This window comes from Peromyscus maniculatus, chromosome 6, assembly GCF_049852395.1.
Source record: "Peromyscus maniculatus bairdii isolate BWxNUB_F1_BW_parent chromosome 6, HU_Pman_BW_mat_3.1, whole genome shotgun sequence".
In the NCBI taxonomy this organism is placed as follows: Eukaryota; Metazoa; Chordata; class Mammalia; order Rodentia; family Cricetidae; genus Peromyscus; species Peromyscus maniculatus.
The window spans coordinates 128,205,794-128,277,882 of NC_134857.1; positions in this window are offsets into that span (position 1 = coordinate 128,205,794).

Genomic DNA, 72,089 nt, shown 5'->3' on the forward strand with positions numbered 1-72,089 from the left:
CCTCCCCCCAGCCCACCCCCCATTCCCACCTCCTACAGATCAAGGTCTCCCCCGAGGACCGGGGTTGACCTGGTAGACTCAGTCCAGGCAGGTCCATTCCCCCCTCCCAGACCGAGCCAAGTGTCCCTGCATAAGTCCCAGGATTCAAACAGCCAACTCATGCAACGAGCCCAGGACCTGGCACCAATGCACAGCTGCCTCCCAAACAGATCAAGCCAAATGACTGTCTCACCCGTTCAGGTGGCCTGATCCAGTTGGGGGCCCCTCAGCCTTTGGTTCATAGATCCTGTGCTTCCATTCATTTGGTTATTTATCCCGGTGCTTTATCCAACCTTGGCTTCAACAATTCTCGCTCATATAAATCCTCTTCTTACTCACTAATTAGACTCCCAGTGCTCCACCAGGGGCCCAGCCGTGGATGTAATAGCCTGGTCATGAGTGGGAACAATGAAGGGCGACAGTCGAGGGAAAGAGTGGGAGATCCTAGCTGGATCAAGAAAAGAGAGGGAGAACAAGGAATAGGAGACCATGGTAAATGAAGACCACATGAGAAGGTGAGAAGGGGAGGAAGCAGAGAGCTAGGGAGGCCCACGGAGATCCACAAAGATACCCCCTCAAAAGACTGCTGGCAATGGTCGCGAGACGGCAGGAACTGACCTACTCTGGTGATGGAATGGCCAGACACCCAAATAGTGGTGCCATAAACCCCATCCAAGGACTGAGGAATCTGAAGGTAAATCTTAATTGTCATATTTCCAAGGATATTTTCCAGGACTAAAACCAATGATTTTTATTTTTTAATTTTAGTAATGAGAAACCTAATTATTCTGTATTATCTTTTCAATTAACCAGATAAGAAGGAATCTTCTATCTTCATTTTTCGATAACTTGGTCTTTGTTGTTCATCCCACTTAAGAAAATAAGGCTCTTTTTAACTGGCTTGCTGCAAGACCAGCACCTTCAGAAAAAATACATGTGCCAGATGTCCACAAACATCTATGAAAACAACTAATGTGTGACTTCTATGAGTCAACAATCATGAACACTTTATATTTCACTATATTCAATCCTAACTCTGTTTAACTGTTTCTCCTTTCATAAAATTGTTAATCATAAAACTGACTCTAAAGAACTCTGAGATTTAATAAATACATTTTGCTTCAAATTGACTGAGAGACTCTGCTTTGATGATTCTGATGCCAACCTCTCTGGCCTCCACACTTATGTACATGTACATTGTGACTATACACATACAAAACATACATACATATATATATATATGCATGTGCTCATATCACATACACATGCATAGAGGAGGCAGACTTAAAAAAAGGAAAAAGAAGTTTTTTAGCTGCAAAACACTTCATAAATGTAGCATTCAAAGAGTTGGCTTACTGTTATTTTACAGAAACAGATCTTAGTAGAAACCCCAATATTAATATGTTTATATGCACATATAGTAAAATATACACAATTTTTTCATCCTATTTAAATAACAGAGGGGGTTAGGCCAACTTCTTAGATGAATTTTAAGATTTATCTACAAAATGTAGTCCATTGAACTGGCTCCTTTAAAGGATATTAATGTGTGAAGTACCTTATTAAAGAATTCCTTTTTGATCCAATTCCTTTGAAGCCATTACAAAAGAACCAGATCTTAGCAGCTGTTAGCCATTATCAAGTCAATGGCTTTTCATGTCAGATACGTAAACATTATTAAACATTAACCAGATCTTTGGGAATAGAACATGGCAACATGCGACAATGTCATTGTCTCAATCTATTTTCATAATAAATTAATGATAAAAACTTATCATAACAGGCAAAACATTTAAGACCCCTCTATTTTCTTGCAGTTTTGGGGAGATGAAGGCTGCAGATATTGAGTGCTTGGCTACTCTCATTAAGTACATTCAAATCTGATTATTACACGTTGAAATGAGCTTTTAAAGTGTGTTGTTCTGATATGCTCAATGCACATGCAGGCATTTAATGTGTGAGAAAAGCTTGCTATACAAAATTGGTGTCAGTTTTTTAAAAAGAGTTATCATTCAGCTATTTTAAATGACACACAATATGATCACCTGTAATTGGAAAACAAAGATAAAATTCAAAATACGATCATCTAAAGCTAAAGAAAACTGGAGGGAGGGATGGAAAATTCCCTAAGCACACTTCCTGCCTGCTGAAGAGCAATCCTAGTCTTGTTTCCCAGTGCCCAGGCAGTGGTAGATCTGTAAGTCTCGTTGATGCTGTCTGTTGTGTTTGGCTCTATCTAGTGACTTTGTAGAAGGACTTGCTGCAGGAAAAGCAAAAGACTTCACAGACAATTCCCCACCACTATCTCCATCTTTGCCCTGACTATTTTCAGTTATTACAGCAATGCACCAAACAGACTGCACATGGATAAACTTATCAAATTATGACTTTGCACTACTGTGTCTTCTATATGCAACACCAAGATTGACTGACATTAGTGTTCAAATATTTGGTGACCAAATTGCTTCAGAAACACCAGACTGCCAATATAGACAATGAACACTTAAATATTACTGTAGAGTACAATTGATAATTCTATTTTACTTATTTGGCACATCTACCTACTATTTTCATTTTTCTGGTCAGTTATAATAACAGCTTCCTTGCTGAATGTCTTTGCAGTTCTCTGGCAACACGGTCATGGAACCATCTAAAGGCCTTGTAAGCCTGTAGTGTTGGTTCTGTCTCTTAAGAGTATGCAGTCAGATCAAACAAAGGTAAGTGCACTCAGCAACCAGACCTGGATTCTCCAATAAAAGGAACCAGGGCTCCTAAACAGTGGCTAATCAACCATAAATATTGATATTACATAAATGGATGAAATTTAAAAGAACCTCCCCTGAACACGTCAAAATTTACATATGTAATCTCCTCACATGGATGAAACTTCCAATCCCTAAGTATGTCTACAAATCATCATTTTGTGTGTGCGTGTGTGTATGTTTAAGTGAAAAGACAAGATGACAGAGTAGCTTTTTGGTTGCAAACATCTGAACAGCACACCTCCAGTCTGTGAGTTGAGATGGCAGAGTGTTGAGTATTGGCAATAACCTGCAGCTTTGTGAAACAAGTACAGCATTTCTCTCTTGTTTTTCCTCTAAAAGAACCATCAGTGCATCTATGAGAAAAATCAGACCATTGCAAATTAGTAGGAGGAAGTCTCAAAATCCATGTCATTAAAAACAGACAGACAAGGAGAGGCATCAATAGCCAAAGGAACCTCTGAAGACACAATGGCAGCATGTGTGGTGATACCATACATGCAGACCTGAAACACCGAAAGGAAATGATGCTTAAACTACAGAAATATGAATAAAATATAGTTGTTACTTGACAATAGCTAATCAGTATTATTTGTGGTCAAATGTAAGAGTAAAGGACAGAATCGATTGGATGTAGACTGTGCACACACCTCAGCACTATTTGCATAACAATTATAACTGTCAAAATCTAAAATTACTCTAAGATGAAAACTGTTCATTTAAATATTTATTTATTTTGAGACAAAATGTCACTATGTAGCCCTGGATGGTTTGGAACTTAGTATGTAGATCAGGCTGCCTACAACCTGTGAAGATTCGCCTGCTTCTGCTTCCTGAGTGCTGGGACTAAAGACAAGTGCCACCCTGCCTGTTTCACAGAAAACTTTAAAGTAACTTTACTTCACTAAAGTTCACATTCAGCAAACTTTATTTTGTTTTAAAGTGGATCACCTGGCTTTATTATCTTGTTGAAAAATCTAGCAATTTGCACAAGTCTCTGAGAAACAGCCACATTCGTCATAGTGGCTACTAGGATTCTACAGTCTGGGTCACCTCTCCCCAGTCCCTCCCTGGGCCCTGCAACCTCACCATTACCATTACCCTGTTATTCTTTGATTTCCCATCATACTGGCTTCCTTAGTGCTCCAGAAACCCGTTAGTCACCTCCTATCACCAGACCCTTTCTTTGTCTTTTCTGCTTTCTAGAGCACATTCATCCCAGAAGAATACAAGTCATGATCCTTTGCTCTCTGCAAGGTTTTACTCAAAAGCGAGCCTCCATAAGTGGCATTCCTGTGCCAGGTCATATCTGGAAGGAGTCTTCACTGTTGAAGACTTTCTCATTGTTCTGGAGCTCAAAACTTGATCCTTAGTTTAATCCTCTGGTCTATCATGCCTGTGTAATATTATAACTGCAATAGTTTTGAAATCAAGTAAGAACTGTGAAAATGGTAATAGTACGAACAGAAGGCTTTTCACTGTGTGGTAGATAATAAATGGATACACAAAATTCCAAAATCTTAAACTATTGTAGTGACTTCCAGGTTCCTAAAAATGAAATATAGGGGAGCTAGGCCTAGTGAGGCAAACTTCTAATCGCAGGTACTCCAACACCTGTGGCAGGAGGATTCCAAGTTCAACATGAGCCTGGACATCTTAGGGAGATTCTGTCAATAACAGAAAAAAAAAGAGGCCTGTAGATATGGCTTAGTGGTAGGTTATTACCTCTCATGATACCCCCTAGGTTCAATTGCCAGTACCATAGGAAAGAAAGAGGGAAGGGAGGAAGAAGAAGGGAAAGTAAGAAGTGGATGACATGGATCTATTACTGTATTGATATCATCTGCCTGTAAGTAGACATTATCAAGAACTCACTATCAGGGCCTGGGGCGTTTGAGGTACACACTGAGGTCCACTACGTGTCACAGGACTCATTGAGAAGCTTAAGGGACTCAAAAGATTGTAAATACTTCCTGTACCTTATCTTTACACTGATCCACAGTGCAAGAATCTTACATGGTCTAAAAGAATCACAGTGGCATATCAAAGTTTTCCTGGACTTGGAAGTCGAGTTGCCTTCGGAAAAGTGTTAGCATCTTTCACTGCTTGCCTCAGACACTCCCAGATCCATGTGTAGTGAAAATCTCTCTTCTGATGTTCCCCTTGTCCCCAGCGTGGGTGTATCAGCAATGAGTAAAAAACAAAATTTAGCTCATTGACTCCTCATAGCAGTGTCGCTTTGCAGGGAGTGCTTGCTCGTCTAGAATGCCTACAGGTTTAGCAGAGCATAGAACAGAAGCAAACAAAGTGATAAAGAATTACTCAGGGCAGGTTGCTTCAAGACAGATTACAGAAAATTCCATGCATCACTTTCATTGGGACAAGAAGGTGATGGAACTTTCCCCCAGGGGAGAATCAATCTAAAGCATTTTCTTTGGCTTAACGAACAATTTCCTGTCATTCTGCTTCCTGATTTGTTATGTAACTGACATCATTAAAAATTATTGCTACTGTTAACAAACAGTCAGCAATCACTGTCTGTAGTCTAGACACCCAACAATGGAAAAACAACTGCAGCAGGTACTGAGGAAGGGAGAACAACCCATCTAATGCTGCCACCCTCACTGAGACCAATATGAACAAAATTTTATGACAGTGATGCTAACAATGGTTCAGGCAATAGTAAGATTTACACAAAGGGTGTTAGAAATCTCCTTTCAGAACTTCCACAAGAAACAACCACTCAAAGTGTTAGCAAAGCTGAGTTCAAGTTGTCCCATAGAGGACCTGGCGAGAGGACCTTGATGGATGTTCAAGATTGATGGTAGCTACAATTTGTTAGGAGTGTCATGTGTGCTAGTCATTCTGAGTACCTTATATGCACATCCTTGTTCAATTTCAAGATGAGTACAAAGCATGTGAGAAAGAATTAGAAAAAATGAGGTGCAGAAGGCTAGGTAACTGGTCCCAAATTACACAGCCTGAAAGTGGGGGAAATAGAGGTGAATCTGGCTACAGACTTTACACCCTGTGAGCAAATTACTGAATTATTATTATGTTTAATGATTCAGGATGTCGGCTTCCCTCTTACTGTTATTGACTGTGTCTCTGTAAGATTGACATATTAAAATCCCTCAGGCAATGCTATTAAGAGGTGGAGCCTTCAGGAAGCAGTTAGATCAGGAGGGATTTCCACCCCTGAGTGAGATTTACACCTCTGTAATAGAGTCTCCAGTGAGCTTGTGTTTGTTCCACTCCATGTGGGATGTGCAGAAAATGTTTATTATGGAGCAGAGAATGAGTCTGCCAGTGACGGGATCTTGTATTTCCCAATCTCCCAAAGTGTACACAGTAAATTTCTGCTGTTTATGTCACCTAGGCTATGGTAACTAGTTATAGGAGCCCAATCAGATATAAAAAATATAATTCTCTCTATAGTCTATCATGCATATTATCAATAGATTAAGCCTCATAAGCAGCAAATTTTTGCTTCTCTTTGAGGTAGACAAGTAAATATTGGATTTTCTATTTAAAAGTTGAATGCCCTGAGTACAGAAGAGAAACTTCATAAGGCCTTGTTGTTAAGGTGAGATAGTATTGATTTTTCAGAATTGCCATAAGAATAAAGAAACAGTACATGTCACAGTACTTTGAAATCATAAGGCAAATCTTAGTTTTCATTTTTCTTCAAGGTTCTCAACATATGGCCTCAACTTCAACATATACCTTTCTTGATGTCCCAGACTTTTCCTAAACGGACCTGTATGATATCACTGCTTAGAAGAGTTTGTGTGCAACTCTGATTCCTTCCAAAATAGGAAAGGAACAGTGGGACTAGACTTTTACTGGTCCACATGCCCTGCCACACATGTATCTCAGGCATTTATGATCTTATCATGTAACTTTGACTGCTATAAAGCTGAAGGTCTAATAAGAGTCACATGATGTCAGAAGGAGCATTAGTGGGCTCTGAGAAGTAGTCAACTTGCACTGTTTGTGGACACCAGGCCTAGTGTCAGTAGTTAATAAGGAGAGACACAAAGACAGTCAACCAACCAAGGAACAAATAAAACCTCAAACCTGGAGAAACAGAGGAAAGAAACTAGCCAGAGCAGCTTGTTTAATTAAACATTTCTGTTACATAATTTAAACTCAAACTGAGATCTTAATAAAATAATAAAAAGAAAGATTCTTTGAAATAAAAACAAAAGATAATTATAAGTTACCTCAATAAAATAAAAGGAAATTAACTGAATTATGGAACCCCAGGAATGAAGCCAACAATTTCATAATGATATTAAATCTGGCAATAGTAGGAACAATGGCTGCCTACTGGTGCTGAGCAAGTATGAGATCAGTCTAAGCTGGCTCAGCTTTGTTATATGGATCAACATTTATTAATCCATTCCCAATATGTTATCCTGATAAAATTTTCCATTTTACATGTATACAATAATTTTTACTAGGATATTCATTTGTTCATTAAAATACCATGCCTTTATTTTTATGTGTTTTTTTATTTTTAATAATGACCCAATAAAAACTGTAGTTTTTTTTTTTTTTAGTGTAAATATAATTCTTTCCATTGAAAAACCTGTCAAAGGATAAAGAAGAAAAAAATCACCCAAAGGACACATATCAGAATGTTGAGGGGTACTAGGAGTAAGTGTAAATATTGAGAGTTAATTTTACTTGTTGCTATTAGTTTTTATTATCAGGAAAGTTGATCACTACAAAATATCCCATCTGTTCTTCCAGCGGCCCTTCGGGAGTCTCCTTCTCTAAAAAGTCATCAGAGAACTCAGCTGTGATGACCACCTTTTCCTTCCTATTATAACTGAATACAAACCTCAAGAAATCACTACTGTCACCCCCCCATGCATACATGCATACACACACACACACACACACACACACACACAAACACACAAACACACACATACACCTTAAGGAGTGCTCCTTGGAAACTGGAAGGATACAATGACAAAGTATAAGAGGCTGGAAGACCCAAGGCTTTGAAGACAACAGAGGCACACAGTGCTCCCTCCCAAGGCTCATCTCTGGTACTGATAATTTGTTCTCTCTGTCTCAGTTTCTTCTGTAAACTGAAGTTTATAATAATGTCAACTTCTTCAGATTACAGGAAAAATAAAATGAGTCTATGCATTTGAGCTCTCAGAAAAGCATGGCCAGTGGACAGGCATGAGGCATTAGCAACTATTAGCATTCCTAGTATATCATATGTGTACACACTGTTTTTGTAAAATCTTATTTTGTAGTTTCTTAGTGGACTTTTAATCTTTACTTTATCATAGGCTCTTTGAAGTAAAGTCTTAGCTCATGCTTATTTATGGCTTTTATAGCACATTGCACAAAATTTTGCAAAGAGTAAGTCTTTGCTTAAATATTAATTGAATTCATCAGTAAATTCACGCATGGTATAGAAAAGCCTTAAGCTCAGATATTTTACAAAGAAAACTGAAATTTAGATATTAACATGTGTCCTCACAGTAGACTGTAGACTCTAGGTGCTGTCTGAAAGAAATGAAAAGCACAGAGACTATGGGGTGAGGGGGATGATGGCCGTCCTGCTGTTGATGTTCTGAAAGCAGGGCAATGCTGGTCAGAGCTGCCACCCTTTTAGTAATGGATCGGGTTTCTGTTTATTTATTATTTCCCTTTACAATTCGGTGTTTATTTTACCTAATTATGCTTTACAACATGGATTAAGTGCTTGAAATCTGTTCTAAACAAGTATCTTGCTTTTGTATATAAACAACCCTGCTTTGTTATTTCCCAGGGATTTCCCTGGGTCCAGTCCAAGGGTCGTAAGTCCCTAAGGGGGAGGAGAGGCCACTTCTTTTGCTGAGGTTCTCTCTGACTTGGCCTCACAGGAATGATGCATTCAGGGAGCCTGAGGAATCTGGACCCACAATTACATACTTCTTACTGACTTAGTTTTAACAAACAGTACCCTGAATTAATCTACACTTGAATCCCTCAACTTGCCACTGAATGATTCATGGTTATTTAATTTGGTTCTCTATCAAAACATTTACAAGCATAATCTTTTAAGTATTGTAAGTGTATCACTGGGCTTATTTAAAGCTCCTCAATTCTGTTCAGTACATTCAACTTTGCCAATGAAAAGATTTACAAAAATTGATGTATCCTTATCCAACTTGAGATTGGACAATATGTGTAAATAAGAATGTCATCTGATATGACCAAATGTCTTCCTTATTATGCTCAGTATTTGGGATGCAGAAATGTCCAGACAAGTTGGGTGAATTTTACTTTCAGAAGGACAAAGAAGTGAGGGGAAGCTTTGCTTTCCAGCTCTTACTCTTGAATGGTGAAGTCTGAGCCATGGGTTCTTCATTCTGATACCAGTGCAATAATGCTACTCACTTTTTAACATAGATGATGATCTGAACTGACAGTGTTTGGATATAGCTGAGAGCCGCTGACTTATCAGGATTTCAACTGTCCTTGTGCAGCCTGTAACCAAATAGAAGTAGAACCAGGAGATCCAAAAACTCCCATCTGTTTCACATGGACAGATTGTCAAAGACAGGGCCAGCATCAGCATTCCCAACCAGTCTCATTGAGGAAACTCCCTCATCCCACATGATAGTTCTGAAAGCGATGTCATGATAGAAGACAAAGTTCCATCATAAAATGCAAATTTTTATACAAAGAAAAGCAAGGGCTATGGCTGCATATTGAATCAAATAGTACACAAGCCAATCAGTTTGACTGAGACAATGTACAGTAAGCCAGTTCCGCTGACTGGCCTTCAGTAAGAGGGACATTGGAAGGGTCCTTATTCTAAATCAGTAGGCAGGACATTATTCATTTCTTTGAATTCCATGTCAGTCTTTTTTTCATGACTTCTTGACTTAGAGAAAAGACAAACAAACAAACAAAAACCCACAGAATTCAGAGAATGCTCATTCTTAAGGAAAAGAGCTTCGGTATTATGAACATGTTGTATGAAATAAGAGTTTGCTTTGGCCATAGACAGCAGGGTTCTCCCTCCCTGAAAGAACATTTTTACATTCATTTGTAAGTCATGGAAGTTTCACACGTCTTTTTCTTTCTGTCTGTCTTTTTTTTTCCAGCAAAAACTGGTCAAACAAACCAACAAAAATACATTTTCTTCCTGAAAAATGTGAGCAAATGTCAAAAAAAGCAAGCACTTAAGTTACAAGAGCCCCCAGGCAAATGTAACTTCATGCTGGGTTTATGCCGCTATCATAAACATCGCACCACGGGAGATCACTAACAGTACCCCTGACCAAGCCAGTCATGTCTTTCCGGAATTTAAGGCATAATTGCCTTAATGAACCCATACAGCATTGGAAAAGTTTCCAGTGCAGAACCATGCACTCAAGTAAATTGTGTCCCCATTATAATGGCTTTCTGTGTTGAGTCACAGAGTATTATGCATTATTTTGTCATTTTAAGGGATAGTAAGCATCAGGTAAATGATGGATTCTGAGTAGATATCTAGACAGCCACGTGAAGATTGTTTTCATATTTTTCTTAGGCTGTCAAATGAGTCAGGCAGTGTCTGTTATACTAGCTCAAGAATTAAGAATGCCATTTTATGTGCTCCAGTTTAACTGTGGAACTGGACAACAGAAAGGAGGAAAGTGGGTAAGCAATCTGGTGCACATGCACACTCCGGGGGGGGGGGAATACTTCCTCAAATCAACCTTCTAATATGTTGGCACTGTTGACTTTTGTGAGTCCTTGGCTATTAAGCTTCCCTCTCTTGCTTTTTCTGCAACACTATTCCTGCAACCCAATACTTTCCTAGGTCAGGAAGTACTTTAAATGTCCTTGCTCAGTTTTACCCTAGAATCCTGCACTCCAAGGAATAGAAAAAGAATAATTAAGCAGTCACAAATCACCCTGAATATGTCAAACAAATGCTTTCCAAATTCCCATAAACAAAACTTAGTCTCTTCTTTATCATTAGCTATTTCGTGTTTTTTTTTCTTTTCTTATTATACATTTGCAATAACAATTTAGAGATGCAATTCCTCAAAGTTCTCATATGAGTGGGACTCCTGTAATCAAAAGTCATATAAATATGACTACAATTAAATGTTATATTTTTTTTGGAGTTGCCTATTAGTCCTTTGCAGATCTTGATTGATTTCATCCCTCTACACAGCACTATTGTAGCTTTGGCTATTCATTTGAACAAAGGGTGTTTCATAGTGAAATAATACAAATTATTTTAGTGAGTAATATACCTAATTACATTTATACTCAGGGACCTCATAACCTCATTGATGTGAGGTCAAGGAGTTATTCCTCCATTTTAATTCCTTGGTTTTGATATATGGTCTCAGCATTCATGTTAAAAGGTATCTGTCTTAGCATACATACCTTTCACTATTGTGACAGAATGTCTGAAACTTGGTTGTAAGCAATAAAGAAATGTATTATCTCACTATTCTGGGACCTGGAAATGTAGATCTAGTTTCTTGGGTGTCCCTCTCCTTAGACATCAACTCCTCATTGTTGTGTCATGGAAGAGTCCAACTCATCATTTTTGAGAGACATATTCAACTATAACAGACCCTGAATGGAAGAAATGTTTAATGTGAGATCAACAATGTATGTACATATGTAGGAACAAGTATCTCCCTTAATTAATCAAACTGCCCTAATTAGATTGCATTTTCATATCCTACTATAGTCTCATGATTTTGGTCCTTGGAGAAGAGGTATTTTTCTCTACATAAATTAGAAAACATCTTGCTTTGTCTCCTAACTACAACTAGATGGGTTTCTTCTTGTAGAGCTTTGTGTTTTTTAAGTGTATATGCACCAAAATAGGAAGAAATGTCATATATATTCTGCTAGCTTCTTGGGGACATCCTGCTCTGAAGTTTGGGCTTCTTCCTGTAAGAGCACTGTCCTATCAGTTCCCTTGCTGGGAACAGCTGCAGTGTTAGGAATCCCAACAAATGTTGGCCACCTACTTCATTTCTCATGCCCTCCATTTTCTTCATCACTCACTTATTTTTGCAGAGAAGCTATTTCATTATTAATTTGACTCCAACATCATTCATAAGAGTATTTAAGATACATAGCAAAGTATAATCTGAATTTGAAAGAAAATTATAGTCACAGAAAAACCCTGGGAGTTACAAAGCAAATCTATTACCATGAAAGATAACAATTCCAAACTTAGAATATAATGGTGTTTCAGATATTTGTTTTTAGGTTTTTTCCTATTATACCAGTTTTGTAAATTTTACATTTAGGCAGGTTTGTGAAATTATTGCAAGCAGTGGGAAAGACAAATTTGTAGTAGAATATTATTTTAAGGTATGTTACTTTTGTTTATGTTGCATTTGTTTAACTCTTTGAAGCTGTGTTACTGTGCCTGTATAAAACACCTGATGATTTAATAAAGAACTGGCCAATAGCAAGGCAGGAGAAAGGATAGACTGGGCTGGCAGGTAGAGAGGCTAAATAGAAGGAGAAATCTGGGATGGGATGGAAGATCTAGCAGCCAGAGCAAGAGGAGAACTCCAGGGGCAGCCACCCAGCTATACAGCAAGCCACAGAGTAAGGGTAAGATTTACAGAAGTAAGAGAACAGGAAAAGCCCAGAGGAGAAAGGTAGTTGGAATAATTTAAGTTAAGGAAAGCTGGCAAGAAACTAAGCTAAGGTAAGGCCAGGCATTTATAATTAAGTATAAGCCTCTGTATGTGATTTGTTTGGGAGCTGGGTGGCAGCCCCAGCCGCCCCGCCCCCAAAAAAAAGAGCCAAAAAGCAACAACAACACAAATCTGAAAACTCAACATTATCATTTTATCTTTTCTTAATTCTCAATGAATACCAAGTTACCATGTCGCACAATCATATTTAAATTCTTCCATAATTGACCATTATGGGTCTCACCATTATGTGAATTACCAATAACAATTTCAGCCAGAGTTTCTTAAGTTTTATCATTCAAAACCCAATTTTTGCCTGAGAAACTTTTGTACAATCTTCAGAATTCAGATATGTAAAATAGCTACACAAGTCAAATACTTATTAGTAATGACTTATGAAGTAATTCATTTTAAGCAAAATATTTGGCAAATGTATATTTTTAACATTTACTAAAAATGAATACAAATATAAATTTTGATGACACATATATGTTCATTTATTTTCATATGAAGAAACAGATCTTAGCTAAATATTTAATATTGTAGAACATCTTCAACAATTTCCAAAGTCAACTAAAATTTTGATTTCACAGATGCCAATTCTGAGAATGTATGTCACTTTGCACAAATATATAGTAAAAAATAGCAGATATATGTTTAGAGAAATTTCAGATATCATTGAAATTTCAGATACCATGGAAATTCTGGCCTGATTCCAAATCAAATTTCATTTAACAATTTTTAATGGCATTCAAGTCAGGAATGCAACCAACTCTTTTTAGCATCAAACATTGTAATCCAATACAAAGATATAATAATTTGGTACTTATACACTGAGGAATGACAGTAGAAAAACATGAACTTTTTTTTAATTAAATCATTATTTTTTCTTTATAAAATCAGAAATACTTTGTATGAGTAGTAAAAGCATTTCAATTCATAACACAATCCTCTCTAATCTGGCTTGAGAAGTTTCAGGCAGTTCATAGGGGCTGCAGAAAATGCAGCATGCCAAGTGTCCATGTTCAGAACCAAGGCTACAGTGATGCCACTTGATGCAACTTGGGTAACAGATAACACACACACACACACACACACACACACCTCGGACTCACTTTACATTAGGTTTTGAACTAGCTTTGGGTAGTTACGCATTCAAGAAACATTTCCCATTGCCAAACCTTTCATGCCTACTTTATTCAGTTTCAGGCTGTGATGTGCAATATAAGATCCTGGGGTTTATGCAGTGGATGGCGCAGGCTCTGATGTGTTAAAAACCTTTATTTTGGATTCCTAAAGCACAGCATTTGGCCACCCTTTTGCTTAGAATACATTCCTAACCCCAGCCTTCTCCTCAGGCACTGTCTCCACATTATTAGAAGGCACCAGTCTAAACCTGCTATCTTACTCCTACCTACAAATGTTTATCATGTAAAGTGATTGACTTCTGTCTTGAAAATGCTCCAGTCCTACAGAAAAGAAAGCATTATCAGTAAAGGCTTAGAAAAGCAGAGAAATCATGACAGTGACTGGGGTTGTGAGATGAGAATCTGGAAGCCTTTCAGATATTCAACCCTGCCACACTGCAGATGTGAATATTCTCAGATGCAGATTAGCACAGTGATAAAATCCAGGCCTCAGTGATGGATCAGATGCAGGCTCTATACTCTGTCAATGTAAAGCTGGGTGATTTGTTAGCTCTGTTCTGTTGAGAGATGTCTGTCACTTTCCAAAGTATTTATACATACTTCTTTTTACTAAAGTAAAACAACTTGCAGTGCTTCATTTTAACCATGGCAAATAATTTCCTTTTTCATCACAGGCAGTAACTGGCCAGTAATACAAAGTAATTTTGGACTAAATTGCACAACTGGTAGCATTGCTCTGCATTCTAGTTTGGGGTCTAGGCATTCCTAGAAATTGCGAAGTTTCATTGGTTAATATGGGCTTATATATTATAATTCTAAAGGTTCCATGGAAAATTCCATCATACCTGCCTCACAAGAAGGTAATTGATGAGAGGATACCACATGTTTGAGAGATGGAAGTGTTTTCTGAGATCTTGAGTTAGAGAAATAGAATCTAGACCTTTCTGGCCTTAGTAATCATATGCTCTGTAGAAAACACCATAATTATTTCTTAGCTTAATATAATGACTGAAATAATTTTGGAAACATCATTGTCAGTTCATCTTTCAAAGGAAGGCTCTTTATATTGATTCACTTAATTATTTTTCTCAAGCGTCACAACACAGCTAAATTAATGGTCTCTCAGGGAAATGATTGAGAATTTAGTAATTCTTAGGTTGATTCAGAGATTCAAAGGATAATAAGTTTATCTGGCTTATTTAGTTAAACAGTCAATTAAAGGGAAAATAATGTCTGTAATAAATCATTTAGTTTAGTTCGATATACTATTTGATGTTTTGTTTTTTAAATGTATGACATTAATTCACTGGTCAACTGTGGTTGGTAAGAAGGGGTGTTTCTTTTCTCTAATTCATATAAAAGACTATTTTTCTCTTTAAACTACTTCCTTGTTATTCTGAGATGACCAAGAATTTCTTGAACTCCATATGTTTTCCTGATGGTAAAGTAATTCTGGTATGTTTCAGCTCCCTGTGATTCAGATAGATAAAAGCCAATTATTTTCATTCATCTTCAGGATTCCATTGATTCAAATACTTGAATCAAACATCCTTTTATTTAGAATTCCTTTACGTCTCTATTAATAGTTTAATTCTGAAACACTAGAAGAGAAACAAAGAGTAACTTGGCCCAAAGTCAAAAATTATTATTGTTATTATTATTCTAAATCATTCAAGTGATATTAACTCAATGTTAGGTCATCACAAACCTCTGTTAACTTTTATTATCAGTCAAATAAGAGGGAGAGAAAAGAGAGGGGGACTGTGTCTGCGTGTGTGTGTGTGTGTGTGTGTGTGTGTGTGTGTGTGAGAGAGAGAGAGAGAGAGAGAGAGAGAGAGAGAGAGAGAGAGAGATTAAGAAAAAGAGATTGAGATTGTGCATATCATGTCCAGATCATGTTATGAATCTGTCAGTGCCTACATCACAGAACTATAGCATTATGTATTAAGTGTAACTATAATTGATGTCAGATAAAATAATTTGGTACTAGGATGTAAGAGGAATAAAACAGTAAAACAAATCCAGTGTTATAAAATGTCATAACTATCCTTCCAATTCATTCATTTATTACATTGTCAATTACCTATGCATACAAATTCCTTTGGTGAAGTTAACCATACAATTTCCTAAGGACACTTACTTTTCCTTGAAATTTGTCCTATCACATTTGTGCTATACTGTCTGTAACAATTAATTCTCAGACAATACAGATTCAGGAAAACACAGATTTCTTAACCATTGTTATGGATTGAATGCATATGAACTATATTGATGTGTGGTATTTAGAGACTATAATAGGATTTGGGCAGGAGGGTATCATCATGATAGTTACAAGAAAGAAATCATTCCTGCCTGTATATACTTGCTTCTGAATTCAGTTCTTTAAATGTTAAACTGTGGTATTCACTTCTTTGAGAGTAAGTGAAAATTAAGACACATGCCTTATGCCACAGCCTCCCTGGTCCAAAGGATGCAGACACAGATCTCTTACATACCTGTCCTGGAATGTTTCTCTTTTCACATTGGAGGCATCAAAAAGTAGGTGCTGCATTGTGTCCTATTACTGAGAAAATCTATAGGCATTCATCTTTGATTACAGAAGGTGATGTGTGAGAGTTTAGGAGAAACAGGTTTCTGAGAAATGAGACTGGCTTGCCCTTCATAAGGTGTATGGCTCCCCACAGATATCCTAGTGCATTATTTAGAGTTTCCAGCCTCTCTCTGCGGGTGATTGTGCTTAAACTTGGGCAGGAAGATAAAGCTAGCTGACAGAAGTCAGGTTTCACAGACTGACCCCCTCTCTGGAGAAACAGATCATGCTATCTACAGACAAACCAAAATGTTGTTGAACATTTCTGTTTGGCATTTTAAAATTAGATTTTTAACTTCATAGGTGAAACTGAAGAAACTTTATTTTTCTGGTCAAACAAAATCTTTGGGGAAAGAATTCTTGGTGTGTTGAGAGCTATGTTGTACAATCAGGAACAAGCATTTCTACAACACCATGGATGTCAAGTTGAGCTCAGGGACTCATCAAAAGTTTCTTGTTTCTTCAGATAGATTCTCCACTTAGGTAAAAACTCGATGGTGATGGAATTAACCAGTTAGCCAATAGCCAATTAACCAGTTAGCCAATGGACACCAATTTATCCCCATATGAAGTTCTTATATCATATGTTCTCTTCTCAGAGAGCAAGTTGTAGTCAGGGGCAAAAGGGGAAGAAGAGTGTGGATGGTGTGTGGATATTTTAAAAACATTTTAAAGGATTTATTTATTTTGTTTTATATGAATGAATGCTTTGACTACATGTATGTGTGTGTATCACAGGCCCATGGAATTCAGAAGAAATTGCTAAATCCCCTAGAATGGGAGTTTCCGATGATTGTGAGTCACCATATTGATCACTGAATGGATGATTTCTGCAAGAGTAACCAGTGCTCTTAACCATTGAGTCATCTCCCTAGCCACTAAAATATTTTCATATAGCATGATCATCTCAATTTTTAATACTTTAGTATTTTTCTAGATAGCTATAGTGTACTAGTTTCTTTTCCATTTACTGTAACAAAATACCCAGGAAAACCAGATTAAAGGAAGAGGGAATGCTTTGACTCAGAGACTAAGAGTACAATTCATCATGGAGACACCATGATGGCATGAACTTGAGATATTTGCTTACATTACATCATCCCACTTCTACTAACCCAATCTAGAAAGTCCCTCAAAGGTATGCCCAGGGCCTTGTCTCCTAGGTGATTCTAGAACCCAGGAGTTGGCAGTCACATATATATTTCAATTCAGTTATGTAGTAGCTCCTTAGTCATAAACTAGAAATGATGCATATCTTTATCATCTATATGATGCTAGCTAGAGTCCTCCAGAGCAATAAAACCAAATAATACAAGAAATTGGCTTATACAATTAGAGTCGCTGAAAGTTAAATGGTAAACACAGCAAGTTAGAGACACCCAAGGAGCCTCTGGTATGGTTCTTGTCTAAGTATGAAGGCTGGAAAACCAAGGGAGTCCCTGAAGACTGTTCCAAATTGAAGGATTACAACTCAAAATGCATGACTAGCTTTTACTTCAGTTTGAATCCTATCAGAAAAAAAAATGTTTAACCAGATATCTGAGAAGCCCATGGTCTGATCAACCTGCCATAAAACATTAGCCATCACAAGTTATTACTTTATCATGTTGGCATCTATATACAGTTTAAGTAATATTCCAAATAAACCATACCCCAAAATAATGACAAAACATTATCATTAATCTACTAATAGGATCCATCTTTTCTGTGTACTGTGCATGGCCAAAGCACTAGAACCTTGGACCCAAAATGAGCTAAAGCCTGATTGTCAACCTTTCTCCTTGGTAGCTTCAATTTAAGCACTATGGTGTAAAATCAACAACACATAGACACTGTGACTTGAAATAATTTCATCTTGCATTGCATTGTAAGAAAATTAATGAGGGAAGAAAAAAAGAAATGTGTTTAATATATACACGCTCAACACATGTCCACAAAACACATTCAAACACAAATGAGGAAATATTCTTGGTAATCATAGTCCTCAATTTTTGTGATTGTTTATACATATTTGTCTAATATGTAATTGTACATATTAGAATACACTAGCTAAAGATTTTCCTATCCTTCCTGCAAAGCCTTTAATAAAACAATCATTTGTGACTTAGAGAACATCTTAACTGCCACAATTGTATTTGACAAAGTATTGCTTAGGATATCATAGCTAGCATTTTAAACTGCTTTTTTCTACTGACCATTCTATATTATTGTCATTTTATCATCAGCAATTATATCAGGTGGTTCTGGTTCTCAGCCTGGTTAGCTGATACACATCTTTATTCATGAAACACCTCTGGCATTTGTAATAGGAATTATTACAACCTGAGTCAATTTCTCCAGACCTTAGTTATGTTACATAGTAATGTTGTAAATGTCTTTTGTATTCTAGAAAAATCTCCTTACTTCCGCTGTGAAATATTGTCTATAGTTCCCAATTGGTATAGATAATTGGGTTAATTATCCCAATCAATACTGTGGCTCCATTCCCCACCTATTGACTCAGAGGTATGTAAAGTCCAAAGAGGCTGGATGATAAAAGCTTCCACTTTGGTGGACTCACTATTACCTCCCAGGGACAACATCACTCCCTTTGGAATCACAGTCTTCAGGCCATTAAACTAAGGTCTTGGAATAGGAAAGAAAGCTTTGAATAATGGTTACTAGTGCATCACTCATTTATATTCTTTAGTTTGGTTCCTAGATGTGTGAATTCTGAATATGATAAATAAGCATCAAATATATGATAACACTCAGAATTATCTCCTTCTGGATAATCTTGCCTCAGACTTGCAAGGTAGACCAGCTAGCTAATTCTATACTTGAGTCTTGAAATTCTCCTCTGTCAAGCTTATCTACCTGAGAATTATAAAGAATTTGGTAAAGACTTGTGAATTTTATGAGCATGAGTCCATTGATGCAATTTGTTCATCCGGAAATAAACTTTAATATCCTAAGCAACACTTTGTCAAATACCATTGTGGCAGTTAGGATGTTCTCTAAGTTACAAATGATTGTTTTATTAAAGGCTTTGCAGGAAGGATAGGAAACTCTGTAGCTAGTGTGTGCTAATGTGTACAAACACACTTTCCTTTCCATGGTGAACGTGGTCCAATGTAAATACTTCGCACTTGGTATCTTGCTGATCACCCTGGTGAATGATGTTGCATCAGAAACTTGGTATTGGTAGATCAAGTAGCTGGCCATGGCACTGCTGTTACAGACCAGGCAACTGGCAGAGAGGTTAGGGGAAGTTTTCCTTCATAAATGAAAGTCCGTGTTCCTCAGTCTGTATAATCTCATATCCGACCACTATGTCACTTAGTTCATGAGCCCGCTGGGCAATGGCAGAAACGACTTCAAGAGGGTGGGTAATATGGACATAGTAGGTCAACACCACATTTGATTATTTTACTTATCTCTTGTTGGGTTCACCCCTTGGTGAACATCAAGACTGGAGGTAAAATATCTTCTTTCTTTCTTTTTCTTTTTCTTTTCTTTTTTTGACATTTAGAAAGTCCCATCCATATTCCTTGTCTCCAGATTTCCTTGTCATGAATTTTCAGATCCTTCCAAGTCACTGACCTGGCCAATCCACTGTTCACAATTCATTGATTAGGATGCAATCACACATTTTGCCAATGAATTTTTAAAACAGCAAAAACCCAGATGCACTAAAAGAGCTTCTGCTCCTGGGAGAATTTTACTTAATCACTGTCCTTTGTAGATGTTCTAGAAAGAAGTCACAATGTCTGAGAATCAAGAATCATCTGTGAGTCATCCTGAGTCTTCCATTCTCTACCTTCCATGATAGAGAACTTTTTGTGAGACCATAGCTGGAGGCTTCAAGAGAGAAATCAGTAGAGCAGATTTTAGTACCAGGAGTGGGGTGTAGTATAAAACACATCAGCTTAAGTAGGTAGCTCTTGTATTGAGGTCTCTGAAGGAAATGAAGAAGAACAGTTTATTTGAACATATATAAAAGGTGATGATTGTTAAAAACTGACAAAATCTTGATTAAATTGTGTTCCATTTGATTATGTTACAGTTTATATGGGCCTGTGTTCTGACTATGGATTAGGCATGATACATGCAACAAAGTCTCATAAAACTTCTGGTTAGAAAAAAAAAACTTTTTAAGTTTCAATAAAGAGTCAATAAACTCATGTATTATATAAGAAGAATGTTTTTAGTATTCTGCTTTTCCGTTATGAAGAAAACACAAAATGGTGAAGCTGGGAAATGGTTGCTAAAAAAATTAAAGAAAGCAAAAAATCAGAAAGAGTTCAAAGACTCTTATCCTCTCTCTCTTTTTCTCACTTCTTCCCCTCTTCCCTCCATTTTCTCCTCTTCTCCCTCCATGCTGTCTTTCCCCATTCTGTATCATGCATACTTGAGGGTAGCATTAAATGAACACACAGTGAGATGGCATTCTCCTACAAGCAAAGAAAAAGGACCTCAGAATGAAATATGCCTTGCTGACCCTTTGATCCTAGTCTTTAGTATTAATAACTACAGGGAATAAATTCCAATTATTTAATGCACCCAGACCATTTTATTAAGGTAGTCTCAGACGACTAATACACCAGTGTATCTCACATTTTGCAGCAATTAAAAGCCCCTCTTTCACATTAAATTTCTTTTCAAGATAGAGTGAGAATTTAAGAAAAAATTCCACAAACAGCGGGAATCTTCTAAATGCTAACCGTAGGCCAAGCAAATTAGATACACACATGTAAAGTTATCAGAGTCCTAATTACTTCAAATAATTAATTATGCACAGTAATGTTGAAAACTATGCTAAGAAGCACAGGAGGTCAATGAATCATGGGTTGCCTTTATTCATGACCCCAAACACCCTAGTCTGCCCTCCTCTTAGCAATTTGTGTTTCCAGTGGCTCTTCCATGTCATTAAATTGAATAATTAATTTCAAAAGCTCATTAAACTTTATCTGTCCACAACAATGTCACCTCAAACTCCTTGATCCTTTTGGAAGCACATTTCTTACTTGCATGTCACCAAATATTCTCAGCTTTCCTCCCTGTCCTTCTGAGTCTTCCTTTTTGAATAATATCCTTCTCATGAACCTTACTTGCTGAGCATTCTCCCACTACTTATCCAGGGCCTCTTCGCAAAGTTTCTCAACTAGTGAACAACCAATAGGAAGTAGATAACATGTTCTTTTCTTTTCACTTTGTACTTTTCTCAAAGCACTGCACCATAAAATTGACTGTAATAATCCCTTCTGGTGTCTGAGAGTCCAGCTCATCCTCTATATCTTTCCCATCCTTCTCCCAATCATATGATCCAAAAAGCAATAATGCTAGCAGTACATTCGAAACTGTGCAAGAGAGTTCTAGAATACTTTTCTCATCACAGGCTTTTACCTATGATCACCCTCTTGGTGCTACTCTTTATATATCTCATCATTTACTTCTTTTTTCACTCTCCTTTCTTCACTAGGTTTAATCTAATATTACTTCTGGCCTGAAATAATCTTTCAGTACTCAAACAGCCAACTCATAAACCCCCTCATTTTATTTCTATTCACTAAAATCTATTGTTTATTCTGTAACTGGGATAACCATTACAAAATTAGCTACTAATATGCTCTCAATGCTTAAGCTATCTGAAAGAGCTCCTTTGTATTTATCCTGAAAGGAAAAAAAAAAAAAGAAAAAAAAAACCACTTGTCCATCTTCCCAGATTCAGCTAACTTATCTACTTCTGTCACATAGATTCAGTGCTATCATTTTGAGGTTTAATATGCCTCAAAGTCTCATGAGTGTAAAGGGATGGTGATACGGCAGAACCGTTGAGAAATTAGGACTAATACAAAGTTCTTAGACCTTCAGGAATGTACCCTTAAAGGGAATCATTGGACTACCATCTCATTCTGTCTCTTTCTGCTTCCTGGCTCTTGAGGAAGGGATTTGTTCCACCATGCACATTTGCCAATTTCCTGATCCCCAAAACAATTGGAGTTATGCAAACTCAGCCTGTAATATCCAGTTATGTGAACTAACATAAAAACTTACCTTTTATAAGCTAACTGCCTCTGGTATCGTTTAAGGTAATGAAGATCTGACCATAGAAAACTGATAAAATTGACAGACCCAGGCTCTGGGTCACTTTCATTACTATGCCTGAATGAGTGGGGAACTTTGGAAACTTGTTAAGGGGAGAGTGTCAAATAGCTTGGCAGGTCAGACTGGAGAAATCTTAGGATGCTCTTCAGTGCATGTAAATAGACGCTGGTGGAGGCTCCAATGACCAGCACACTGGTGGAAATGTGGGTGATAACAGCGATGCTGAAGAGATGAGTTTAGCTGAAAACTGGAATAACACCACCCTATGGACACTGTCAAAGACTTTGACTGCATTCTGCCCGCAACATGGTGGCTTGTGAGTGGCTGACCTTGAAGGAGATGGACGAGTTTATCTGGCAGCCAACATTTCTAATCTGTGAAGCATTTGGGCTACAGCGTGGGTGTCCCTCACTGCTTTTAGTGAATCTTAAATGAAAATCAGGAGCAGAAAGGAGGAGGCAGAATAATTTGAAAAAAAAGTTACAACTTCAAGAGAAAAGGAGTATAGGAGTCTGTAAATGTACTGACCAAAATGAGTAGTGATTCCCTCCCTAAATCACTGAGGTGATTAGTGACCTTATAAAAAAAGCACAATTCTTTGTCTTCACACAATACAAAAGATGGCTCAAAATCACCTCTGGACTCTGATGTGATACCCCCACAACAAGTTAATTGATTTATAAGTGTGCTGTCTATATCAGAGTAACTGGGGCTGTTCAGTCTTAGATAGTAACATGTAGAACCATAAGCCAAAAGAAACAGTTTTAATTTATAAGTTGATTGCCTCAAGTATTTCATGTTAACTATGTAAAATCTACCTCTACTCCACTGTATTGCAGATACATTGACCTCATTTTGTTTCAATGATCCATACTTTTTCACAACAATGAATCTAGATACTGTACTTCCGGGGATCAAACTGGCACAAATCTCTGAAAGAATTTTCCTGACCACCAGACACTCCATGTTGAAAGCATGGGCTATATGCAACTACAACTATATGTGTTCTCTCAGTTGGAGTCTTTCCCTCCAGCAAATGTAACCTTCACTAAAGAAAACATGATGTAGATCAAGGATAGGACACTGAATAATGTATGATAGAGCTAATTGAACAAAATTGAATTGAGTGTTGCTTTAGCATGCAAGCGTGTGTGTGTGTGTGTGTGTGTGTGTGTGTGTGTGTGTGTGTGTGTGTGTGTGTGCAGGTTTGTGAGTGTGTGCATATGTGTGTTTTTGAATCACTTGTGTTGACTAAGACCAACTATAAAAATATGATGGAGAGCCTTCCTATCCTCAAAAAGCTTAGTACTGAGTTTGAGATAAGCAGAAATAAAAGCGTATGTTCAACATATAAACATATAAAAATGAAAAAATAAGGAATTAACACCAGATGCTTTACCATGAGACCAATTCAGGTGAGGTAGTAAGAGTTTGAAAGGTACAGTGATGACTGATAATGAAGTGTCTTGGGTTGCATGGTAAGTGAAGGAAGACACTAAACAGTTCAAAATGTTAAGTCCTAAGTTATAGGGAAAATCTGTACTGAGCAATACCCCTGAGGCTGATGAGCTTTGGGATTAAGATCAGAGGGCATAATTCTGAAGCAGTCTTAACTGTGAAAAGTGCTTCATGGAAAAACTGAAATTCTAGTCACGGAATTCCCTGGAAGCCAGACTATGAAATGATAAGAGTCCTAATACTTGGAAATTACAAAAAACAAAAACAAGAACAAAGCTGTACTATTACATTTATACAATGTATTAGAAGATTCATATGGACTGGGATATAGAGGTGGAAAGTGTAAGAATTCAATGAACTAGTTTAAAAATGTAAGCGGCTTACAATGTTGTAGTTTTGGACAGTTGCACAACTCTCAGTGGGGTCTTTGGAATTACAAGCACATAAAACAGGATATGTGCTCTCCTCTTTAGTAATCTGAGCTGTTGTGTGGCTTCCAAATCCTACTTTTCATGGTTAGATGCTTCTACAAAAATTTCATTTAAGGAAAGCTGACCTGGAGCCAGCTTGCCAACAATCCTTGGACAATTTTCATTTTGAAAGCTATCTTTTTAGGGTGTTTCTAGTTCTAAAAAAAACAGACTAGTGGTATTTGGCAAATCAAATATAAACATTTTATCTGTGAAATCATCATTTTGTAGTGGAAGAATTAAGAAGTTCACAGCCTCATTCATAGAATTTAATGCACAAAATCCTAACAAATATATCATTATTGCACTGATTTATAGAATGTCTGTGGGTGTACATAAAGAAAAAAACCTGCTGAATTGTACCTCCTGATCTTCAAATCATGATGGAACACAAGCAGAAGTATGTCACGGCTGAATCAGCCAGACATCACCCCCTTGAAAAGATTCTACATTGAGTTCATTACAGAGCAGTCCCTGGGGAGGTGGGAAATTATGACAAAGAACCCCAATGTCCTTAGTCTGAGCCTATTTCTCTTGGAGACAGTCAAATTATGTGGAAAATATTTAGAGGAGGTTGGTGTCTAGGTAATAAGATCCCAGTGGGAAAAATCCAGAAGACTAATGGTTAAAAACATATCAGGAAAACCTGTCCTCAATTTTCCAGTTAAAATCTTCCATTTCATATCTATTTTTTAATGTAGTATTGTTAATTTTTTTCTTCTTTATTAATTACCACTCTCCTCAGAGCTTCTCGATTTTACAGTCTACAAAGAAACCATTTCAAGACTTCTGCAAGGGTTAATAGGGATGAAGTTTCCTAGCTGCACACAATGGACTCTTAAAAGATAATGATTAAATATTGGGCTGGGGACATAGCTCAGTTTTAAAGTGCTTTCCTTAAAGGATAATGATATGAGTTTAATCTCCAAAACCTGTGTTTACAAAAAAAGAAAGGAAGAAAGAGTGAGAGCAAGAGAGAGAGAGAGAGAGAGAGAGAGAGAGAGAGAGAGAGAGAGAGAGGAGGGAGGGAGGGAGGAAGGAAGGAAGAAGGAAGGAAGGAAGGAAGGAAGGAAGGAAGGAAGGAAGGAAGGAAGGAAGGAAGGAAGGAAGGAAGGAAGGAAGGAAGGAAGGAAGGAAAAAAGGAAGGAAGGAAAAAAGGAAGGAAGGAAAAAAGGAAGGAAGGAAGGAAAAAGGAAGGAAGGAAGGAAGGAAGGAAGGAAGGAAGGAAGGAAGGAAGGAAGGAAGGAAGGAAGGAAGGAAGGAAGGAAGGAAGGAAGGAAGGAAGGAAAAAAGACGACATGGAAACAAGCATCTATAATCCTAGCATTGGGAAGTGGAGCCAGATGGATCCCTAGAGTTTGCTGGTCAGCAAGCCTCGTCTACTTGGCAAACTTGAAGACATTGATTGAGAGACGCTGTGTCAAAACAAAAGTAGTTTGAATATTTATTGAGCCATTTAGTTTTGTGCCTGATCTTTTTGGAACAAAGATTTGCTGTTTTTATCATAGAAGGCTCTGCTGAAATGAGCAGGAAGTGTTATGGGACCTCACATGGGGAGCATCTCAGACTACCAAGAGAAAGATGTTTCTTGAGGACGTAACACTGGAGTCAAATCTTGACTGAAAAAGTGGACCATAACAAAAAAGGTGACAGTTAATCTTCATTGACAATTTAACTAGATTTATGGTTACCACGGAAACACACTTCTAGGTATGTCTATGACTGTGTCTCTAGAAAAACTTAACTAAGCAGAAATCTACCCTGAATACAGGCACTACCCATCATCCTTTGGGCTAGAGTTCTGGGCGGAGTGAAAGGGGAAGAGGAAGTAAGTGGCATTGTTCTCTTTTCTTCCCTAAATTGAGTGAATTCCCTTCCCTATAGTTCTACGACTCAAGTCTAGCCCTGGAAGGCTGAACCAAAGAGGAAGCGGAAGTGGCAAGATGGCATCTGGATCTATGAGCACTGCAATTTCATAGCGGTTTGCTCAGCAGAGGCAAGTCCCAAGTGCTTTCCCCATGCCTACGCATGAGAAGCTGTGTCATCGACACTGAATTACCTGTGTTGGAAATGTGCTTGCTTGGAACATGTTGGTCTTCAGTGAAAAGTCACTGAGAGCTATACCTCAAAATCATTAAAGTAAATTATTGCCACAGAATTTATACTCAATAAGTTGCTCACGAGGAAACAAGCCGATGAAAATTCTCTTTAAAAGCCGTAGAATTTTACTAGAACCAGAGTATAGGAGTCTGAATCTTTATGCTAATGCTTTTACTTATCTTACGAATTCAAGTTGTTGGATATATATATATATATATATATATATATATATATATATATATATATATTCCTAGGAATGGAGAATTCTATCCATATGCTGTATTCACAGGTGCCAACTCTAAATGAATACTTCAAATGGAATCACATATTTTTGTGGCCAGAAAGAATTTAGGATTGTTCTACAAATTACTCACTCAATTGGCAAATGAATGAAGATTTAGAAAACCTGTATATTATCTCAGAGTTGACATCATCAAGATTTCTTAATCTTTTGAGAAATGTTATTTCTTCCACAATGCTTTTCTTAAAATGTGTTCATTAAAACTTGGGCATTCCAAATTATTGCAAGAAAAGGTGTAAAAGTTTGTGTATATATTCAATTTTCACAGAGTGTGAACCTTCTTCTAAAACACTTTGACCATGTATAATTGTAGCTATCCTACTTATTAAAATTTCACGGAAATCCATGCAGCACTTCTGGAAATCATTTCTACCCTTTTGTTGTGATCTAAATATGGTCTTAGCACAAAACTTGTTGAGGCTTGATTCTTTTTTTTTTTTTTTTTTTGGTTTTTCGAGACAGGGTTTCTTTGTGTAGCTTTGTGCCTTTCCTGGAACTCACTTGGTAGACCAGGCTGGCCTCGAACTCACAGAGATCTGCCTGCCTCTGCCTCCCGAGTGCTGGGATTAAAGGCGTGCGCCACCACCGCCCAGCTTTGAGGCTTGATTCTTTAGTGAACTAAGAGCATTGGTGTGGTGCAACTACTAAGAGATGGTTCAGTCTTCAAGATGAATTGATGTGTGTCCCACAAAAGTATGCTGTTTCACTGGCTCCCCACTAGGACACTTTTCCCAGTCTTAGAATGCAATGACATCCACCACATCATGACTCAGCCTTGAAGGCTCTGTCAGATGCTTGTAGCATATTGCTTAGAATTTCCAGTCACCAGAATTGTGAACCAAATAACCATTTTTCTCTTCATAATATCAGGTAATTTGCTACGGTAACACCAAATGGGCTGAGACAATTTTGTAGCTGAATTTTCTCTAATTTCAATGTAACTGTCTTCATGGAACATGTGGTACTAAAGAATATTTACTTGGCATATAGTTTTTCCTGCTTCTGTCTGGATATTAATATCTAAAACTTTGCTAGAAAACACATAAGGTGTTATTCTAGTATTCTGAAGCTTTTCTAAGTCTCTGATCTGAAGAACTGTAGCAAGTCTCAAGTTCTTTGGAGGAATGTTCCTGTGATTTTGATTCCAAGCCTGCTTGCTGCCACAGATCTTCAGGGCTGTGACATTAGTGCATGAGACCATGAGCAATGCATCCTCAGAAATGATCCATTTTGGAAATTCTTAACCTTGATCTGTACAGAATATTTCTCCACTTTTTTTAAAACCATGCTATTATCACCCCATGTCCCCTATTTCTATTTTCGCTTTAATGTGCCTTGAGCTCCTTAGATAAAAGGATTATCAGAAGTACAAAGTGTTGTATTATTACTAAAAGCATAAGACCTTATCTCTTCAGTTCATCAGGGAAGCTTTGGTCCAGTGACTAACAGAGGTCTGAAGTTTTTGAAGTATGCTACCAATACGTTTCTGAGGACTTACAGAAATGTTGGGCAACAAATATAGAGTTGCTTTCTGCTTTAAATGTTCAAGTGCTGGACACTAGAACTGTGTGTCTAGTTCTTTTAAGGACATTTTGAATGTAGCTTCTACTCCTATCTTTTTATTATGAGATGATAAAAATAATTAGCTCCCCAATCATCTTTCTTAGTAGTAGTATGATAAAGAAAGGACCCTTCTTGCTTCAAAGATATTGATAATTTTATTAAGTCCTGCCATCAAACAATTTCATAAACAAAGAGACTGGTAGGAAAAAATCCATGAACATTTGCTTATTTAGTTCCTTAAATTTTCCTGTCAAGAACAGAATGGTAAAAGATGTTATACTGAGAAAAACTATCTGAGGTGGGCTAGAGAGATGTCCAGAAGTTAAGAACACTGACTGTTCTTCCAGAGGACCTGGGTTTGATTTCTAGCACTCACGTGACAGCTCACAACCACCTGTAATTCCAGTTCTAGGGAACCTGATGCCCTCTTCTGGCCCCCAGAGGCACTGCACATGCATGGCACACATATACATGTGGCAAAATACCTCTGCATCCAAAATAAAATTGTTTTAAATAATAAAATTATAAAAATCTATCTGATGAATATCTGTCTATAATGGCCATAACACTGCCCAAATTATAATCATTGGAGGAACCAGAATGCCCTCAGCAAATGTTTGGGTCTAAAACTTGACTCAAAATTTTAGTGACTCTTCTAGGTACTATGGAAACTTGAACAATCCCCAACCCCCAGATAGGAATCTGTTCTTCCCTTTGTGCTGTTACTAGAAGACCAATCTCAGTCTCTGATCACTGCCATCTTGTCCTATTCCACTTCGGTCCTCATAGGACCTAAGCATGTTATAACTGGTTTATTACAGATTGTTCTATCATTTTTCTTCTTTAACTTTATTTTTGTCCTCCAACCCAGGTTGTAAATTCACTCATGCAAGCCACAATGATATCCTTATTTTGTATAGATAAACACAACTCTGAGAACTTCGCTAGCACTCAGCAGGGCTTGTAATTTGGGTTCAGTAAGGATCAGAGCTGCTGAGAAATTCAGCCAGCACACTAGGGGAATTAGTCATAGTCTTTTCATCCTGTCCCAGAAATTCTCAACATCCCAAGGCAAGTTCCATAGCTCTGCCACCTGCTCTGAGAAGATAGGGCAGTGACATGGATGCTTGAGCCTTGGGTTAAGATACTTGGAGGCAGCAGAAGCATAAATGGTTTTCAGTAATCCTGATATATTCCCCTCTGCAGCACCAGGCTATTTATGACCTTGAAAATCTATATCAACTTACATCATGTTTCATTAGAGGAGACCTTTCCTGTAAAAGAAAGAAACCGTCAGAAGATCTTAGTTTAGATGCTAACCCTGATTTTCTTTCCCTGGGGTATAAACCACAGACTTTCATACATTCGTGGGCCCTCCCAGGAAGAGCACCATTCTAAGCAGCCAGGGTGGTTAGGGAGCAGAGAACAGTGTCTTGCCCCTGTGCTGTTGTGTAGTGCAGCAGATGGGGTCAAGTGACCCCACTTGAGGCTAAGGCTGCAAAAGATAATAGAAGGAGACATGCACAAGCGAGAAGATAACATTTCAAATAAAATTTAACATCATGCTCTAGCCTCTTGCTGTAACAAAGGCCAGAGGCTAGAATCCCTGCACCTAAGTCCCCAGCAGGTGTGATTTGTGATCCAGTGTCATTTCTCTCTCTGATCCTCTGGTTCTCACCTACGCCATCCACAGTGGTACTGACACTTACCTGGGAGGAAAGAAGTGAGGTAACATGAAAGATAGATTCCCACCCTATAACGAGCTTTCCATCGACCTGCAGATAAGTGGTCTAATTATTTTGTCATGTATGGCAAATTGGCCTGCAATACAAACACTTTAAGAAATTGAATGTCCTCAGATGTGGAACAGACAGTGTTTCAGATATGGTGTCTTGGTCACATGAGGGACTGCAGCTTCCAGCTCAGCTGCAGCTGCCAGGCCATGAAGAAAGCTGGAGACTTGGGATCCAGTGACCAGAGCCAACCTGGGTCCCCAGCCTCTGTCCTTGCTTCCAGTAACAATACCCTTGACTGTAACAAGCTGAAGGCCTCTGCGAACCTATTATTTATTGTAAAGACCTCATAGGACCTGACAAGGACAGTGCTACTAAATAGAAGAGCAAGGTGTACCCAGAAGACCGAGGATGAAAACAAACCTATGCTTATTATATAGTAGTATGCAAATAGAATCCAGAAACACATGCAGTATCTATAAAATGACAGTAACAAGCAATGTGTCTGCTGAGAGCCAAGGGAGTCCCAACATGGAGGGGTTTATTACTCAAAGAAAGGGCTCTGTGCCCCTTAGCCTGGTCTACTACCAAGAACTGGCTGTGGTAGAGAAAATCTTTTTAAAGAAAGGCTCAAATATCAAAGCTCCTTACCTCTTTTTTATGCTAATGTGGGTAAAGGCTCAAGCTAGATGACGTTTGTACATTTATTTATTTATTTAAGGAAATAACTGAAAATTCTTTTTGGTGGTGAAAAGTGCAGTGAGCACAGTCTGAAAATGTATTATTTTTCTACATGAAAGAAGATTTTCAGTTTCATTCTGGCTATTCCAGAAAGAAGTGGAAAGAGGAAATGAAAGGATAAATTTTATCTTGAAAGTAGAAAGAACAATCTAGAGAAGAAGGTTGTAAATAGAGGTAAAACCTTATCAAATACTTCCTTTACATGTTCAAAACACACTCCTTTTACTTATTAGCCCCTCCATTGAGGAACATGATCCCAATGAGGGCATTAGACTAATTCTCTCATTATCACACACCTGCTATGTACTCATGTAGACACACACACACACACACACACACACACACACACACACACACACACACACACAGGCATGCTCTGAAAGCAAACCAGAGTGACAAGTAAGTAGCCCAAGTTATAAACTGAAAATATGATCATTATACTTAATTCCTGGAAACCAATGCATTTAAAATTCCTCCAGCCCCTCCACCCCCACTCTCTCTCCAGTATGTTCAAAAAGGCTCTTATGTCTTTGTTTCTCAAGTAAGATTCCTTATCTCAGTTGCCCTAGTTGTCTTGTCCAGCATCTGTTGATGCTCCCTGGAAGATGAGTTTATAGCTGCCACCCCAGTTTTACTGTCAACTTAACATTTGCCTTTTCCCCCTTCTGACCTGAAAGTCCACCGCTAATATTTACACTGACAAAGCAAGTTGATTTTTCTTCAGTGACGTGGTTCTCTAAGCCCAGTCTAAGAGGCATCACAAACTCTTCTTCCCACAGACTTCTCAAAATTTTGAATTTTATCTAATTCTAGAAGAAATCTTGACATTTGTTAAAAACCATACTATTTTCTTGGGACTCCAAAGGAATTGAATTTCAGGCTTATTTGCCAACTGAAGAGTCAGGAAAGTTTGCCTTAATTCCCCTTTAAGTATCTCTAAGTTTCAAAGACTCTCTCCATGGGAAGTCCTTCATGAAGTCTATGCAGTTCTGAACACAGAGAGGGATATGAGTCTTGGGCCCACCATCTTTCAGCACAGGCATGTCAATCAAACGCAAAACAAATGAGAATTCTTCATCATGTTAACACTGAGTTTAAAATAACATCTCTGGTGAAGAGCGTTATGTCTAACTTATCCAGTAAGTATTAGATTCTATAAATGCTCTAATTAGAGTAATTCATTAAACATTATTCTTGAAAGCTTATTAAGTAAAATGATCTTAGTATAAAAACATCCCTTGCAATTTATTTCTCCAGACACAGTGCTCTGTTTTGTCACTGGTAGCATTACAAAAGGTGTACCTTTTATAAAGAACACAGTAACAGAGCACACTGCATGAGGTCTGTTAAAATCTTATTACCTCATGAGCTCCACTTAGGACTTTCTAATGGTCTCCTAACCTCCCTTATTTCCTAAACTAGTTTGGTCTTTAAATTAGTCTTTTAAAGGTACCGATGCTTACATCATGGCAGTGAGGAAAAAGCTCCCACAGCCTGGGATCTCAAAGTCAATCTTCTCCCAAGTCTCTCTTTTCCCTACCAAAATGTACTGACTAAGCTGGGTATGGCTACACACCTGCAAGTCCAGCATTCATGGAGCTGAGGCAGGAGAATCAGAAGTTTGAAGTCAGCACCCAGCCAGTTCCAGGCCAGCTTGGGCTACACAGACAGGCATTGTCTCCAAGCCGCAGCAGCAACAGTTCTGTCATCTGGGCAGGCACTTTAGCACCTGCACAAGCAGATGTGTAGCTTGAAGCTAATCCAATTTAAACTTCGGGGCTTCTCACTTGTTAAAGCTCCGAAAGGCTGTTTCTAATTTTGTTTCTCTTTTCCTATAAAGACCTCCACACAAAAATGTGAACTTCCCAGGTCACATGTCAAACACATTGACTCTCTGACTTCTTGAGCCACACCCGTCTTCTTTCTCATTCTGAAATTTTTTAATTCCTTCTTAAAGGCCAAAACTAACTCTTGCTTCCATGGATCTACTCACAGCTAGTAGTGATTTTTGACATATTTTAATGTAACCATTCTTTTACAATTCTGTTTTTTTTTCTTATTAAAAATGTTTTATGTGCTCCCATGCCACCTGGGCTCATTTGGGACTTGTAGAGGACACGCATACACACACACACACACACACACACACACACACACATACACACATACATGTAGATTAGTATGTTATATTCTAGGAATCTACCTAAGTTGTGTATTTTTATGTGTTGTTCACTATTGCCTCTGTTAGGTAAATACCTCTTGGTATTTAAATTCAATTCATGGTAGTTGATACATTATGAATATTTATCTAATTGTAAATTACTTAGGAGGTGTCAATATATGCTAGGTGTAGTCTAATAGAGGTGAATGGAAAAACAAAAAACTACCAGTCTTAGTTTTCCATTCGACAGTCACAGTATAGATCACTCCCATGATTGCAAAGTATTTGCAAATTTCTCTCCATAAGCATTGATTCCAACATAACTATAACGCCATCCATGGTTGGCCATGTGGCCACCAAGAAATCAACAGAAGTTGCTCCCCTACATTGTATTTCAAAAACATTCCTTTGTAAACCAGATCCATTCTAGCAAATCCCCTGTCACTGGCTCAATTCTGACAGTCTCCCATAGGTTGAGAGTGTAGGTCTACAATACTGGGCGCACTGAGACCCATCTGAAAGTCCGGAGAATCAGAAGTTTGAAGTCAGCACACAGCTAATTCCAGGTCAGCTTGGGCTACACAGAAAGGCATTGTCTCCAGGACACAGCAACAACAATTCTGTCACCTGGGTAGAGAGGGAGCAATGGAGGGCGGTGGAAGGTAAACACCAACCTGCTGTGCTCTGGGTCCTTTCCTTACACTCATCTGTTGAGCAGAGGCCGCTGTGTGTGTCCCACTGGCTGCTGTGCTGTTGGAAGGCCCGTTCAAACCAATCTCCAAAGCCATGATTTGGCCTAGGCCATGGTGACCTTACCCTTAGAACATGAAATAGTTAGAACCACTTGTTCCATCATGAGGAGCTGGCTACAAATTTAAAGTATGAAAAAAATACAATTCCAAACTCTGTCACAAATAAATGAATGAACTTTCGCCCTCCTACCTCCGCTGCCCCCCACAAGTATCTGGGAAGCAGCTATAGCATCGCCTGGGCTAGTCTAGGTCTGCTGTGGGGAGCACGGGGTGCACATGGTGGCTCCTTTGACCACCATCCCTATTGTTTATGCACAGACAATTCAGAAGTCTTTCCTTCTGTTTTCTTTACTTATGTCTTTGGGGTTCACTTCTGCGGCAAACTGGCAGTCTTTCTGTTCTATGAGTAGAAATTGTTGCTTATACTACCTTCCTTTAAGAGAAAAGAAATCTCCCCCAAGAACATTCCTAAATAGCTTGTATCGTTGCAGTTAGCAGAGCCCTGTATTTTTCTGTTCTTTCCTCTATCTCTGTTTCTATGCTATCCCCAGAAATAAAATCTAGTTGATGATAGATATTTCAGGGTAACCTGGGATCCTATAAATGCCATGTGTCCTGGTTAGATTTAATCATCAAATTTACCATCTAGAGTCATCTGAGAAGAAAGACTTAATTTAAGAGCTGCCTAGATTGAGTTGGCTTATGGCCATGTCTATGAGAGATTGTCTTGATTGTTAACTGACATAGGAGATCCCAGTCCAGTGAAAACCACCATTTCCTGTCAGACTTTTCACAAGGAAGACAGCTAAGCAAGAACACGAATGAGTCAGAGAGGGAGACAACAGGAAATGTCCCTCTTAGGTTCCCACTTTCAGATTCCTGCCACGAAATCCTGTCCTGACTTCCGTCCACGAAGCATTGGGGCTTGGAGGTGTAAGATGAACTACACAATCTCATCCCTCAGTTGCTCCCGGCCAGTGTATTAGTATAGCAGCAACAGAATAAAACTAGATCACCACATCCGCTAATAATGAGGAATATTCCTAAAAACAAACCCAGTATTTTTATGTAATTTTATAGAGATGCCATACTTCTTGTTCCAAAATGTCTATGTGGTGGGTCTACCCACATCTGAAGTTATTGTGATTCCTACCTTCAAAATATAAGCTATTGTGTGTACTTGTGGTTCTGGTTAATAACATTTATTACCAAAATTGCACTGCTTTTTTTTTAGTAACACTAGCCTCCACAATTTTGATAGGCTACCAGAATTTAATGATAGTGGCATGTGAAAACCTAATGCAAAAAACCCAAAAAATTAAATTTCCCCCTGCCCCCTTTTCTTCAATTTTCCTTTCATTTTATGTAGAGATGCCATCAAACCACTCAGTTCATGGTTTCACTAGAAAAGTATGTAATTGTTAGACTGTGTGAGTACCAGACCAGGTGGTAAAGCAGCCTAGAGGTTAAACAAGCAAATTGACACAACAATTGAGAACACCCCATTTTGTCAGGCTGAGTGACAGTGCTGTGATGTGCATACCATCATAGGTTTACCTGAATGCTAAGTCACTTGTCAAGGGCTCATTTCACCATTGCTCTTGATTTTTTTTCCTTGTGTCACATAACATTCCTTGAAGCAACTAGAAAAACAGTCATAATCCATTTGATTTTCGGCTTTCCTAGGAGGGAAACTTTTGACAGATGATAAATAGCAACTGCTGACAATCATCAATGCGAAGCTATCATGCTTTTACATTAAATACAAAAACAGAGTTGTAAAGTCACAAGGGATGGGACTTTTGACATGGACGAGACAAATATATAATCCTCAGAACTGCATCACTGATGGGATCTGAGCCACTGCAACAAAGCTCGCCGCTTTCAGTCTCACAAAGTCTCACTAAAGCTAACTTTGATATCTGCAAGCTAATGCATGTTCCACCCAATGTAGCAAGCTCTTATCCAGAAGCCTGAGTCAAACACGCACATCCATCCATGTGCGTGCACAAGGAAAACAGCCATTTTATCATACTGTCTCTTTTAATTAAGGCTAAAAAGGAGACCAGAAAACAAATAAAAAATACCATAAAACCTAGTTAATTAGATGACAAAGGCAATTCTTAAGCACAGGGGTTTGGCTCTCAGATGTTTGTATCTCATTAAACCTGCAGGAGAGCTGAGCATGTAGAACCCTTCAAAGAAAACCAGTAAATTGCCCATGTGTCTCATGAATAGGACTGTGTCATGTACAAAGGTTACTTCTTTATAGTCTGGCCTGCTCCCTCTTCCCCTGTTGACAGGTAATCACAGTGGCTCCCAGATCATTCTTACTCTATGGCTAACTGTTTAGTGACATTCACTTCAAGTTATCTAACCAATTTAACAACCCAGGGTACTCTTGGGACCCAATTTCCACCTCAAATTATACATATTTTTGTACTTCGGATTAAGTGACTGATCTTAATGGGAGAAATCTTATCTAATAAGGCTGGGGAATAGCAGTTACTTCGAATTTCATGCTATACTGAATGATCCTAGTATCAAATTAACAGGGTTTTACGACATTCTGTTTATTTACCCAATTAGTAACACTCTGGCCTTTTGGCTGTTATATAAAGCTTATTTTCTTTTATTTGGCCTAATTTCCCCATGGGAGGAATATAAGAAGTAGACAAGGTTAAAGAGATGATTCCTATCACCTGTGTGTCCTTTCTTCTTTCTGTCTTTCACAGACCAGCACATGTGCATACCTGGAGGGAGGGAGGCCGGCATAAGAGAACAGAAGCCGGAAGATGTGTCCTGGGCTCCAGGTAGGTTCCAATGCTCAGCATAAAAATGTTCACGGAAAATGTTTGACTGGAACCACACTTCTATAAAGGCTTTCCTGTTGTCCATTATTTTGTTCTGTATGTTTTCTATGCCTACGAGAGTTGTCTATGTTCAATCTCCATTTCTGTCTTTCAGTCAACTGATATGTCTCCCAATGAGCAAAGAGGTGGGTAACTGCTTTACAAAAACACACTTAGATAGAAGGAAAGCCACCATCGAAGTTGATAGGAAGCCTGGGCTAGGAGCTCAACGGTCATGTTTTCCTACTGTGTAAATTAAAGCCTTGGTTCAACCCTGAAGTACAGGAGAGGTGGAAGGAAGGAGGGACTGAGGGACGGAGGGACGGAGGGTAATGATCATTGTGATGAAGACCCCATTAAGCACTTCAAAAATAAATACATTAGTTGTTTTAGATCCCAAATAAAGAAATTTGGTAGCATTCGGGATCACACATCTCAGGATTACACATGTCATGATTTGAATCTTTCTTGTCTAGCAACTGTTGATTCTTCCAAAAATTCTCATAGTGAACCAATTATCTTCATTTTTCTTATTTTTGAACTTGTTATTTTTACTGAAGAGAATGAAAGAATGTAAACAACAAGTAGATACACATATAACACAATTAAATGAACAATCATGTCTTAAGAAGAGTTAAGTTTTAAATTGACTTTCTTTTATCTTTTTACTAAAGAGCATTTACTCCTTGATATCTTTACAAACATAGATTTTGATAAAACTATACTATAAAGCAATATTTAATTCTTGATAGAAATATACACTACAGGGCCTATGCTGAGACACTTTGTTCAGCCTTGGTGCAGGGAGGAGAGGACTGCACCTGCCTCAACTGAATGTACTGGGCTGGGTTGGCTCCCCAGGGAAGACCTTGTCTTGGAGGAGGTGGGAATGGGGATGGATTTGGGGGGGAAGGCTGAGGGGAGGGGAGGAGGGAGGACAGAGGAATCCATGGCTGATATGTAAAATGACTAGAAAATCTCTTATATAAAATAAAATAAAATAAAAAGTCAATGTCAGATTTCCTGATTGTGCAGAGTCTGCCTGAGGACCTAGCAACAGTCACTGTCAGAGTTCCTGATCATGCACAGCCAATGAGGGATGACCTCACAGACTGGGCACTGGCAGGAGGGTATACAGGGCCTTCCTTGCTATTGAATAAACAATTCCTAATTTGCTTTCAATGGGAAAAAAAAGCAATATGTGAGTCCTGTATTTGTGTTTCTTGAGATTCTCAAAAAACACTCTTTTGATGGCACATTGCTAAAGGATATTCAGGGGTTAGATGTGCCACAAATTAGAAAATCAAAACTAGCAGTTTTGAATTGAAAAAAAAATGGTATTCCTAATTGAAATTCTCCCTTTCCAGCTGTTTTTAAATATTTATTTAAAAAACAAAACAAAACAAAACAGTTGCTGCTTAGAAACCCTCTACTCTGCATCAGAGTTACTGTTTGCAAACCTCCAATACCACTGGCGATAAGTGGTACTAACCAAAGTTGGTAGAATCTACAAGAATAAAAAAATTGTACCATAAAATAAAAGAAATACACACTACAAATGAAAATTAGACTTTTAAAAGTTATATATTACAAAATAATGCTTAGTTTTTAAAGTGAAGTAAACCCACAATGAAGATTCTTTTCTCCAATGCTATAACTTTGATATGATTGAAGCAATTAATTCGAACAGCAGCAGATCTAAATGAAAAACAAGATGAGCACATTCAGGGTACAAGTTCCTCATTAGTTTAAGAGAATAAAAATGACTAGAATTAATACCTGAAATAGTCTATAAGAGTCTAAGAAAATTAAATGCATGGAACATCTAGGTAACACAGTGTCATAAAAGAAAATACAGTAACATATAAATAGAACAGCACACAGTGACGTTCATATTAAAATACTAGCATTTGAGCAAAATGAAACACATACTTTGAATCAATGTCAACCTGAAGTGATACTCAACATTGATTATAGTTATTTTCTCATTAAAGTGTAATAGAAGCTGTAACTAGTGAGTTCACATACATTTAATCTGAAAATACTCAGAAACGGAGTGAGCATACACACTCAGCCCTGGATGCACTTACAATTGTTTGCTAAGTTCCCTGTGTCACAGATGGGCCACATTTTCGTTCTTAGTACAAATCAAAGGTGACTCTCCTATGAAAGACAGCAACTTGGTCAAGTCCTACCAGTCTCCTCCCCTAACCTCAGTCTTTCACACTGGAGAAGGGGCACCTGGTGAAGACAGTTTCTTCCATGTAGTCTCCTTCACAGTGTCTCCTGTCAGCCTTTTCTTCATGAATTAATCCTTAAAGCAGAGCCACTATGGACCAACCACCTCAGCTCCAAGAGACATACAGCATGGTACAGAATGTCATCTTTCACAGATCCACCCTTAAAAGGCAATAATCTAATAAGAAATTGAATATCAAAAAATAACTGTCATGTAGTTGGACTTTATCAAGTCAGTTTCCATGTCACCTCTTATCCCAACTTAGAATTAGGACAGCAGTCTTTCCAATTGAATCTCATTGTAACTTTAGGGTGCGGGGGGGGGGATCTTAATTTTCCTAGTTTTAGCATCCTAATGTCTAATAAGTATATTAAAGACTTTTGACATTTTAATTTCAGCTGCTAAAAAATGCTACAAAAATTTCAAGCACAGTCAAATTATAATGATTCGTCATCCATCTTTGGAAAGCTCAGAAGACAACAATTGAACCCGGCTAAACTCTCAATGAAGGTAAGTGACGTTCTATTACTCAAATACTGTATTTTATCTTTGCAACCTAAAAAAAGTGAATTTGAGGCAACCAATAGCCTCTGAGATCATCACACCTGCAGCACTTAATTTTTTCCTTAAGAACCCTCCTCGGTAGCTGTGAGAGTAGGAAATCTGAGTTACTCTGAGTAACTAAGGAGAAGGTCAAAGGTTGAGACCTAAACAGACCAGTTAACTTCAAACGAAGAAGACATCTGTTCATCAGACACATTTTGTGCCTTCAGTAATCCTGACCAGCTGTCTCAGAAACTTCAATCACAATGGAGACCCGTTGAGACTCTGGACTGTTCACTGGTTCCGTGCAAATCCATCAGAAGGACAGGTAGGAGGCTCCCATGTCAGCATTCTGCTTGCTGTCTCTTAGCAATTCTAATGCACAAAACAGCAACACTCTAAAACTTTTTGTTTTGTGTCTCACCAGCTAGTAAAAGCATCCAGTGAGGGAATGAAAATGAGTTACACTATTTAGTACTGCCAGCGGGACAAACAGCATTTCAATGTTTTGTGTTTTTCAGCTGTCAGGAAGACAAAGCCCCCTCCGCTGTCTTACTACATTTGTTTTCAATGGCATTTGGAGCAAACTGCCCTTTGAAAAATCCAGGAAATGTTTATTTATTCCATTTACTAAGAAACAAAGCAGAGCTTACACCCTGTGTCAGATGGGCAAGAAAAGAACCAGAGAATTCAGTGACTCATCCTGAGATGGAATGGCCCAAAAAAACACAAGGCTAGGACCTGGGCTCTCAGACCCCAGGTTTCCTTTGTGTCTTGAAATCATTCCTTATCCAGCCATTACTTAAATACATTTTGAATTAGAGATATTAAATTATTCCTGAGTAATCTTTATTTGAGAGAGTTTATGAAGATTATAACTAAAGGAAAATGACATTGTTTAAACTGAAATTTAATACATCTTGCTCCTCACTGCCTTCTGTAGGATTATCTGTCATTGGATTTTCAAAAATATTGAATGAATAGTCCCAGACAAATCAGTAGGTATTTAAGATGTTGTGTTTCTCTCTTACCAGGCAATCTCAAGCCAAGTAAACCAAAGTTGTGTTCAAGTCCTGCCTTCTTCCTCAGATGAGAAAAAAATAACTAAACAATTAAGAAGCAAGAACTGACTCGGGTTTAATTTCATTTGGAAGAGCTAAAAGGAAAAATTGTCATAGAACAAGGTGGATGTTCCCCATAGCCACATGATGGAAAGTTCTCAGAAGCCAGGTCAGGGCAGCCCCACTGCGACAAATATCTCTTACAAACAGCAGGAAAATTAAATTATCGAAGTTACTCATTCAGCAAGTCAGGTTTGAACATACACTTTTTCATTACCTCCCACCTAACACGGAGCATACCTGACAGCATTTCAGTACTTAATCTCTCAGTCTCCGCAAATATAATTTCAATCCAACTTTTTTTAAAAACATAAACACAGTCCCTGTGACCATCTTTTAAATGTTATAGGATTCTTATTACCTAATGAAATATATTTTAAGCAGTATAAATTCATCAAACTAGTGTACAATTTTCACTTATACATCATTTAACTTACACTGGAGTGTCTTGTTAAATACAGCCATCTAAAACAAAATTCTCCATTGTGCTTATGTGTCCTTAACTGCATAGACTCTTTTTTTTTTTAATTTAATTTTTTTTCATTTTGCATACCAACCACAGTTCCCTCCCTGTCTCCCCCAACCCACCCCCAACCCATTCCTCCAAAAGGGTAAGGCCTCCCATGGGGAGTCAACAAAGACTGATACATTCAGTTGAGGCAGGACCAAGCCCCTCCCCCTTGTATCAATTGGTGAGTACCCTAACTAATCATAGAGCCTTTATCCAGTAACAGATGGAAATAGATGCAGAGATCCACAGCCAAACACCAGGCCAAGCTCTTGGAGTCCAGTGGAAGAGAGGGAGGTGGGATTCTATGAGCAAGGGGGGTCAAGATTATGATGGGGAAATGTACAGAAATAACCAAACCAAGCTCATAGGAACTCACAAACTCACGAACTAAGGAACTCTAGACAGCTGTGGAGCCTGCATGGGACTGAACTCAGCCCTCTGCATGTGGGGGACAGTTGTATAGCTTGGTCTGTTTGAGAGGCCCCTGGCAGTGGGATCAGGATCTATTCCTGGTGAAAAGACTGATTCTAATGGCTGCTTTTTATTGGTGTCTGGACAAGGAGACAAAGAAAGGCATTTGAAGAGGGAGGAAGGAAGGAAGGGAGGGAGGGAGGGAGGGAGGGAGGGAGGGAGAGAGAGTCAACTTTTTACATCCATGTTCAGTGAGGCTGTGAAAGAAGTCAAGAGTGGGTTTGAATAACAGGGAAATATAGTATAAATCCAATGTCAAGTTACTGTTTTTGCAGTAACATGACTCTGATTTTTCCTCTCCAACCCTGTATCTTTGAAGAAAGCCACTGAAATTTTGGTCTCAAAAGAAAGAACAATAAACATTAAATTCTTTAAAAGTACATTCAAAACTACAAGCATAACCATTATGCTTCAATATTTTCACTTAAACATTAACTTAAGAAATGAACATTCATTTATTAGCGAAGTTTAAAACATCAGTTCAGAGCCAAGAGGACAACAGATGAGAAACTGGATAAAAAACCCAAGGTACATCTTCATTCCAGAAACTGTTCCTTGAAAATCCAAGGTCATTTCTACTCTGTCACTAGAGCCAAACAGAAAGGACTGACTATGTCCAACCCTACCCCATTTCCTTCCTCATGTGATCCTCCAGTATTTACATGGTCTATATAGAGGTTACTACTCTGAGTTACTTAAGGATACCTCTGTTTGTAATTCAACACTGATTCCATGCACTCCACAGGATACTTCTAATCCTTCCCAAAGAGTTCCACCAACTGGAGACATTCTCATTCAGAGAATCACATCATCTTTCCTGAGGCCAGAGTTGATCACTTGGGTTATTGTTCCTCATTATTAATTCCCTGACCTCTTATTGTAAGGCTGGGATTGTCCTCTAGCTCAGAACTATAATAAATTCAAATGAGTGAATGTGGTACATTGCTCCATGCATGGCTTCACTCTCCTCAAGTCTGACACAATAACCTTTTCTCCAAGTTCCTGCTCCAACTAGCCAGCTTTTCTTTACCTTTTAAACATTTCTAAGCATAAATTCTGTTGCTGCTTTTAGCTGAAATACTTTATAGTGAAGATTTTAGTACCTTGACACACTTATGGATCATCTTCATATTATTTTCCCAAGCCAGCATTGATATTGTGCCTGGACTTTGACTATGGCTTTTATATTTCTTTTTCCTCTCCTGTGACTTATTAACATTTTGAGACCATAATAGTTACTTAGAATCTCACTAACCCCTTACGAAAAAGACTTTGTAATTGGTTCACTAATTTCTAAATTTTAGTAAAAATTTGTGTTATTACCAGATTTGGGTCTTCTGATAGAATTCTTTGTCTAATTACTAGACCACTGAAGAGATCATTTACACAAATGACTCACTGCTCAACTACTTCCAATTGTATGATGTTTTAAACTCTGTTTTACATATTTATAGGTTGAAAGTTTGAAGTAACTGAGAAGTCTTTTGAACATTTCGTTCCATGGGGTACTTCTGTTTTCTGACTCTGTACAGTGTCATCTATTCCTGTGTCTACCACTGTAAACCTAAACTGCCCAATGCAGGATCCACGATCCATGTGTGTATATTAAACTAGAATTGATAAAATCAAATTTGATTCAGTATGTCAAGTATACCAACTCTGTGAGAGTGTTTGACTGGTGCATGAGTGTGTGTGCTTCTGATTCACTGTCTCTTGTACTAGGCACTGAAGACGAGACAGAATTTGGTCATCTCTAGCATGTTGACCATAATCACTTGGCTCTCTCTTTTTGCTTTATCTCCTCTCATCTTGTTATTACATGGAGATCAATGGGTATTTCCTTACTTTACTTGCTCTAGAATAAGTCTTGTTAGGATTAAAAGTCTTGTTAGGATTTTAAGTACCACCTGTTCTGATCTCACCATTTTATAGATGTCAATACTCAACTCAGAAAGACCCACTTCTTTCTTCACAGGAAGCCAACGGCAAGAACACTGGCTTCTGAATAACATAAACCTACAGCTGTCCTGCTGGCAAACCACATAGTATCACCCACTACCTCATACTAACACCAAAGTCACACAGGCACTCACAGAAGAAAAAGTTAGCAGCTTTGAGAAATAAAATTATAAAAATACCTTTTAGATCGCAGCACTATTCACTATACACTATACAAGTGACATGTTTAAAGTAAATTTTAAAATATGGACATGAACACCACTCTGACTATGGAGAAGTACATCTTACTTAGCAGACCTGTTACACAGCAACATATGTGTATATTCATTTGACAAATGTTTACTGAACACCTACTCTGTATTAGGCACTGAATATCCAGTTAGTAGAAATGTGGTTTTAAGCCAGAACTAGAGTACTCAGCAACGAGATCAACAGACTTCTAACTAAAAAATTGCAAATACTTTAGTAGGTGCCAATTTGGAATGATCTAATAGGAACATTTAACTCATTCTGGAGATACCAGGAAAAGCATAATAGAAAGATCCTTTGTTCATTCATTCCTTCAAACAAAAATGAACTAAAGTATCATGGTGCATCAACATTGGGATGGAATAAATTGATAAATAAGATGGAACCCCATCCAAATGAAGCCTCAATCCAACCTGAGAGCCCTCCATAGTTATCACAGAGTCTGAAAGAGAGTCAGTCCTGTGTGGGTTTAAATATGTTAAAATCCACTCTACTGATAGATTGCTATTCTGAATCTAGGCCATCTCTCCATCACCATTCAAGAAAATGGTTCAGGATGCACTTTAACCAACAATGACACTTAGCAACAGACAATCTTCTGAGATCATATTGGGACTTCTGTTTCCATGAACATGGATGTGACTTTTTTTTAGAATTTCTTTGTTCTGAGCCTCTATAATTCATATGCATGGGAGCTGAGTCTAGGAGATCAGGGAAGCTTGTAGACTGTGAGGAGCAAGTGATGAGCACTGAGTGATTACTGCATTAAATTATTATTCAACATCACTATATTTCATGCTTTTTAAAAATGCAGCAGTAATCCATTTAAAATTTTTCTAACAAGGTGATAAGGACAGCGTTCTGAGTGGACTCTAGCATCACTAAATTATGCATTACTGAATGTTTTCTAATTGTCAATTACTCAAATCCTAGGCTTGGTCTTTTCACCCACTTTCAAGGTGACTTCTTTTTGTTTCTGTTTTAATACCTATAAATCAAAGTAGGAGGTGCTGAAATGATACTTACTGTCTTCTTGGTAAAGGTCTTTGATGATTAGTGGGTTAATAGCTTTATGAACATCTCAGTAATTGCATATCAAACAGGAGAAAGACTTCAGAAGCTTCATGCTTTCCTGAGGAATCTTTCCACGGGCTCATGTGGGTGTGTGTATGTGGGTCATTGTGAAACACGGGAATACATTAGCACTCTTTAGTCCTCGGGTGAGATGCTATGCTCCATGAGTTTTCAAAACTATTCACTTTTGAAAAACAGTGGAAGAGGAGGGAATGGGGGCGAGAATGAGGGGAGGAGGAGGGAGGCTGCAGCAGGGATGTAAAATAAACAGATAAATAAAAAATGGTGCTATTTGTTACTTCCTGCAGAATTCCAGTGAATAACACATTTAAACTAATGCTCTGTCAAATTTAATAGTTGTAATTGCCTAATTATCTGCTCTCGTGTGATGGTAAAGCCTTTTAACATCTTGCTTTCCCCTAAGGAGAATGAATGTATTTTCTAGAATACCACCTTTCTCTTCTTTGGAGAATACTAAAGCAAATAATTCATTTTACTCTCAAGACAACAAATACCATTTCATTGTAGCTCTTGTTTGTTCTCTCTCTCTCTCTCTCTCTCTCTCTCTCTCTCTCTCTCTCTCTCTCTCTCTCTCTCTGTGTGTGTGTATGTGTATGTATGTGTGTATGTGGGGGGTGAATGTGTATATGAATGTGTATGTGTGTGTGTGTGTATGTGAGAATGTGTGTGTGTGTGTGTGTGTATGTGTATGTATGTGTGTATGTGGGGGGTGAATATGTATATGAATGTGTATGTGTGTGTGTGTGTGTGTGTGTGTGTACGTACTTTGTTTTAATCTTGGCCGCAGATACACGCACATTTTTTTCAATTGTAAGATTCACATTCATAAAGCAGTGTGTGTGATTGTTCCTTGGTTATTCATTGAGTTTCTTAGTTGAATTTATAGTATCCCTTTCTAGCATATCATTTCATTTCAGCTCACTCAATAGTACTTGTCTAGAAATATGTCTTTCACTTTCTTGATAATCGACACTCTCCTTGATCCACTTCTGAAGATTTGTATCATTTCACCAGTGTGAGCATTTAATACACATGGCCAGATAACCTTGGCACTAGATGAATAATTTTCTAGTTGAGCTGATTTTTATCTGCTTGCTTTGATTTTTATGCAACTTTAGCCTCCTGAACTCTCTACCTTAATATGACATGTTACCTTGACATTTTCTTTTCTTTTTTGCCTCTGAACTTGATCTTTCAATATTATCCAGTCCACTTGGGGATCCTGTGGGCTGCTTGTCACAGTGAGACTCAGATGTCATTAATGCAAAGATGCTAGCATGCAACATGATACAAAGGGCCACTTTCAGACACAGAAAACTCTCTAGACTAATCTATAAAAACAGAAATGGTAAAGGGTGCACCAAGATTAGTGTTCTAGTTTTCTCCACTGAGAACAGAGTAGTTTTTAAACTACATTTAAATAGTAGACTTGCTGGCTCTTCTAGCACATAGCACTAATATCCAAAACACTTCCAGAATATTTCTAAAAGCATTTTTGCTGAATTGGGCCAGTAAAAGCCTCTGGCTGGCTGACAGAATCAAACTTGGACCCCAAATGCAGACCTATGAGGTCATTCTCTGCTACATATTCTCTAATTTACACTTTTAGATTATAACTTCAAATCAGGTGTCAGAGTTCAAGCTTAAAGTTCTAGCACTCGAGAGACTAAGACAAGAGAATTGTTGTAAATTTAAGACTACACTGTGAGTTCCAGGACTTTCTGTGGATGCAGAAAACCCTGAGTACCAAGTAAGTGATCATTTTGATATATAATCAATTGGCGTGGCTTTTATCTTCACTCCAAAATATTTATCAAGAAAATCCCACTCCAAATAGGGATTCACCTTTTTCTTAAAATGACACTGATTCCTTCCAGTGAAGGGTGTGGTAGATGATTATGAGCAAGTCAGGAAGACAGTCAATAGATGATAGATAGATGGTATATAATAGATTGATATAGGTGACCTGTAGATGATAAATAAACAGACAGCTAGGCATGTGCAATGTTATGTTTTATGGGTGCAACAAGTTAATTTAAAAAATTGGTCTGAAATAAGAATCACAAAAACACAGGGAATATTTTGGCTAGTGTTCCACGGTCTTAGCTTTCACATAGCAGCCATATTTCCATTTACTTCAGATATGTTTGGATTATATTCAGTGACTTCATGTCTACTTAAAAGAATCAAATAATTCAGATTTTTTAAAAATATCTAAAAAAGAATGAGAGTAATTGTGTGCTTTGTGCTTTTGTCTTCTGTGCCAACTAAGTCCTAGTCACTGTTCCATTGCCGTGAGGAGACATCATGACCAAGGGAATGTATAAAAGAAAACAGTTAATTGGAGGCTTGGCTACAGTCTCAGGGGTTTAGTCCATGACCATCATGGAGAGAAGCAGACAGACATGGCACTGGAGCAGTAGGTAAGAGCTTTACAGGTTGATGTGCAGACAGTCAACAGAGAGACCCTGGAACTGGCAGGAGCCTTTCAAAACTCAAAGTTTATACCTAGCAACACACTTCCTCCCTTCAAGGCCACATCTATTACAACAAGGCCATACCTCCTAATCCTTTTAATCCTTCTCAAACAGTTTCACTCAAATACATGAGCCTTTGGGAGACATTCTCATTCAAATCACCATACTGTCTTATCATGGGAGAGATGCAGATGAACACAGTGTCTCCAATTTAAACCTCCTAGATTCCACAGATTAAAATGTCACAATTAACTCAGCACTAAAGATGACCAAGAAGCCGGGCTGTGGTGGTGCATGCCTTTAATCCCAGCACTCGGGAGGCAGAGGCATTCGGATCTCTGTGAGTTCGAGGCCAGCCTGGACTACAGAGGGAGTTCCAGGAAAGGTGCAAAGCTACACAGAGAAACCATGCCTCGAAAAACCAATAAATAAATAAATAAATAAATAAATAAATAAATAAATAAATAAATAAATAAATACCAAGAATATAACATAGCAAAGCATCTTGACTGTAAACAATAGGTCTTGATTCCACTGAGAATGGCGAATGCAAGGAGAACTGCTAGATATAGAAGACATCCAGAAGGTGACTGTAGATGCTACAAAAATGAAAACTTCTGCATCTGAGGCTCAGAGAGAGAAAAAAAATCACAGGAGCCAGGGTAAAAAGTTTGTAAAAGCCACAAGACTAAGAAGCTTGCTCCTCTAAAGTGTCTTCTAGACATGACAGAAAAGCTGCACTCATGAAATCTCAACAATATGGTAGCATAAACAATATCTGGATGATGAATGCAGTTGGCATGTCTATGTGAATGGGGCAAAACCTTACAAGGCCTGACCCCAAGATGAAGAGCTACAAGCAATCAATTGTTCTGAGATAGGAAGAACCAATTTTCTCCAGCAATAAGTGCCCTGGTAGGTTACCTAGTCCCAGCGGGTCAACTTGAATCACATGAGCACATGAGCAACACACATGAATGTGTGTGTATATATCAATTCAATATATATATTGAATTGAGAGGGAGGTGGGGAAGGGACATGGAATGAGTTAGATTAGGAAGGAGTGTAGAAATGATGTAACCATGTTTAGTAATTCTAATAGTCCATGTGAGCTGTTATAACAAATATAAACTAAGTACTTTATCAACAAAAGGTATTTAAGACACTGTCCTTTAAACTGGAAGGATCAAGATGAATACATTTGGTGTCTACCAAGGCTCTCTCTCCTTTAAAGATGATGCTTTCTTGAAGCATCCTCACATGTTAAAAGGGAAAGAAATACAATTTCTTAGCCTTTTTTCTAAGAACACTAACTCTATCATAACAGGAAATCTTTCATAAGCCATGTGCTCTAAATGTCCCATCTTTTATTATCTTGAGGGACTGGATTTTATTATGTGAAACTTGGAAGGACACAAACATTGAAACCACAGGTTATGAAGTATGTAATGAAAAAAATGAAATAAAGTCTTGCATAGCATGAGTAAACAGTCTAGGGAAAGAGCACAACAAAATATGTAATTAACTAAGATTTTATGCATGAACCCCCAAATTTCAAAATTTGTAATGAATTGACTCCATGAAAATAAAAAAAGAGTTGATGTGCTTTTATTCACATACAGATGAATTTTTTTAAGAAATGAAATTAATGATTACAACAAATATATGGGGAAAGAGACCTGTGAATTGAGCTTGTCACTGTTAGAGTTGGCATGGTCACTCATTTTGAAAAATGCTTGGCGGTGGTTAGATTAAACATGTGTGACATCTGTGTATGAGCTCCACACAATCAGACATAGCTACATAAAAAGAAAGGAAGATAAGTGTTTCTAAAGATGGAGCAGCAAGGTTGATTCTGTGTACACAGTCTCTTTCTCCCTGTTCTCTCTCCCTCCTCTCTCTCTCCTTCCTTTCCCTCCCCTTCCTTCTCCCTTTTCCTCCTTCCCATTAGTGCTCCCTCCTATCTCTCTCCTCTATTCCTCATTTTCCCTGACTTTTCTTTTTTCGTCTTCTCCATTTCTTCCTCCTTCCTCAGTGGACTTTCACCTTCATTTTCCCTTTCTTCTACTCACCTTTAGCTTTCTGCTTTCTTTTCTTTTTATCCCACTTTACTAACTCATTCTATTTGACTAATTGTTTAACTTTCACTATGAAAATATCTGTTTGATTTTCTTTTTTCCCTCATAGCTTTTACAGTTCTTAAATGACACAGTTTAAGAACAGTTCTTAAAAGACTCTATCTTATCCATCATTTTGCACGCAGTCATTGAGTGTCAGATATGGTGCCTAGTGAGAAGGAAGACATATGGCAGAATTCCTTCTCATAATAGAAAATTATGGCTCGCACCTGAACATCCATTCGTGTGATTAAAATACTAGAAAACACACAAAATTTTAATTGTGGAAGCTATTATTTTCAAATGTATGATAAATTACCTATAAAGACAGAGAAGACGAAGCAATTACATGTATCTTCTGACTGAAATACAGTAGTAAAAACATACCCAACTTTAAGAAGCCTCAATATCAACCTTTTAAATAGTAAAGCCATATCTTTAAGTTATTACAAGAATTTTGGCCTTTCCCCTTTTGTATCAGAAGAGATGTCCACTGTGTGTGTAACCAATCAGAAAACAGCATTCTCTCACACACAGGAAGCCAAGTGAAGCCTACGGGTAAACTTCAGAATACAGGCTCCCAGGTGGAAATATTCCTTATTTTAAATTTACTCCTGATGAGTATAAGTAAAAATCATGTAAAATTTAAGGTCTGCTTGGTGATATCAAGTTTCAAAGGAAAACAAATAAACAATATTCTTAAACTCAGCAAAATTGAATTAAAGTAGAATGTGATACAAAAGCCCATAGAAAAAGATACTTTCAGATGGAAGACGTTATATTAGACTCTCTTTACATTCTGAATTAATAAGGACATTTAGAATTACCAATTTCTATGTAGTTGTTCTCAATTCTCAATCCCACAAAAATGATGCATTTTTTTCAACATTTGCCAAATGTATACATTTAACTTTTCTTAATAAAAGCATGCTGTAAATGAAGCTCATGATTTTCTAGGCACTTTTAGAAATTTCTTGTAGAATAACTAATATGTCCTCTGTGTTGCTGTTGAACAAGATGAAGAAAATCAGTATAATCCATCAAGTGGTCTGTTCAACAATTAGTCTAAGAAATGGGAAAGTCTAATAATAATGGATCAGGAATACTAAACCAGCAAAACAAAATCCAAAGCCCAGCTGCACCACTTCCTAGCTGAATTACATGAATTACCTTCCCCTAATCTGTGATATGGCAGCCATTATGTCCACTTAGCTCAACAACTGCATAATAATACTAACTGAAAAAATGTAAAATAATTAGTACAGCGTATGTCACATAGGCATCCAGACATAACCATGATTATCATATCTCCCTGTCCCTAGGTGTGGAATCTAGAGTAAATAGAGCTCTAGAGTAAAGAGAGCACAGTCCACATTTGCACTCTCAAATCTCTGATAAAGGTTCTTTGTATTTACACAGTCATGTTCAATAAAGTTAGGTGGATAAGTCAATTTAGTAAATAAAGTTTAATTTTCAAGTTGAATTAGAACACCACTGCATTTGGGAATCCATTCATTGCCATATGGCCCTTTACTCTTGTGCATCTTCTTCCATTGAAAAGACAGTGTCTTCAGAACAGTACTCACCTACTTTCTCCGAGTTCCCAGCTTCATTCTCTTCTTCTGTGCAACATAGGTGAGATGAGAAAGTGACCTGATCTCCCCAGCGGCACCCTCTGTCCCCACTATCTTCTAACACTGAGGATGCCTTTTTCTTTCCTTTTTTTTTCCTTTTGTTTATTTGTTTTGAGACAGGGTTTCTCTAAGTAGTTTTGGTGTTTGTACTGGATCTCACTCTGTAGATCAGGCTGGCCTCGAACTCAAAGAGATCTGGAGGCTCTGTCTCCTGAATGCTGGGATTATAGGTGTGCGCCGCCACCGCCACCACCACCCGGCTTGATGATGCCTTTTTCTGAATATCTTTTACATCTGTGAATTTCCCTTCATGTCCATGGACATCAATGCTGCTTATGCTACTATATAATCACACCAGACAAGAGCAATAGTCTTTTCTATTGCTATCCTGTCCACCTGGTCCTTTTCAAGTTTTTTCCCCAAACTGGTATCATCTGGGAGGGAGAATTCTTTCTAAAAATATATTTGTTCACTTGTTCTATGGGTCTGACATTCTGGTCCCTTGGAGTCACCTCAGTCCCATTTAGCCCTTCAGCTGTATCTTCTGCTTCTCATCACATCTAACCTTGACTCGGAGGTACCACACACCTTCTTTCCTCAAGTACTTGGCTCTCTGTCTGGGAAGCTTCCTTGTTTCCTTCACTCTGGCTTATTCAGCTCAGAGATTAGCCCATCCTTTGGAAAGCCGATTTCTGTCAGATTAGATCTCCTCTGTTTTCCAATGTTTTCCCACTTTCCTTGCAATGCACTTTTGTATCTGTGTATTGTTGGATGTGTTTTCTCTTTAATTTCCCCTGGAATATCATTACATCCATTTAGCTCACTTCTTCCTGTATCTCCACTGCTCATATATCACAGATGAATTAATGACTGGAAGAACAGAAGCTAAACAGAGCCTTCCCTCAACTTTATCTATTTCTGGCTCCCAGCACCTCATAAATTATGAGTGATTCCTCTTTCCTAGATTTTTGTTCTTCTTCTTTGCTGGATTTGTGCTCTTCAGAAAATTGACATGTGAACATAGCCATGCCCACATAGGGCACAGAGTAGGGGATGAGATGTCTCTGCTACAGTGAGATTATTACTGCTAAGAGAGCAAGCAGAGCTTAGAACAAAGAGTCTAGTATAACTTCTAATGCTTTTCCATCTTTCAAGTAAGATTTGGGTGCCAATAGCCTGCACTGAGAAATTCAACAGTGCTCAAAGCATAGATAAATAGACTGGAGTGTGCCCTATACTTGAGAGAAAAACCAGCATCTGCCCCCTGTTATCAAGAAGTCTAGAAAGGTCCATATGGGAATATGGAGTATAGCTTTTCTTAAAAGGGCATTGGGAGCCAGAAACCAACCCCACTGTTTAGAATAAAGATAATTCTAAAATATTAAAAGTGGTTTCCTAGACAGTGATAATTACAAATCTGTATAACAAGAAGTCAAGAATTCTGTCATTAATTAGAGATATCAGACTGGCTTTGGCTTAATTGGATGCTAGTAAAATGCAAAGTATAAATTTGCTTTAACTCTTCAAAAGCCAGAAAGACGATGGAAAGATGAAATGGAAGATGAGATTGGTCTTCTTCATTTCACTGTGGGATGAAGGCTTATATGTTTTAGTGACAGGAGCTCAGCATCCATTCCATGCATGGCACATCCATGAGCTCTTATTAATGTCTAGGTTTAAAATTCTTAGTATTTCTGTGTTTACAGTCATCAGACCAACTTACAAATTGTTAATCAAGGGTGATAGACAGCATGGCAAGGTTAGAATATTTATTTCTGAGCCTTATTTTAATCAATACATTCTCATTTTAAATCCACAAACTGTGATGTAAAAATATCTGAACATGTTTAATTATATCAATTAAATATTTAGCTTGACATTGTCAACAGGAAAAGGAACACTTGCATAGAAATAAGCATTGCTACTTTTACTATTTTGTATAGTAAAGTGCTCTACAGTTCAATTTTTTGGTCTCTCACCACAGCAAATGTCTCTGGAGATAATGCCAAGCCCTTAAGGGAAGGGGGAAAGTGAGCATGCCTAGTTCACATTATTTATTTTCTTTCTTATAGTGAAATCTAATCTCAGAGTTCATCACCAGTGTTTGTTGAGTTATACATAAAGGGGTTTACTAGTATTCATATTTCCACCATCAGTTGTCAGTGTGACATTAAGCTTGTAATGAATGCCTGGAGTTCTCTACATTGACTCAGAAAAAACACACACATATTGTTTATAAACACATCTCTCCCATCTGCTGCTGTTATCACATCTCTGCTTTAAACTATATAAGTAGCATAGAGCTGTGTGGGTGGAATAATATCTGCAATGCTTGTCTACCTACCGGCTGAAATATATCACCCATGTCTCCAGGGATTTAATCACTAATTGCTTCTCCAGAAATACACAGATGGTCACTTGCCTTTCACCTTTCGTCATTACTTACCCCCCAACAAGATCTTTAAACATGTTAAGAGAATGGGAACAGTGTCATTACATTATTGGGAGGGAAAATTCAGATTGGTCAAAACAAGATACCAAAAATGAAAGCAATCCAGGCATAATGACACCTAGGGAGCTGAGGTAAAGGATTGTTAAAGTCCAGGCTAGCCTGAACTACATAATGAGACTCTGTTTCAAAATAAACAATAAGCAAAGAGAGAAAGGGACACTTTCTCTTTCATGCTTTTTTTTTTTTTTTTTTTTTGGTTTTTCGAGACAGGGTTTCTCTGTGTAGCTTTGCGCCTTTCCTGGAACTCACTTGGTAGCCCAGGCTGGCCTCGAACTCACAGAGATCCACCTGGCTCTGCCTCCCGAGTGCTGGGATTAAAGGCGTGCGCCACCACCGCCCGGCTCTTTCATGCTTTTCAAATTAATCTTCTGAAAAAAAAAAAAAAACAAAACAAAAAAAACCACCAAAAACAAAAACACCTCACTGACTCATTCTACATTTGAGGTTAGGGAACTCAAGCAACAGATATAAAACTATGGCTTTGAAATGTTGATCAACTTGTGCATATTAAAAATAATTTCCCATGTTGGACAGTGATGGTGCACGCCTTTAACCCCAGCACTCAGGAGGCAGAAGCAGGCGGATCTCTGTGAGTTCGAGGCCAGCCTGGTCTACAGAGCGAGATCCAGGAAAGGCGCAAAGCTACACAGAGAAACTCTGTCTCAAAAAACAAAACAAAACAAAAAAACCAAATCTCAATATGATTGCATGATCATGTAATAATATATTTTCCTTCTGATGGTCATGTAAGAATTAAGAGAGAGTTAACCTGTTTACATGGATAAGAATGATCATGATCCAGAAGGCACATAGGGTCACAGACACCTAGCAACTTAAAATGATTCTCTAGCAGGGAACATGAAAGACTTTAATAAAATCTCTGGTCTGATTTGTGTTTTAAAATGGGAAATATGGGACATTATTCCTCAAACCATTAATTTTTTCCAATAGCTTTGCTTTATTCTCCTAACTAGCTCTCCACTGTAAATGCAAACAAGGCCACATAAGGAAAAGAAAACTATTATGTGAGGAAAAATAATTGGCATGGAGTACATCTATAAAATTGATGGTCAAGTTCACATAAAATTTATAATTTCAAAAGTCTGAGTCCATATTAACATGAATAAACTTCATTTTTGTATTACCTCATGGTTAGCAGAGAATGTTCACATACAACTAACCTCAGGAGCTATTGGCAAGTAATAGCCACTGAGATAGAATGTCAATTGTCTTCAAGGGTGCTGGCCCCAGGCAGGTCACGCTATGCTCCAATTGATGTCCCTATGTACCCATGTGTCTATAGCTATCACTAATTGAACTCACTGAATTATTTAAATAGAAGAAGGCATAAAGTTTCATGGATAACCTGGTTGTGGGGGGCCTCTTGGAGAAGTTTGTAGTTGATATGCTCAAAATACATTGTGTAAATATATGAAATTCTCAAAGAATAAATAAAAACACTAAGAAAAATTAATCCTCTGCAGTAAGCAGCATATATACATATTAGATGAGCTTACATTTAGAGAACAATCCAGTCTCTACAACTGTGAATTCACCTCTGAATGACACGAGCTCTGAGCACTTCACAGCAGAGATCATAACTAAATATAAAGAACATTACCATACACGTGTATTCTCATGGACATAGAGTGGCCATGTTCAGTATTATCTTCATGGTAGAGGATTGGTGAGACAACAGAACCCAGAAAACTCTTTGAAGCAAGCTAACATGGATTTTAGAAGGTGACTTTGGTTTTTTTAAGAGGTGGGGTTTAAGAGCGCCCTTAAGTCTTCGGTGGTTTTCACAATGCAGATTTCCGGTCTAACACTTTCCCTGTAGAAAGCTTACAGAGAAGCCACAAAGGCAGAGGGTCTTGCATGAGCCCGCAGTAATTTCCCTTCTGCAAATTAATACGAGTGAGTGCGGAACTAGCTCCGGGTTTGCCTCCCTGTGGGGGTACCCATGGGGGTCTGTGCGCACTCCTTTCAGGAGTGATTGGCTAACAATTTTAGGGGGACTGTAGACAAAGGGAATTAACTCCAAACAGCAGGCCTCACTCTCACTTCACACACAAGAATTTCTCCCTGATTCTGTTTTGTGTGGGATCCTCTGCATTTTCTTATTCACTTAAGCAATCATAGCCTGAGAACCCTACCTTAAAAGTATATCGTGTAAAATGGATGGATGGGCTTTTTGGCCACTGGCTTCTGTGGCTTTCTCTCCAGGATGCTAATATTTCTTCAGTTCACTAACAGGACAAGAACATGATGTGTCTCCCCTGGCATTCTTCCTTTGAGGGGAACAGAAAAGAAAAGGAAATCTGAAAGCTGTACTTGATTAATAAAAAATGCCAAGAAAAGCAATTCATCCAAAGATCCCCCAGGCTACACTATCACGCTAGAGTGACAGGTTCAGGGTCTGTTCTGGAAAACAAGCGAGGGCAAGGGACAAGGGTTCAGTATCTGGTCATCACACAAGGCTGAGAAGCAGCTCAGGGCTGAAGTGGTCAGATAAACACCGGCACACCGCTGTGAGGACAACATCCACCACTCTCACATCTCTCCCTCCATCCGCTCTCCTGTGTCTGCAAAATGAAAAGGGAGAGGGTGCTTTGCCACCAGCCAGTTCCTTGGGAATGAATATCTTGATAATGTTTACATTGCACTAATAATGCCATAACTCGAACATTGGGCCTGTTCTCTTTATTGCCATCTGAAAGTGAGGCTTATGTTGAAGAGCATTCACTAACAGAAAGCAGAAAAAGAGTTTTTCTCCCACTCTCCATCTAAAGAAAAGAAGCTACTCATTTTTGGACCTACAGTTAGTCGGTGGTGTTTAACATCTGCCTCAAGCATCTAACAGTAAAATAGTGAAAATGTTTAGTGAGAATCTCTGGCAGAGTGAAATGACTGGAGCGCCATTTCTAAGCTGGCGGAAGTGCCGTTTCCTGGGCACAGAATAAGGGAATGATAAAATAGGGCTCTCTTTACTGAAGTACTATTCAGTCTATGATGGCAACACTTGCTCTATCGTTTGTGTTCTGCATAACAAATAACCACACAAGCATTCAGGGCACGAAAGAGTGTCATATGACTTTGTATGCTCTCAGGAAATAAGTTCTCAGTGACACACTTTCTAGGAGGCTGACAATTTTCAGAAATCTTATAGATCAATATTTCATGCAATGCAAGAGTCTCTTTCCCAACATCACAGCTAGGGAGCTGTCTCCTTGTCTACCACTTATGCTTTCAACACGTATTGAACACTGAATTTTGAGTGATAAGCTAAGCACATTCAAATACTCTGTACCAGACTGGTAAGTCTTGGCCTTTTAGACTCTTAGTCTAGAAGCGAAGAGATGCATGTAACCAGTACAGAAACATGCTAAGAAGGGAGGTGACCACACAAAAGGTAGTTTAGTAATGTATTGAGAGCTTGAAGAGATGATAGGGACAAAAGACACTCTAGTAATGGAAGCAAAAAGCTCACACATTTGGAAACATAGAAAGTCTGGGAGAATTAAATTTATATACAGACATTAATTTGTTTTCTAGGGCTACAATCTCTAATACATTAGTGTTAGTCACTAATCAAATATAGTTATTGAACAGTAAAGGTTAATCAAACTTGAAGGAGCCATATAGACAGAATACACACTAGATTTAACTGATTCAGTATTTTCAAAGTGAAAAATGAGTTGGTAATCTGCTGTCTCATAATAAATTATCCTAAATAGTACTTTCAAATTATTAGCATTTATTATCAACATTTTTAGTATTCTAGCTTTGGAGGACATTTCAAAGGCTTCAATAAAGATATTTATTGGGGCTAAAGACACTTGCAGGGTTGGAGGAAGCTGCAGGGTCTGCTTCCATGCTAACGTATCACAGTTACTGAAAGGGGAGTTCAGGCTCTGGTGGACTATTACTTAGGAGCCACCATTCCTTTTCACAGTCTCCACTTCTTCATACTGGAGTCCTCGCCACTTGGCTCCTGGCTCCCCAGAGAGGAGGTGATTCAAGAGGAGACACAAGTACATTGGCCAGGTATCTTATGACTTGTTCTCCAACTTATACTTGTTTTCTTTAATTCATTTATATATTTTATTTATTTATGTATTTGTTGGAATGGAACACACACATGCCATCGTGTGTATGTGGAGATTAGAGGACAACTTACAGGAACTGATTCTTTCTCTCTACCATGTGGGTCCCCTAAACCTACCCCAGGTCTTCAGGCTTGATGGCAAATGCTTTCATTGATTGCACCATCATGCTAGCCCAAACCCATCATTCTTGTTATATGCTATCCTTTAGAAATTTTTCACTAAGTATAGTCAATCACTCAAGAAAAGAAGTTTGAAACATACATAGAAACTTGTCAGCTAGACCAGCTATGGCAACAGGTATAGGTGAGGCTCCTTGAGTTCATTATTTCTAAACAGACTTGTGAACTAAAGACACGAGGCATGTGTTCCCACCCAATCCCATAATGTATAGATATGATAAGTGCAAGAAAGCAACTGCAGACATTATCACTTTTGAAGAGGAAAGATACAAAGCACAAAGGAGTCACTTTTATGAATGTGGTCCCATGTATTATAAAGTTCCTTGACCTGGTCTCATATCCTCCTGCAAATAACGCTCCATGGCTTTAAGCTCCACTCTCTGGGCTAACTCACCCTACCTTGTGCAAAAAACTAGCCTTCACAACTGGGCAGGTTCCTCAGCCTCCTTCCCTTCTATGGATTTTGGAGGCTATACATTCTACCCTTATGCCAGCTCTTTAAGCATGTGGACAGTGTTTCTGTGGAGACATTTCTCTTTAAAATTGGGTGAGTCTCCTGTGAGTCTTATACATCCCACTGGAGAAGTACAGATCCATTTTGTGAAAGTTGTTTCTACCTTGTGCTTCTCCTAAGATGACTAAGAGACAATATCATTCTATGGTAAGAAGTCTCAGTGTAGTGCTGGGTAGATGGGTCAGCGTCAGAAGGTGCTTACTGTGTATGCCTGGTGATCTGAGTTCTAACCCCAGAACCCATGTAAAGTTAGAAGACACTGACTCAAAAAAAAAAAAGTCCTCTGACCTCCACACAGGTACTGTGGCATTTATTCACCCTACTGCCACATACACATACACACAATAATAAGGTTGGGCTTTTTTGTTGTTATTTCTTTGTTTAACTAAATGAGGTTTGGTGGTAGAATTAAGAAGCTCCAGGAGCCACACATCCAGATCTTCTGGCAAGCCTGTCTGAACGACATAGCACTGTGTACAAGACACCCCTGTGGTCTTCCTGACACCTTAACAAGGCACTTTACTGCTCCATTCATAACTTCATTTTTAAATCATTTTCTTGACATTCACTTGAATTTGCTCAATCATAGAACCCACATCCAGTGACAGATGGAAGCAGATGCAGAGACCCACAGCCAAGCACTTGGCCAAGATCCTGGAGTTCAGCTGAAGGGAGGGAGGAAGGATTATAAGAGCAATGGGGAGGGGATCAGAAGCATAATAGGAAAAACCACAGAAATAGCTGACCCAAGCTAATGGGAGCTCATGGACTCTGGACTGACAGCTGGGGAGCCTGCATGGGACTGAACTAGGCCCTCTGAATGTGGGTGAAAGTTGTGTGGCTTGATGTGTTTCTGGGTCCCCTGGCAATGGAACCAGGACTTACCCCGAGTACACAAACTGGCTCTTTAGACCCCATTGCCTGTGGTGCAATGCCTGACTCAGCCTTGAAGCAGGAGAGAGGAGGGGATAGAGTTGGGTTGGGGGTAGATTGGAGGAGCAAGAGAAGAGGAGGGAGAAGGGATGAGTTGCTATGTAAAAGGAAAGAAAATCTTTTTTTAATAAAAAATGAATATAACTCACATTAAAAGAAGATAGCTCTTCATTTTTCTACTATTATTGTCTATATAGAAAGGTTGATCTGTTTGGGAGGCATCTAGGCAATGGTACCAGGTCCTGGGCTCGCTGCATGAGATAGCTGTTTGAAACCTGGGACTTATGCAGGGACACTTGGCTCAATCTGGGAGGAGGGGACTGGACCTGCCTGGACTGAGTCTATCAGGTTGATCTCAGTCCTCGGGGGGAGGGGGGGGGAGGCTTTGCCTTGGAGGAGGTGGGAATGGGGATTGGGCTGGGGGGAAGGGGAGGGGGACAGGAAGGGGGAGAACAAGGGAATCTGTGGCTGTTATGTAGAACTGAATGGTATTGTAAAATTAAATTAAATTAAAAAAAGAAAGGTTGAGAACTATTATAAAATCAAGTTCTGATTCCTTCCTATTATTTAACCATCCGCAGTAGTTTATTCTTCTCTTCTCTCATATTACCATAAACAGCAAGAAGAAACCAGTTAGACTCCTTAGGACTTTGTCCAGAAAATCTTAGCTATATCACTGCATTTATTAGGAACATCTTCTACTTTCCATGTTAGTGCGGGCAGTAACCTACTGAACATTTTTTCATTGCATGTCCAGACTTTCCTCAATATCTCCTAATACTTCATTCACAGCTTTTCAAAAAGTATCATGTTGAAACATATTTACAAGGCTTTCTCTTAAGACCTTTCAGCTTCTGCCTTCTACCTATATAACCTGGTTCCAAAGGCATTCCCATATTTGGGGTGCTGACTGCAAACACAACCTACTTCCAACTATGAAACTTTATATTAGTTCATTATTGTTGCTTAACAATTTATGTTAAAATTGTTGATCTAAGACAGCAAAATCTTTTTAACTATTTAATTTCTACAGGTCAGGAAAATAAAAAGGAGTTGTCTTGGTTCTTTGCAGTCCAGTTGCTTCATGCATTCACTGTGAAGTTGACAGCCAGGGCTATCTTTGGAAATTTGACTGTGGATGGACAGTATGTTCTGTGATAGGATAAATTATGCTACTATGAGCAGGAGACCTCAGTTCTTGCCTGGTTGTTTGCAAAAAGTCACCATTCCTTCTTCATAGGCCCTCACTGCCTGGTGACAGGCTTCCTCAGAATAAATGATGTAAGAGAGAGAAATACAAAAGCCAAAGGAGTTTTTAATTAATTAATTAATTAATCAATTTATTTATTCATTTGTCTTTGTGTGCTTGTGGTTTATGTGTGTGTGAATGCAAGTACCTAAGAAGACCAGAAGAAAGAACTGAATCTCCTGGATCTGGAGTTAAAGTCTGACACCTAACTCAGATTTTTTACAAGACAAGTACAAACTTTTAACCATTGAGCTGTATTTTCAGCCCCATACATGGATCATTTTTTTTTAAATAATATAGTCTAATAAGGGACATGCTACCTGAAGTATTACATTGGTTATAGCAAGCAATCTTGGCAAATTATGGGAGGACCTTGAACTGTTAGACATTGTTGAATATCCTCTTGGAAACAGACTCCCCCATAAATATCTAATTAACAATTTTTATGCTTATGGGCTATTTGTGACATTTACTGATTTTTTTTGAGATGCTTAGATATAAATGTTAACACAAACAAATATAGAAAATATTAATATAATAATTCTACATACATGTAAATACAACAAAACATCAAATGTTGTTACTATGGATGGTGAATATTTTTCTCTTAATATTTTCTTTTCTGTATTTAGTATTTGCAATACTAAAAATTTAAATGTACATATCTGGCTTATATTATATTATTATTGGATTACATTAACTGAAGTTATAAGAAGAAAAAATAGAGGAGAAGGGAAAAAGCAGAAGACAGACTGGGAAGCACATTGATTCTCATTTTAGAGTTTATGCCTCTTCTATAAGTAACAAAGAGACACTGAGGTTTTGAGTTGGGAAGTGGCATTATCAGAGATGTGGCAGGAGTGATTGTACCTAGCAGCAGGGAGTCGGATAGATTAGATTGAATAGACACCGAAGAAAGATTCAGAAGAGTGAATTATACAAGGATTGAGCTCAAAAGCAAAATCAAGACAAGTGAATGAAAATCTGTGGCATCACGTCCTTATGGATCAGAGTTGCAAGGTTGCAAAGAACACTGTGACTAATAGCAGAGGGGAGCCTTCAGGTTTTTCCTTTGCAAAGTCCATAAGAGGTCCAGGAAGCAGAGACAAGAAAAAGAAAGGAGCCCTAGCTGGAGGAGAACTTAACAACAGACAGCAAGTTGGATTTTTTTTTGTTTGTTTGCTTGCTTGTTTTGTTTCGTTCTTGGTTTGAGATTTGGTTTCTGGTTCAAGGAGGCTCTGGAGCAACAGAGAAGCATTCTTGAGCAACATCTCCGCTGTGAGCTTTCCTCCCCTCCACCTGTAAGCCACCGCCTTTAAAACAATACCACTTTGTATTCTCAGGTGGCACCCTCCTCCAGATGGAGTGATGGGCAGAGCTCTAATTAAGATATCTTGTTTTTTCATCCTTTGCCAGCTCCTATCTTGTGTCACGCTTCTGGGGCGGAGGTAGTTGTAGAGAGGCAGTTTGGGTGTCATTCAGAGCTGTGGTCTGAATGTTTACGATGTGTTGCTGTAGAACAGGGAGAGAAAAGAACAGCTGGTTTTATTCAGTTGAGTCTGAAAAGGCTTTTAATGAAAAGTTTAAATTACTCTATCATCTTCGAAAAAATGCTCTGTCAGTAGCCTTTCAAATGGTGAACTCAGTTGCATTTTTGATTACAGAAAATATAATTCTTAAAGTTTTACCACACATTTTCAAGTAACTTTTCCTGATATGTTAAACCCATGTTCTGATTTTTTTAATCAGTTTTATGCTATGTTGTATGAAATGCAGTAAACCTGGAAGTTTTTGTAAAATTTGGTGTTAAAGGTATAAACTGTATTGTTGAAAGTAATGAGTACTTTCTAATACTGAAAATAAAGCAAAAAGAACAATGGAAAAGAGCCGCAGCATGCACGGGATTTGCTAATTGTTTTTCCAGTTGCTGCAACCTGAAGTTCAAAGCACTTAGTGCATTGCTTGAGTCTCAGCTTAGAAACAGAACCAAGAGAGGAAAAGTCCTTTTCAGTTTGAAGTCATTTTCTTCTGTAGTGTCTCCAGTAATTTGAAAATTGTATTTGCCAAGAGAACTTGTTTTTATGCCCAATCATAACTGGAACAATTTCAACAGTTCTTGTAGGACACTAAACAATCTTACTAACTGCACAGTAAAGACATGTTCAGCTGATTATGTGTGTGCTGGATGAATTTTTTCCATCAATACAAGTGGTATTTTTGATCAAGTAATTTTTCATAGGTTAATTATACCCTATTATTAGGGAAATCATAAAAGTATTTGTCATTACAATTCTAAGAATAATACAAGAAATTAAATTTTATATATCCTTTATCCTGGGGTTCATGGAAAGACAAAGTACATGCCATTTAATGAAATTCTACAGTGTTTTGTTTCTAAATGACAGCTCCTAGCACATCCGTGAATGGATATGGGCGATAAAAGAAAACTGGGTGGAAAGGAAGGAACCTTCATTCAACTTGACACAGATTCGGAATCGTTTCTATTCGCTTGTTTGCTTTTTGCTCATATAAAACACCGCTCTCACCTTGAAGGAAATGAGATAGTTTAATCTTGAACAAAATTTGAGTGACCATGGCCCAGGGACATGGATTTAGGTGGCATACGAAGTCATGTTCCACTGTAGATGTACTTCCAGGATTTTTTTTTTTAAGTTAAGAAACCAACTAATAAATCAAGGCATTTACCAGATGCATTGGTAGAGATTCCTAGTAGGCAAATAACAACTGAGCATAGAAATATTTCCAGCAAGCTTTAAACATTTAGTTTTGGATTGTTGGAAGCTAGTATATTTTAAAGGTTTTGAAAGTCACAAGGGATGAGAGCAGAAGAAAGAGGCAGTTTAGAGACGTGGTCCTCCCAAACAATTCTGCCTCTGGTTCTTGACAACACTTGTCTTGGCCAGAAACAGCAAATGTCCCTGGCTGTACCTACAGCTTTGTCCCATCCAGAAGCCAGAAGTTCCAGGGATGCTTCGTGGCATTGCTTCTTCTCATTTTTTGCACTTATCTTTCTCCTTTTGCATAGCAACTTTAACGAACAGAGCTGCTTGGGAGGTATACATGAGGAAGGGACCAAAATGTCTGTCCAGAAGCCAGGATGGAGAGGGTCCTGAATACACTATGGGTGGGAAAGCTACATCAACCACCTCACTCACCTCTCCGTTCTCCAGCCAATGAAGCCGAATTACCACCTAGTCGGCTCCTAGGTGACGACTTTTTCTTGGATATTCCCAGCTGTGTGGTGCTCAGCTGTTTTCTTTCTGCTAAGCTTTCGCAATAAAACTCGTTTCTGAACGTAACCCTCCTGTCATCTGTGAAATTCATTATTTTAGTTCAGGACACAGAGGATCCAGAAGCTGCTGTGGGATGGTCTGTATGTCAAATCTGTTGCTCTGATTGGCCAATAAATAAAACACTGATTGGCCAGTGGCTAGGCAGGAAGTATAGGCGGGACTAACAGAGGGGAGAAAAGAAAGAACAGGAAGGCAGAAGGAGTCACTTCCAGCCTCCACCATGACAAGCTGCATGTGAAGATGCCGGTAAGCCACATGGCAAGGTATAGATTTATGAAAATGGATTAATTTAAGATATAAGAACAGTTAGCAAGAAGCCTTCCACGGCCATACAGTTTGTAAGCAATATAAGGTTCTGTGTTTACTTGGTTGGGTCTGAGTGGCTGTGGGACTGGCGGGTGACAGATTTGTCCTGACTGTGGGCAAGGCTGGAAAACTCTAGCTACAAGAAGCCACCGGTCCAGAGTGGCTTTGGTGGTCACTGATGGTCAACACCCTGGCTCCTAAAGTAATTGTTCACTCAAGTGAGCATGCCCCCATCATTGTATTCAAAGATCAATGCTTTCCTACTATAGTACAAGGAAATTATATCAGACTTGGCAGTGGCCAACAAATGACTTTCAAAGGGATTTAAAAATAGCCCAAGATAATTTGATTTTGGATTCGTAACATTCTAACTCTCCACGATTATGGAGTTTTAATTCAGCTTTCCACAACCAACAGCTGCAGCTTACTTTGTTATTATGAGAGTTTTAGTTTATATTCTTCTCTTGCAATTAGCTAATACTTACTAAGGAAGTATTTTTTCTGAGTTGTGCAGAATCTGGGGAGTGAAGAATTCAACACAAAGTGGCTGCATTCCCCATTGTGGGTGTATGTGGCAATAATGGAAAGATGCAATCTATAGAGCTGGGTCGGTAAAGAGTAAAGATAGCAGTTCAAATCCTGAGTACCCATATTAATGCTGAATAGATAGAGGTGGCAGACTGCCTGAAATCAGAGCATGTAAGGAGACAGAGACAGTGGTCTCCACACAAAGCTGGTGAGCTATATTAGCTATATTGGCAAATTCTGGTTTAAGATGAGACACCTTGTGAAGAGTGATCCAGGAAGGCACTCCACGGCTTTGATCTCAATCTTGGGCCTCCACCTTATGCAGGCATCCCTACACACACATGTGCATCCCCAGCACATGCAAACACACACCAAACACTAACACACATTGAAAAGATAGAGTAGACAAAAGACTCAAAAAATAGAAAGAAAGAAAGAAAGAAAGAAAGAAAGAAAGAAAGAAAGAAAGAAAGAAAGAAAGAAAGAAAGAAAGAGAAAATACAATAAAGATGCTCATGCCTCACACTCTGTCTGCTGCAAAGCGCCACACTGTAAACACTCTTATCTGCCTCCCATCTTTGTGCTCATCATTCAGCCATATATAGAGGCTTGGGAAGAGGAAAAGACATAGAATAACTATAAAGACATTAAGGAATAGGGCTGACTTCAAAGAACTCCAAGCTCCATTGCAAAGGTTGTAGTAGTGTGCATGTTTAAAATAGATACCACAAAGAGTGAGTATCAAGGCCACCTCGCACTGTGTTTTTCAGATTGCTACTCATTAGTGTGCACGAAACTCATTACTAGGCCATGCTTTGGATCTTTTTTGTTTTTATTCTTCACTTTGGATATTCTTCTGTACTTGTTTAAATATTAATACAATGTTCTTGATGTTTAAAAACAAAAGAAAAAAGATAATACATAGCCTAAACTGAAAAGGAAGGAGCCATTTATACAACCAACTATAACACAATGTGGTAAACACCATTAACACCAACCCAAGCTTGAGGGGCATTTAACTTGCTGCAGGTGTTTGCAGATGTGTTGCTTAATTTCATTTAATTCTGATAACAAAACTATTTAGTGGGTATGTTATTATCCCTGACCCCATCCATTAAGATAGTGATAAGTAGAGCTACAGGAGGGTGCTGTAACTCTGGGATGGTAGGCAAAGATGCTGGAAGAGAGATTGCCGGCTCTCAGGAGCCTGAGCACCTGTCATCGCTGTGGACCCACCTCATCTTACAACTTCAGGGAAACTATTTAAGACATACTTTATTTTCAAATACTTTCATTATTTTTTCTTTATTAAAAATGTTTTATTCACTTTATGTACCAATCACAGATCCCTTTCTCTTCCCCTCCTCCCAGCCCCCCCAGCCTCCCTCTCCACCCCATACTCCTCCAAAAAAGTAAGGCCTCCCATGGGGTGTCAGCAGAGCCTGGTACATTCAGTTGAGGCAGGTCCAAGCCCCTCCCCCTGCATCAAGGCTGTGTGAGCTGTCTCACCACAGGTAATGGGCTCCAAAAAGATTTTATTTTACTCTTCAAAAAAGAAATAAGCCAGTCTTAGTGGTGTAGATCCTGGAATCACAGCTACTGGGGGATCTGAGGCAGGAGAATTACAGGTTAAGTACTGCCTAGGCTACAGATGAAATCAAGACTAGCCTGAGTATTATAACTATCTTATTTCAAAATGAAAGAAAAAAAATTAAACAGGGGTTGAGATACAGGGGTTGGGCAGTTAGTTGCCTAGTGTTTGGGGCCTTGTGTTTAATGCTTATCACTACACAAAGAAAAAAAGGACTTAGATTTTAAGACAACTCAGGTGCCCACATAGAAAGCTGTCTAGTGACCTTGGCTTAGGGCGGTAAGTCAAAGAAAGAGAATGGAGACCAGGAGAAAGCAGAATGGAAATGGGTGAAGAAAGGAGTGCATAGAATTCGGGAACTTCATTACATCAAGAAAAGAACTCTCGTGAACCCCAAAAGGATGTTTCTTACTGTCTGCTGCCAAGAGACTCAGCAGTGGGGGTGATCCAGGAGCGCCAGACTGGGTCACCACACTGAGAATGCACACACAAGGTCTAAGGGAGCCTCAGCCAGTGTGCCAGGGAAAGGGGGGAAAGCCGATGGTATAAACAGATGCTTCTTAGCCTGCAAAGAAAATCTGCAGCTTCCTTCCTTTTGTGGAGAGCTACATTACAGGCTGCAATTATAGGGACCACATCCCCTAGGGATTTCTGCATTCTGAATAGGTAGAGACAGCTCCTTCAGTTTGAAGTGGCATGTCTTGCTATCACTCGTGAGCTCTTAAAATTGTCAGAGGTAGGAGATGTAGCATTGATCATAGCACTGTCTGTGATATAGGCGGCCTCCGTGCTCACTAACAAAATGGCAAGGAAGGGCAAGGTCCCCGGGCAAGCATCGCTCCTCAGGGAAAACCTGGCAGCTTCTCAGACTATCAAGCTCTTGTTGGGAATCATTGTTGCTAACTAGCTCTCTTACCCAAAGGCGCTGAAAAAGCTTCAGTTTTCCTTAATAATACTGAGCGGTTTTGTAGCAGTTTCTAATCTTTAATTAGTTAATCTGAGAGCCATCCCTATGAGATAGGTAAGGATAATCATCCTCATTTTACAGATGAGAAAACAAACACTCAGAGGTTAAGTGACTTTGACAAGGTTATTTAGTGAGCTGCGGAGGCAGAGCCAAAACACAGACAACTTGCAGACCTGGAGAAACAGACAGGCCTTGCCTTCAGCACGTAGCCAGTATAATCCCCATAATGTTGAAACAATCCAGATGATGTAATTGTTTTCCTTTTTATCTAGATGACTTAGACCCTTACACCCTGGCCACTGAATCACCAATTAGTGATGGTTAGTGACTGATGGCAATATATGTTGCTATTGGCTGTCACCATAGCTGAACTGGCAAGGGAATATGTAAGAGGATTAAGAACTACCATAAAAACTCCCTTTCAATTAGAATAGAAATGATTTTTATAGCCTTATATAAGGTAAATAACTTTTAAGAGCTGGAAGTTCAACCAAGGCAAACATCAAATATTTTGAAACAAATTGAGATGAGTTTAACCATGGTGATAAAATCAATTATATTCCCAAAATATTATAGACAACTATTTGATAAAAGCCACCAAAAGGCTGGTGGATTCTGTATACTTCAAACTCATTTGTTTGGAACTAGCTTTAAGGTGAAATGCAAGTTTAATATAGAGTTCATATTAGGATATTTTGAAATCAATGATTATATTCAAAAAGTGAAACTGTCAAAATGAAGCAAAGCAAAACAAGAAAGCCCCCTCAAAGTTAGATTTCCTTTCCACTTCACCCATCCTACTTCCAAATTGTAATGTGTTGATGCACTACTAGAATTATTTCAATTATAGCCAACTTTTCATAAAGGTTGTGAAATCACAACTTATCAATATTAACAGATACAGACTTTCCGTGTGCATATTGGATTCTGTGGGACTAATATTTCACAACTGCAGTGTCCTGTGTCTCAACATTCAAATAGGCACCAAGGACATACTATGGCCCAGGAGTCAAGATTATGTTTATTTGGCTTGTGCAGAGTGTTCTCATATTAAATTCCTGTGTGGGAGGGTAAAAGTATGTGTTCATGTGGTGTGCATGTGAACTGCATGTTGGGGGTTCTTCTCTATCTCCTGACTCTTTTTTCTGAGGCAGTGTCCTTCACTGAAGCTCAGGTTTGCCATTTGGCCAGGCTAGATGACCACCACATTCTAAGATTCTGTCTGTCTCTGGCCCAGCACTGGAATTGCTGACTCTGCTGCTGTGCCCGGCTTTTCATGTGGGTGCTTGGAACTCTCAACTCTGTTTCCTCTACATGGCAGGCACCTTGCTGGCAAAGCCCTCTCCCCTGCCTCCCAAGGTTTTGGTTTTTATATGTGTGTATGTATCACAGGTTTCTCAATCTAAACTTTCCCTGAGGACCAATCAGTCTCCTGAGAAAGACTCGGGATGATAAGCAAGAAAGAATTCAGTATAAGTAGCCCATTTAAACATCTAAGATCTGTCTTTATATATTTCATTCAACTGTACTATGTGTGTTTTTAATTGCATGTGCTTTTTTTCTCCTGTGTAAAGTAAAAATTTAACTCAAATGTAGCTGTATGAAATTCTCAATAGTCCCTAACATAATTGGACTTACTTTACTTCCCAAGCATGGAAAAACAACTTAGTTTCTTGAAGTTCCCTGTACAACAGAGTAGAGAGCATCCGTCTTATACAAAATTGCAAGATAATTTCGATATTTCTTATACATTTTTCTTGAAAGTTCACCTTCCTTTTTATCCTGCTCACCAACCCCCAAAATCTTTTTTCAACACACTTCTTTGCCCTGTGCTCCTTCCAGACCACTTCACACCCCTTCTCTCTGGTCCTGTCCCTCTGGGCTGCCTCCCTGTTCATTTACACCCTTATTTCCCCCTCTAGAAACCTTCTGTGGATGGTTTCCAAAATGTTTCACCCACCTGCTCAACAGATCATTGGCCCTTCCTCCAGAACCAATTTCCTTAAAGAGTGAAAGAGAAAGCAACTGTAAATATTTGCCATTCGATTCACCCCTTAAAAATCCAAGGGATAAAAGGAAAATCTAGAGGCTGCATAAAAAGCAAATGGAAAATGGGAGTGAGGAGTGTTAACTCTGATACATGTAAAGCTGGCAAAGGTGAGCCGACTGATAAAAGTCCCAGGAACCGAGAAATTTAAAAGCAGCTATACAAGCCTAGGGATTTGCCTCTGTGAAATCAAAAAAACGGAAAAGCACACCGATCAGATATCATAGCAGGAGACACGCCTCCACGCAGCAGGAGGGTGCTTACCCAGTAGGGGGTCCAGCTCCTGTACCCGCCTCTGAGAATCAGTGTTCACAATCAATCTCTATTGAGCAGGGACAATTCCAGGCTGCCATGTGAATCTTTGAAACCTACTAAAGAAAATCTCTACAGAGAGACAGACTGCGGCCCCACGGCCCTGACAACGCAAAGGAAGGTCACAGGCTTCCCACAGAAGGGTCACCCAGGACCAAAGCTTCAGCTGGGTTTTTTTTTTCCACTCCTTCAAGCAGAGTGCCTCTGGAAAGCTAAGGCACGAAACAATTATATAAACACCAGAAAGACACTAGTCTATCAGGGGTGGGGAAAGAAAAAAAAAAGAGGTTGTTAGTGAGGTGTTGTAATGGGTCAAAAAAGTTAGATTCCTGAGTTCTGAATGATATGGGAGCCAGGTAATTGTTTGTGGCTATGGTGTCAGAGAGGTCTGGGGGAGAAACGGCCATCACTGACATGATCTTGTCCTCTTCCTCAAAACCAAAGAGAGAAATGGACTGGCATTTGTTGGTGAAGATACTGGGACATTGAAGATTGCTAAGTACACAGATGCAGCTTATCCATAGATGTCTCGGGTGGCAAGGAGGCGGGTCCAGGCTCACTTTTGAAGACAGAGGGTGGAAAAGCATAGCTAAGGAATATGTACCACAGGGTGGGCTAAGAAAGGCAGTAACAGGTAGAGTCAGGAGAGTAGATCTGTTCCACAATCGTAATCAGGACACCACTGAGCCAGCCAAGCAGCCACATACAATTAATACCATGAAATTAGAGTAACTAAGCAAACCTAGGAATCATATCAGAAACACACACTCTTTCCTTGATGGACCTGCACTGAAGATATTTTCATAAAATATCCAAATACAGAGGAAACTAGATAGAATGAGAAATGCCCACACAGAGATCCAAGAACTGCCAGAACATGCCTACCACACTGAGAACAATGCAGAGGGGAAAAGGTATGTGAATAAGTAGTATATCTGCCTAGAGACATTGAGTGATCATGGAAGCCACGCAGAGGCCAGCTCTGTAGACACGGACCTCTGGGCTCTAGTCCCAGGAGATCCCATTCGGTTGGTCTCAAGTGGAGCATGACCCCTCTTCTGCTACCGATCTCTCAGGTGCTGTTGACACTGCTGATCCATGGACCACTCTTTGCATGGCACCCATTGAAAGTATGTAGTCACATCATTTAGTCTTCCTTCAAGTTCGGGTTTGTCACAAACAAAACAGTTTGCTGAGCTATCTTTCACCAATCTCGATCGCCCCCTCCGATCTCAGTTTCTCTTCAAGTGGTTTTAATGTAGCCTTAATTTTCCAGCGTGGTTTTATAATGATGCACACTCATCACTGTGGGTGAGGCCCCCTAATTACACAATTAAATTTAAAACCTTTGAAGTCCTAATTCATAAAGAGCCTCACACCAGTGTCCTTGCGCTTTTTAAAACCCTTGTGATACCAACCAAATCCGGCAGAAGCCGCTCCGCAATCTATACTCAATTCACACTTGCCCCAGATAGTAATTATAGAAAACTTATGACTTTTCTATTTGTAAAGGCTGAAGTTTTTGAGGAAATAAGCAGCTTCAAATGTCAAGCACTCACCAGAGCCTCCTCCTCCATGAAAGAGGATGCTGCAGCTGTGGCTGAGGATGCCAGCGCTCTGGTATTAGAAAAGGGATTTAGTCTGACCAGACTTGAATTGACCTGTGGGGCTAGGAGTCATTTGTTCAGTTGGTTTTTCCTGTAGGAGGAAAAACATTTGGACCATGTATCTGCCGGAGGCTTTTTGGTCTCTAATCTGACCTGTTTTCTGCCTATTAAAAAAAAAAACAAAAAACAAATGGATAAAGATTAGTTACTTGCTTTGCTTTTCTTCTCCTGAATAGGTGCAGTTAGGTTGCAGAGGGCCCTGAAGAAATGATCTTCTTTGGTAGGTGCTTCAGGTAGACTCAGATTAGCACAGTAAAGTGGTTGTTAACTCACATGGACAAGGCAACTGCCCCACGCTTTCTTCCCCTTCTTCCTCACCTCCTCACACATTCTTTTTCTCTCCCTCCATTTTCCTTTCCCACCCTTGACTCTTTTGATGCACTCCTCCTACCAAAGGGGCACCACACAGTTCAAGTTTAGGCCTGCCATCCTCCTCATCATAAATTGATTCAGCACCATTAAGTGCAATCATGCTGGATTATCTTCATTATCTTGGGTGGCCCAGATGCTAATGTTCCTCCCTTGCTCGCTCTCTCCCTCCCTTTCCCACACTTCCCAAGGTAAGAGAATGTCTGCCCCTCATTATCCCCTTACCTATTTGTAAATATAAAAGTTTATATTCTCTTTCTGCTCCCCTGTCCCCTAGCACTATGTGTCCCCAAAGTTCCTTCTCTTGCTTCTTCCCTATATTCCTTTACCAGTGATGGGTTACAGCTCCTGAGTTAAAAATTAGTTGGCAAGGAAACCTGGCATTGGACAATGTTTTACATTTCACTCAATGGCATAAGTGTGCAGAAATTGCTTCCTGTCAAATACCCGTGCACTAGATTGTCTTATTAACTATTTAAGTGCACATGGAAGATTATTCCTTCAAAGGCCCGCCTACTATAATTATTGCTAAGTATGCCTTCACTGAAAAGATCCTGGTTATGATAGCTAAGAGGCATGTCCAAGTGCAGACCATGCTCCTCTTTCCATTTGTAAAAGAAAATGTCCGCATAG